Here is a 72,089-nt window from a genome sequence, read left to right as displayed (position 1 = left end):
AATTAAAGCAAACTATAACTATGTTAACTAATTAACTAGTATATGTTTGCTTATACGCGTAATTTTTCCTATTTTTTATGACTATATATAACGCGTAATTTTCCCTATTTTTATTTGATATATTATATATAGTCATAAAAAAAGTAAATAAGATAATAAAAGTGTAGTAAGACTTGAGTGAATTGAGTTATAACAATATTTTAGCATAACTCATTTTAACCTTAATAACTCTTAAGCAAATCGGTATAGCATGGATGAAATTGAGGTTCACATTTGGAGTTTTGTGCAATAAGAAGGTTCCACTAACTTAAAAGCAAGTACTATAGAGTAGTAGCTAGATTAATTATGCTATATGGTGTACATTGTTGGCCAATCAAGAACTCTCACGTTCTAAAATTAAAAGTTGCACAAATAAAGATGTTGCGATGGATATGTGGGTATACTAGGAAAGATATAATGAAAATGAAGGTATTCAAAAAACAAATTAAATTTCTTTGGTGAAGGACAAGATGCGGAAAGTGAAATTAAGATGGTTCAGACATATAAAGAGAGAAAGTATGGATGCCCAATCTAGAACTATAGAGGTTGGCTATGAATAGTTAGAAAGAGGTAGATGTAGAACAACGGAGCATTCGGGGAGATGATTAAACAGGACATGACTTTAGATTAAATGTTGTGGAGAACATGTATGTAGTTGTAGTATTTCTGAGACAATTATCCGTCATTTGATTTCTATTACTATGTATCTTTTGTGTTTTGTACTTCAATTATTACTTTATTTTGTTGTAGTTACTGTCATATCTCTATCTAATGTTTTGTTACTATCTAATATTTATGTTCTTTTGTTACTTTTTTGGGATTATTTTTTCTTGAGTCAAGGCCTCAAGGGTCTATCTGAAACCGTTTTTTTTTACTTTTGATGTAGAAATAAGGTGTGCGTATATTCTATTCTTCCCAAACTCTACTATATGAGATTATAGTGAGTATGTTATTGTTGTTGTAACATTTAAGCGACTTAACAAATTATTTATTTATTAATTAATTTAATTTAATTTATTTTAAGTCATTCAAATTCAGTTCAACTAACCCATTCGATAGGTAGAATGTACTAAAATATCTTTTAATCTTATAATTTTAAATAACACGTGGAAATTAAAATTAAATATGAACATCATTTTAAAACGGATTAAAAAAGTGTTGTGTTCGAAAGTAATTATAAGTTATGCAGAAACTTACAATTACAAATCATACGGCTGATAAATAAGATACAAATAAAAACATACTAAAAACATATTTTGGCCAAGCTGCCTATATATTCTAAGCTAATATTGAAAATGGCATAAATATATTTGGAGAAAATCTCTCCATAAACAAGATTATGAAAATATTATATTATGGATGCTATTATTTTTTTTTATATGAGAACAAACCAAATATGAAAAGAATTATATTTTTCTTCAAGCAATTTATGATAATACTTTGAATTTCTTTTAAGGAAAAAATAAAACTCAAAATATAATAAAAAATTAAAGCAAAAACCCTAACAAAAGAAAAACAAGACCAATAATTGAATCGAGAGAAAACAAATATACCAATTAAGCAATTTATTCATGAAGCTGCCTTTTTCAATTCTTTCTGCCAAGTAGGATCCTTCTGCACCATCCACCTCCACCCACCATTTTTATTTTAATACCCCCACGAATCGAACAACAGTTCATTTCATTTTCTTTGATATTCAAAATTATAAAGCACAACACATATCAACTTCCCCGGTCCAGTCCATAATTTAGTATGAGATATGGGAAATTATATGAAGCAAGAATCTCCTCTTCTTAGTTATCTTCTCATTGTGTTTCTCTTCACATGTTCTTCTTTAATTGACAAATCAGGGGCACAACCACCAACTACTGGAAACGAGTTTCAATATGCAAGGCTCAGTCCCCCTTTGGCAATTATCATAATTGTTCTTATTGCTGCGCTTTTTTTCATGGCTGCTTTTTCTATTTACATTCGACACTGCACTCAGCCTTCTGGCATGAGCGGCAGCGTCCGACGAGCTCTATCCATGCGCCGCCGTGCTGCGGTGGCTCGTGGACTAGATGCAACGGTTATTGAGACTTTTCCGACTTTTACTTATGCTGAAGTGAAGGATCATCAAATTGGTAAAGGAGCTTTGGAGTGTGCTGTTTGTTTGAATGAATTTGAAGATGATGAAACGCTGCGTTTAATTCCAAAGTGTGATCACGTTTTTCATCCCGAGTGTATTGATGCTTGGTTGGAATCACATGATACTTGCCCTGTTTGCCGTGCTGATCTCAACCCTCAACCGGATGAACCGCCGGTTCAAGTTCCTCAGGTGATCCCAGATGAACCGGGAACTGAACAGCAACAGCAACAGCAAAACGATGAAGTTTCAATTCGCATAGCGAGCGACGACGAACAAAGTGAACAAGTACAGCAACAGCAACAAGAAGAAGGTTCTGTTAAATCGACGGTGAAGCGGAATTTGAGCTTCAACGTGCCGAACCGGGTTCCCAAGCAAGAAGAAGGCGGTTCAGTTAAATCAGGAGTAAAGAGAAACTTGAGTTTCAACGTGCCGATTCAACCACCGAGATCAATTTCCATGAGGCCAAGGATATTCAGCAAATTCAGATCACATTCAACCGGTCATTCACTAGTACTACCTGGTGAGAATTTAGACCGGTACACTCTCAGATTACCGGAGGGCGTTCGGAAAGAGGTAATGAACCGTGCACTATTGAACCGGGCTAAAAGCTTTGGAGGCACCTTACCAAGAGATATAAGCTCCAGAAAAGGATACAAAACCGGCACCGGAGATGGAAGCAACAGGGGTTCTAGATCTAACAAAAGGATGGAGTGGTCTGAACCGGAACCTAAATCGGACCGGTGGAATTTCACCATGGCACCACCATTCTTTTCAAGAGGCTCATCAATGAAATCACCCAGAGTTGGAGCTGAAGCCGGCGAGGGTTCCACCTCAGGGAGTTTGAGAACCGCCGTTAAATTGCCGTCGTTCAAATGCTTGGAGCCAAAAGGCGATGAAGCCTCTTTAATGTCAACTGACTCGGCTCGACCACCGGTTTAGTAAATCCGGTTCGAAGTAAATTGTCAGCAAGCAAATTAAAGACTTTTCATGGGCTATAGGAAAGGGGAACGTGTTTTTCATCATAGATTGGGCCCCCGCCTTGAATTAACAAGCCCAAAGTTGACTTTAAAATTATTTTTTACTAGAAAAACATTTTTGTTTTTATTTTTTTGTTATATAAATGAAAAATCTTAAGGTTTTTTTTTTTTTTTTTTTTTTTTTTTTTTTTGGTTTTAAAGATTTTGTGCATATCAATAGTGATGACTTGATGTAACCAAAAAATCACTTGTAATTTTATTTATTTTTCCTTATTGGATAATGCCCTATGATGATGTAAGTATGTGCATTTTTATTTAAGGGCTAACCCATCAGTGAACCCTTAAAGTTGGAACTAAATTTCACTTAGACATCTTAACTGAGTTTTGTTCATTTTAGATACCTTATGTAGGGTTTTGTTGTGTCATTTGGACACTTTTTTAACAATCACCGAAAAATATAAAGTGTGTGTTAAACACTCGCCGATAACGTGTCAAAGTGACAAATTAAACAAAGACGCATGTCATATATATAAAAAATAATTCTAAACTAATGACTTTTAAGTAAAAAGAAAAATAACCACTGATTTGATGACATGTGGCATTTCAAATCAAATAATAAATATTTTTTAAAAAGAAATTCAGCGCATCTAATTTTCATCAAGAAACTCACCCTTGTCTTCTTCACCCAACCAACCCAGGCGTCTTCTCCACTCCACCCATCCCAACCCCATCCGCTCCTCCACCCCCACTAGATCGTCCATCCTCTTTCTCCCCACCCACCCCAACCTCAACCCCTTTTTCACTCTATCGTCATTTCAAGAAACATTTTTAAAAGAATTTAATAACATTGAAAAAATTAATTTATAAAAGCATAATTTTTTTCTCTTTTTTACTTCTAAAAAGAATCAGTTATAACTAACAATGGAAGAATTGTTTTTTTTTTTTTTTGCATTTCTTGTACATGCAGAGGATTCAAATATGTGAACAAGAAATAGAGTAATTATTTCGTGGCACTGAAATTTAATTGTTGGATCTAAAGAAAAATATTGAGAAGAAGATGATGGTTGTCGTGATTTTCAGATCTGTAAAATTAAAAATTGCTTCGATTTTAATAAGATTAATGGCGATAATACAACGGCGGTGGGATGATGGTGTGTGGTGGATGAGATAATCACAAAGAAAGAGGGAAGAAGATGAACAGTGTTTTAAAAATAATTTTTTGGTAAAAAAAAACCTTTCACGCGCTGACTTAGAGTGTATTACACTCACCATGTCATGTCAGTGAAAAGTGTCAAAATGACACAACGAGATCCAACATAAGGGGTTTAAAATGAACATCACCTAGTTGAGGTGTCTAAGTGAAACTTCGTGCCAACTTTAGAGGGTCACCGATGGATTAGGCCTTTATTTAATTTTTTGATGTCATTGTCTTGTGCAATTTTGGTAAAACAGAAATCTATAAGGAAAAAGTAGAGGTGTCCGATTGGATTAACTTTTATTTAGTTGTTTTTTTTTTTTTTTTAAATAGTTTTTAGTTTTAGAGATATTTGAAAAGGTTATAAAGTATTTTTAAACACTTATTTTTAGATCAATAAAGTTTAAAAATAAGTCAAAAGGGGCAAAAAGTAGGATACCATCTATTTATGATTTTTAACTTTTTATAAAACCGTCCAAACAGGTCCTGAAATTGCTTTCCTTTTTCTTTATGTTTGTTGTTCAACATGATAGATTTTGGTAATGATTTCTTATTGTGTTGTGGTTCAAATTCAAATTAAGATTATGATTAGATGCGTAAGTCTTGCTCGATGATTGTGATCTATTTTAATTAAAATATTAGAGGTCTTAAACATTATTTTACAAGTATAATTTAGACTAAAACTTTTCCCATTGCTTAATAAAAATGGTATAGTCAAAGTCTCGTGCCCCACAGATTTGAGAGAAGACCTAAGACATTGATTTCGTAATTGAATATTTACAACTAAGTTTGGCATATTAATTAATAATGCAGTTTAAATATTAGTTTATAAAGGACATAAGAATTTAGTTGAGATTTTAAATTCATGGATTCTAGAAAATGATTTCTGAATAAAATATTTATAGGTATTAAATGAACTTTTTAATTACAAATATTGTGACGTATAATCCGAATGTTAGCTCCGTCCTTATGAACACAGCATATATAAAGTTTTTCGAGTAAATAACAGCTAGATTTTTTTATTTATTCTTTTATGTGTGAGAACAATAGAATATAAACTATTCGCATAAGTAGCCTTTGCTTGTAAGAACAATTGGTTAAAAAGTTAAAGAGAACCAATTTTTAAGTATCATCAAAGTATTTATATAATGAGCGACCACGTTCTAAAGGTGAATTGTGACTTGTTTGAATGTCTTGACACTCATTTAATTTGAAGCAGCTTTTAAATTAAATAGCATTAATAATCTGATAAGCACGAGTTATGCCTAAATGGTTTTTAAATGAATTTTAGGTCTAGACTCAACCTGAAAAATTAGCTTGAAAGGCGACACTATTAAAAATTGGATCAAAATCAACGGACTTGGTTGGTTTTTTTAGGAAAACCGATGGACTGTACAATACATTGTCCGTGGTAGAAATTTCATAAATAGCCACTAAAAAGAACTTAATTACATTTTATAAGTATAGTTTGTTAATTACAATTTGTAGCTATATGTTAGAGGAACGGAGAGGCAAGCGAGATTGAAAGAGGAAGGAGAGTGGAAAGCGAGAGAAGGCAGATAGTGGATAGAGGTGAATTGTATTTGTATAGCTGTTGAATTGTATATGTATATCTTTTAGATAATTGTATATATGTAATTGGTATACATATGTATTTCTATTATGGCGAGCGAGGTTGGAAGAGGAAAGAGAGAGGCGAGCGAGATTGGGAGAGGGAGGATAGAGGCGAGCGAGAAAGGGCAGAAAGACAAATTGTATATATCTGTCATATAATTATATATGTATATTTATAATTTGTATTTGTATATGTATAAGAGAGGCGAGAGAGAGAAGAGAGGAAAGAGACACACATAATTATAGCTAAGAAAAGGTTGTGAGTGGTAATTAATTCAAACTATAGCTGTGTGAATATATGCTTGCTTATCCGCATAATTTTTCTTTGTCGTTTTGATTTGGGTTGATTAAAATTGAGAGACAGCTGAACAATCCATCATTTTCAATCAATTAAAAACCAACATAGAATTTTCAAAATTTGTTTGTCTGAATCAGTAAATATACATAAAATATAACTCCCTATGTCTAACAATACTCATCCACTATTGACTTTGCACAACTCCTAAAAAACTATAAATGGAAGAATAATTATACTATATCACCCTTTGAATAATAATAAATACAATGTCTTGAAAAATGTAATAGGGAAATGATTATAATTAATTGTAAGGGTAAATTAGAAATTAAGTGTAAAATTATTCATTGATTTGATAAAGTGAATAAGTATTGTTGAACATCCTAAAATGGTATAATGAGCAACTATTGTTAGATGGAGGGAGTAGCTATTTAGAATCAAACTCGGACATTTACTATTGAATAATTCTACCACTCAATTTCACATGCTCTTTGATAAAATATTTATTATTTTTATTAATTATACTCTTCAATTACAATTTTATACTTCAAAAAACAACAATATCCCTATGTTTTTATATATATATAAAAAAATGAGTGTCAATTTTCCCTCGATTTTTTGGATCGACTCTACACGTTGGTTTTCCTCAATCTATTTTTAGTAGTATGAGGATTGTCGAAGGCCCCAAACCATATAAAGAATTTAAGAAACTTATTACTCCCTTTGTCCCTACTTACTTGTCTATATTTCATTTTATAGTTGTCACTAATTACTTATCAATTTTGACAAATTAAGAAAGGACAATTTTTTACCTATTATATCTTCAATTAATTATTTTGAAAAATGTAGAACTTATTGAATATCTTAAGTTTTAAATTCAATCACCTCATAATTAATAGGAGTAAAATGATAAACTCACTATGTCAATTATTATTTTCTAAATATATGTGCTAATTTAAAAATAGACAAGTAATTAGGGACAAAGGGAGTATCTCCTTTGAACAACTTTATTTCAACATTATTTCGCTAATCTTTTTGTCGTAATTATCATAGTCGGAAATGATAAAAAAGGTGCAAATTTTTACTTTTCCCACAATTGATTTTATAGGTGATAGGCTGATAGCTACACCAAAATACCCTTATTTGTCCAAACTCCATTGCAAGCCACCAAAACAATAATTCATGCATTTATGGTCCCCAAAAGACAAAAGCTATTATATTCTATCAAACAATTAGAGGTTCTTGCGTGCAACTAGCTCATACTCCTACGATTCCACATTAACTTAATTTGTGATACAATGTATATTTATTAAGAAAAAAAAAATTATATCATACATTTTAATATTGTCTTTTGTAAAATTATAAATATAATTTTGTAAGTCGTGTAACTTATCTCTTAAAAATACTTCCCTCTGTCCAATAATAGTTATCCAATATTAACTTGACACACCCCTCAAGAAACTATATTCTTGAAAAATGTAATAGAGAAATAACTATAATTAATGATAAGGATAAATTAGGAATTAAGTGTAAAATTATCCATAGATTTCATAAAAGAGACAAGTATTGTTGGACATCTATTTTTAGTATAGTGGACAAGTATTGTTGGACGGAGGGGAGTATCAAACTTCATTAAAGGAAAGAGTAAATATGAAAAAATTATCAGACATTCATCTTGAATTTTGAATAATTCAACTGATTTGAACAATNCCCCCCCCCCCCCCCCCCCCCACCCAAAAAAGATTTAGTCAATATAGAATAGGAGTAACTTTTTACTCTTTCTCTTTCCAACAATAGTTGTCAACTATTGACTCGACCAGTTAATATCTCAAAAGATCACTCAACTTTGAGAATTTATCTAGTTAAGTATTGAACTTTGTTTTATATCAATAAAATCATTCAACTTAGGCCTTTGTATCAATAAAATCACCCAACTAATTTTATTATTAAAAAATTGGAATAGATAAATAAATTATCTAGATTTTTTTATGGATAAAACTTAATAAGTTAAAATTATGTTATGATATTACTATATAATTAAAAGGTATTCTGATGAGCGTTTTCCAGAAAGACGTTGGCTTAGTAACAACAAGTATTAAATTGTTGCAGTCATTGAATTATAAAAAAAATTGATGTCTTATAAAAAAAATTGTTGCAGTCATTAATCCTATGATAATATCAGTAATATTTATTGGTAGGATAACGTCCATCGTGATACTTTTTAAATTTTACGTACATAATAATATTATAATATTTATTTCACTAATTAAATTTATTCGTAAATTTGTTTGATGATGTTTTTTAATTTTATTTATTTGTGGAGTTAATATTTACATATTTATTTTGCAAAGTTAATTTTTTTAATGATAAATTGAGTTGAGTGATTTTATTGATATAAATATTTAAGTTGAGTGATTTTATTGATATAAACAAAGTTTAATGACTTTACTACATAAATTCTTAAAATTGAGTGACCTTTTGAGATATTGACTCTTGACTTGACACACCCGTTAAGAAATAATAAATAATAGGGGTATATTACTATCACTACTAAAAACCTGTTGAAAAACGACGACAGAAAAGCGACGCCATTTGCCACACTGTCCATCGCTTTTTAATAAAATATTTTTTTAAAAATTATTTTACAAAAAGCGACGGACGGCATCTCTTAGTCCGTCGCTTTTTTTCACGGATTTTTGCGTCAAATATATATAAAATTAATAATTATTTATTTAATATATACAGCGACGCTTTCCGTCGCTTTTATTAAAAATAATTATATATAAATTAAAATATTAACGACGCTATCCGTCGCTTTATATTTATTTTGTTTTATTAATTATTTTTTTACTATAGTGACGGACGGCATCTTTATGTCCGTCGCTTCTTGGTCAAAATATACGGACAACTATTTTTAAAAAGCGATGGACAATGTCTCTTAGTCCGTCGCTTTTTGGTCAAAATGTTGGTCAACTTTTTAAAAGAAAAGCGACGGACAAGGAGACGCTGTCCGTCGCTTTCATTAAATATCTGAAATATCAGACGCGATTTTTTCCCATTTTCCCTCACTTCCTTTTCTCTTCTTTCTCTCTTCCTTCTCTCTAACTATTCCGCTGCTGCTGTCATTGCTGCTACCGGAACCGCCGCTGCCGCTACTTCCTCTCTCCATTGTCTCTTTCCCTTTTAATTTAAGGTTAGGGTTTTATCAAATTAGTTTTAATTTTTTTAAATTTTAGTTATATTTGATTTTGTTAATTAGTTTATTGAATTTGTGTTTTATTGAATGATTGATTGTGTTCGATAGTTAATGAATTATGATTTTTAGGATTTGGGTGCTAGTTTGAATTTGAAAATCTTTAATTTGATTGTGAATTGGGATTTTTTTAAATTTGATGATTGTTAGTAATTAGTAAATTGTTAATTTGAATTTAGAGGTTAGATATTGATGAAGTTTGATTGTTTAAATGTCATGAATATATAGGATGAATGTTTGAATGTCATAAATATATAAGGTTTTTTTTTTTTAATTAGAACTTGAATATATATAAGTAATTGTTGGATTAGAATTCAATATATAACTATTTTTTTAGATTAGATATGAATCTAGAATTTGAACTTGAAACTTGAATATAACTAATTCTTGGATTAAAAGTTTATATATAACTAATTTACAAATTATATGAACTTGAATTTAATTAATTAGAACTTGAATATGAATAATTTTTTATTAGAAATTTATATATAACTAATTTTAGAGATCATATGAATTTGAGTTTAAAACTTGAATATAACTAATTCTTGGATTATAAGTTTTTGTATAACTAAGTTTATAAATTAGATATATATGAACTTGACTTTTAGAACTTGAACTAATAATTAGAAGTACATGAATATAACTAATTTTAGAACTTTGATATGAACTTGAATTTAGAACTTGAACTTGAACTTGAACTTGAAATATGAACTTGAATTTAGAACTTGAACTTGAACTTGAAATTAGAACTTGAATTTAGAACTTGAACTTGATAAACTTGAATATAACTAATTCTTGATGGCCATAATTAATTAGAACTTAATAATTAAACTTAATTAGAACTTTGGACTTAATTTATAATAACTTGACTTAATTAGAAGTAATATAATTAATTTTTTGAAATCTTAAACTTAATTAAAATTTATGAATTAATTAAGCTTGAACTTTGTGGATCTTGAAATATAGTATTTAGGAATTAATTAATTAGATATATAAGTAATAATAAATTTACTTATTAAGTAATTATAAATATATATTAACAATATAAATTAGTTTCATGTAGTAAAATTATTATTAAATTTAATTTAAAATATAATTGAATATCTATATTTTTGTAGATGGATCATTGTTTATGGATGTATAATATGCATTATGGAACTGATTTTGATTTGAAACCTGAGTTTATTGACGGTGTTAGAGATTTTATTAAACATACAATAACACTTGACATTTTCAAGAATAATGGATTGGTTATGTGTCCTTGTAGTGCATGTAGGTGCTTAGATTTTTTTACCCTTGATACAATCATGGTTCATTTGTACCGTAATGGATTTAAACCAAGATATTTTGTATGTATTGATCATGGAGAAAGAGATGGATTGAATGGTATGCTTTATAATTCGATGCATATGGATGAATATAATATGCTTGCACCACATGGCCAAATTAGGATTGAACATGATAGGATTCATGAAATGATCAATGATGTTTTCGGGGTTCAAGGTGGGCGATGCATTATCTACCTTTTATTCCTAGGTTAAAGAGGTTGTATGCATCAATGAGGTCAGCCCTACATATGAGATGGCATCGTGAATATAAAAGGTTGTCGGATGTCTTGTCTATGCCATCTGATGGTGAAGTATGAAAGCATTTTGATAATGTATATCCTGATTTTGCTAGTGAACCAAGAAATGTTAGATTGGTGTTGTGTGCAGATGGCTTCACACCTTTCTTTAATGCTTCTTCGTCTTATTCATGCTGACCGGTATTTCTAACATATTTATTATGTGTTTTGCAGGTGGCATCCTGCAAAGGATGCTGCCCGGACTGTAAAAAACTGTGTTAGAAGACTTATACACAGACTTATCACTATTGAAGCGAGATTCCAAACAGTATACGCCAGGCGATGTTTAATGAATTTAAGGTATATATTTTTTAGTTAAGTTTAATAATTTAGTATACTTTACTTTTTTTTTACTATCGATCTAATTAACACTATTCATTTTTTCAGACTCTGTGTACTTGGGAGTCGAGGTCTAATTTGGTTATTGAGATCACATTTGAGAGGAGGGCATCCGCGAGACTATCTAGCTGGCTAAAGAAAGTTTGGGATACTGAACAACGTCCGGGTTGAATGTTGCTTCATGTTTTTTATGATTTGCATCTGTATTGGAACACATATAAATTAAAGGCAATTTCTGAACAAGCCAAAAAGGCTAGAGACAGTCTTAAGGGTGGCTCGTTGCACACCGAAGGTGCAAAGACCGTTGGAACAATTACAAGAGAGATGGTAAGTTCTAATTCAAACTTTCAAATAAATAATAATTAGTTGATTTGTGTATTTCGTTATAAGTTTTAGTTTTTATTTATAGGAAAAATAATTGGGGCGCACTCCCATTGAACCAGAGGTTTTCAAGAAGACTCATTTGAAGAAGAAAGAAAATGAGTCAGATCCGATTGTGTGGGTGGAGAAAAGGGCCAAACGAACTTTTGTAAGTTATTTAATATGAATAATATATATTAATAGTGAATATATTTATAATATGTACATATATTGATGTCAATTTTTATATTTAGTATGCAGAATGAGTTTCATCATTACGTCACTGAGAATCTAGATAGTTCGGTCCAAATGACACCTGAACTTTCCACCTAAATTTGGAAAGAAAAAGTGGTAAAGGGGACACACAAGGGTAGAGTCTATGGTCTAGGCTCTCGAAACGATGTAGGACGACTCCAGTCATGCTTAGAAGGTATTGGATCGTCACGTCAAATCGAGGCACTTGACGGTGTTCAGATTACTGCTATGTCGGCTCAAATAGCACAACTTACATCGGCACTGACTGAGTCGGAGCGGAGAAGAGAAGTTGAACAACGAAGCATGAGTGCGATCGTTCAACAAATCAAAGAACAAATGTTGAACCTCGCTCGTCGACCTACTACTTCGGCTCCTGAGGACACCAACGACAATGAGGATGATAATGTAGATCTCACTCCCTAATTTAGGTCTCTTTTATGAACTTTTGGAAACACATTTTGAATAACTTTATAAGTTTTTGTATCGTGATTTAGATATTTTTTAAGATTGCTTTACGTTTGATGTTTTATATGTTGTGTGTGATGTTTACATTATATTGTTTGATTGGGCTGGTTGAATATGAATTGAATTGATTTATATTTGCAGGTGGGTAGCAAAAACTGTCAATTTCTACTGTCAAAAAATTGCAAAAAAAAATGACAGACAGGGTTGTTTTGTTCGTCGCTTTTGTGCATTATTTTTTTCAAATAAACCCAGAAAAGCGACGGACAGGGTCCTTTAGTCCGTCGCTTTTCTTGGATTTTCAAAATATAAATTTCCAGAAAAGCGACGGACTGCGTCGCTTTTTGAAAATAAAAAAAAGTGACGGATTCTGTCGCTTTTGTTAAAAATAAATTCAGAAAATAATAATCAAAAAGCGACACAATCCGTCGCTTTTTAGAAAACATCGAGCTAAAAAGCGACGAAAGTGATTGCGTCGCTTTTCCATCGATTTTGATAAAAAAAGCGACGTAGTCCATCATTTTTTCGCAATGTTTTAGTAGTGTATATTATCCTTTGACTTTATTAAATTTAATGCTTTGAGAAATGCGTTAGATGATAAATAGTATTTAATAGTAAGGGTAAAATACACACAAAATGTAAATTATCTCTAGATTTTTCTAAATTGAATAATTATTAGTGAACAACTATTTTTAGTATAGTAAACAACTATTATTGGACGGAGGGAGTAAGTATCTTTATCAATAATCAGTTAGGTACCTTTTGTTATTTGTCCTTTAAACTCTTATTAATTATGCCTACTAAATACTCCCTCCATTCCATATTAACTTAAGCTTTGAGCCCTTTTTCATTTTTTAAATTAACTTAAGTTTTCAATCTTCAAGACTATTTTAAAAATATTTTTCCAATTTTACCCGTTAACTTAGTATTGGAATTAATTATTATAATTAATGTTTAGTTATTTTTGACAATAATTAATAAGGGTAAAAATGAAAAATTATGTTCAATTTATGTCCTAATTTACTTTTATTAAAAGGTGTGAAACACCTCAAAGCTTAAGTTAATATGGAATGGAGGGAGTATTGTTTTTGTCCGAATGGAATTGTGTGTTAATGTTTATTAATTGCGATGAACCAACACTATCCGTTAGGTTTGCAATTAATTGGACTTTGATGAGCTGGAAAAAAAGGAAAAATCTGTAAAAAGATATGTTCACGCTATAAACTAGTTAATTTTTGGACATTTTTACCCTTTAAATTTAATATTGAATATATTCTTCAATTATGTTTCCAAGACATTGAAAATGATTAATGCAATTAATTATTGATAATTTCATAATTAAACATGAAAAAGGAACCACAAAATTCACCAAAGAAAACATAAGTCTTACCCACTATTCTTACTTGAGATTTTCAAGTTCTAAGAAAAAATTAAAAATATGACAAGAGTAGTAAAAAAATATAAAAAAATACTATATCTTTTTCAATTTCTAAATTTCCTCCTCTCTACTTATTCTTTTTTGTTTATTTATTTATCATTTCTTATTTCTTAATGATAAAAATAATAATTAAAAAGTACCAAAGAGGAGTAAAGTGTAGGCTATCTATTTTACTTTATAATTTCTAAACGTGAAAAGATAAATTATATCTAAATTTCAATATTAAAAATTTATATCTATAATACTCAAATTAAAAATATGAAATTCACCAAGTTGACAAAACAATTACTCTTATTTATTTAAAGGAGTTGTTGTTATGCATGAATTTTCTAGAAAAAAATGAAATGATAAAAATATATTTTATCCGATTAGACTTAGACTGTATATGAGCGAAATATGAAGAAAACTGAAATTACCATCATGTTTCCTCCATTATGTGATTACTTCATATCCTCGAACGTATATGAATCACATTATACACAAATAAAGACTCACTAAAATTAATGAATCATATTATAACACAAATGTTGATGGTGCTTCATTAAAAATTATAATAACTAGGAAAGGATATAGAAAGTTTTTTATGATTTCAAAATAATTTTTTACAAAAAAATAATTGAAAGACAAACATCTTCATAGTTCTCTGATGATAATGACAACACAAATTTGTTAAACATGAACTAGATCAAAGTTTCTTCACACATATATTTTTCTTTCTTTGTATTATTTGTTGTTTTATAAAAAAAATGTTTGCTATTAAATGATATGTTAAAATATTAAGTATACATAGTTATAGTCACAATATTTTTTTTTTGCTCTCAAATTAATATTTTTTAAAAACTGATTAAGAATTTTTAAAATTAAGTAATTTTATTGTATTTGTTATATGAATAAATTTAAATTACCTATTGTAATTTTGTTTTTTCTATTTTTCACAATTTTGTTTGTTTTGCTTTGCTGCATTTACTTGTGTTTTTAATATAAGAGGCTTACATGCATCACTTTTAAATAAAAATAATAATTAAATTACCTATTTAAATAATTATTTAAATTCAATTTTAAATAATTTTTTAAATATAATGTAAAATAGTTTAATAATAACAGTCAAAATTGAAAATACTTTGAAATCGTTAGATATTGATATAATAAAGAAATACTAAAACTCATATGGTTCATAAGTGTCGATCCTATTTCACAACAACCCAAGATAGGTACACATTAATGTTGTTGTTTTGATATTTGTTAATTATTATGCTTTAAAAACTTAAACTACATATTTAAATATTATGTTTTAAAAAATTAAATTACATATTTAAAACTTCATATTTAAAAATTAAACTAAATATTTTAAAAAATTAAACTACATATTTAATTATTATATTTTAAAAAATTAAATTACGTAGTTCTATAATGTGTTGATTTTGATCAACTCTAAAGTATTTTTGAGTTTTGATTATCGTTATTTAAATATTTTTCAAATTATATTTAAAAACATATTTTTATGTATTAACATGACTTTTAATTGTCTCCTTCGATAGATAATTCTACATTATATGAAAATATTTTTCTAAAAAAGTATTTCCTAATGGAAAAATCCTTTTGGGCATAAAAAAATTGGCCAGAATTGTCAAAGGACATGTTCACATTATAAACTAGTTTATTTTTGGACATTTTTGCCCTTTAACTTAAATATTGAATATATTTAAGTTAAATGAAAATTCTATATTAAATGAAAATAATTTTTAAAAAATGTATATCCTAATTATGTTATACTTTATTTACATATATTAATATATTCTAATTTAATATAGTATCTTACATAAAATACATCTATTTTAAAGTATTATAATTGATAAGTAGGTATTGAGTGATCTTTTATTTATTTGTGTTTCAAACATCCTGTTAAATAATATTATTGGAGTAACTGTATTTTGTATTCTTGGTTAAAATTAGTAAAATAATTTCACCAATGTCTATAATCTTAATTCTCGTTTGGAATGATTTTGATATAAAAATCTAATGTGTTCTTCATGGCATAGTTATAAATGTCTTATCATCAATTATTTTTTAGAAGTATCTAATTTCCAAAATAACATTATTTTTTTCTCTTGAAATTCATCCTTTATATATATAGACTAATCTATTTAGTTGATTATATTTAAAGAAAAATTAAACTAATTTTTTTTAATCTACGCTTAATTACTATATTTTACTAAATTTGTATTACAAAATAATTAAGTATAATCGTAAGTAGATAAGAAAGTCATTTGTAGTTATTATTAATGAGAAATTTAATTGTCTTCTTCAATAAAGAGATTTATTTTAAGCGAAAAAATAATTTTTCAAATGCATTGGTACCTTATGAACATTTTTTAAGGTACAATTCAAAAATATTTTTTTAACTAAAGCGTACAATTTTTTTATTAACTGAACCATTTTTATCTTTAAAAATAAATCAAATGAACTATACAATACACAAAAAAATATACACTATTTTTTAATTAACTGAACAAAATATTCAGATAATGATAAGCAAATAAATCCACACATACGATGTTTAAGACTGAATTAATCATTGAAATAAAAAGGTTTTAAAAAAAATCACATGTGAGAAGTATCAAATATATTACTGAACTTTGTGAGAAGTATCACATTAAAGGAAGTTTCTAAAATTACCTTGTATGTAATTAACTTATTTATAGTGTTATGTCATATTTTCACTATAAATTATCAAAAGAATTTATAACACGAAAAATTAATTTCTTATTTTTTTAATACGTAAAATTCATCTAACTATTAAATTTATCACACAAAACTTATCTTTCTATATTTATCACATGAAAGTACAAACTTTATTAAAAAGGGGTCTGTTATTATCTGAAAAGAATAGTCTTTAAAGTTTATCATAAAAAAATATGATTATGAAATATAATATTCAAATAAGTATTTTATTTTTTGAAATATAATATTCAAATGAATATATTAGTGAAGAAAAAAAATCAAATCATATTATTTTTTAATATTGATGATAGTGTATTAAATATACTATAATGAAATTAAAATAAAGAAAACAAATGTAATATTATCCCCAACAAATTTTGTGTTATGAAATAAGATATTAACGAATATTTTTTTTGTGTGCTTGATTTTAGAATTGAATGATTTGTATATAATAGAAATAAATAAATGTTATTTTACAAGTTTAAAATTAGAAAATCATTGATAAACTGTATCCAAAAATATCTTATGGAATTAGAATTTGTATACTTTAATTTTACATGTAATGGAAAAGAAAAGAGAAAGGATGGCAAAAAAGACGAAGAAAAAGTGAATTAGGAAGAATTAAAAGAAGGTGAAGTTAGATTGTAATAGATCCCACATTATAAAGTCCATTAAATAATTTCCTTCACACAATTAATAATAATTCTAACTCACTAAACATAATAATTGTTGTTCACACGTATTTTTAAAAGCTTAGGAAATACTAGTAGTAATAAAGACTTGACTTTACTTTAAAAGAGAAAAAGGTTAAATTAGTCTTTTTACAATTCTGATCAAATTATGGCCACATAATTCTGGCCATTTAGCACTCCCCAAGAAAAAAAATTATGGTTCACAAGTTGCTTGTTTGTTTAACTTTTCATTAAATTACTACTTGGAGATATTATAATACTTTATACTAATACAATATAATGACGTTGAATATTTCTTAACGAATATTATCTTCTTTTTATCTCTTAGCCTAGAAAAGTGTAGCTACTCTTCGTTGTAGATGACACTAGAGTACATGTCATGTCAGCTTTTTGCTAACCAACAATATTTTGTTCGATCAGTTTACGTTAAACAGGTAATTGTTTAATTCGTTAAAAAAAGGGTTTATGGTTAAGCCATTTATTAGTGCTTTGTTTAAACTTTTGTCACAAAAACCAGTATATCCAAAGCAAAAGAATAACAAATAATGAAGATAAATATAAATGTATTATTAAGCTCACGATATAACTCATAAAGAATATGTGATAAGTGAGTTAAGTGCACATCACGATTCACGAGTTCAAATTATTCACAAACACAAGTTTTTTGGGTCAATTATCTGTCAAATTTCAAATCGTGTACCACTGATTGTAGAGCATTTTTTGTGTTATCAAATAATATTTTCAATGAAAAACAAAGAAGAAAACCGTTGTCATAGTCTTGTTGTGTATCATAATTCAACTCATTGCTTTCCTTATCACTTTGCCTCGAAAGCATGTATTCCTAAAAAAGCATTCATCAATCAACACACTACTAAAAGTATCATTACTTTTTCATTGAAATTTTTCGCTGGAAAATGCTCGGTGGAATTAATAAGAAAAGAAAAAATAGTACTAGTATTTTACACAAAATTATTAGGAAGTTCTCAATGATTCAGTAAAATTTATTTTCATTATGATTTTTTTTCCAGTGAGTTAGTTTTCATTGATTTGCGATACAGTGATGGATAAAACCTCTATCTATTTCAAATAGTGATATAACACTCATGAATCTTCCCATATATAGGAAGCAACACTTGTATGTTAAATTTGAATCCAATATTCATTATATAACAATTCAATTAATTTCTCGATTACAATATAGGAGATGCACAAAAATACTTTTCTAACACAAGCATCTCTTCATTTGAGCAATGAATGGATTGAAGAAGACATAAATTATCTTTTTGCTTTGAAATTGGAAGATGCCAAAATCATATTGCTTTAAAAAAAGTTATATCAGAATCTTTACGGAAGGTCATCATATTTTTTTTTTAAATGAGAAAAGAACAAATTTAATGCATTGTCCATGCGATACCCAATAATGATACACAACTGGCTGCTAATAGTCAAGCATGAAATTCACATAACTATGATGACCCATATAATAATTGGCCTATAGTTTCAAAATCAAAAAGCTCTTTTTCCAATGCTAAAGGAGCACTAATTAAAAATCTAAAAGGCCACTCCATCACATATTAGATCATGTATTTTATTAAAAATAGTTATCTCATACATAATCAATTACTAAATTAGAATATAATTGATTAAATTTTTTTCATTTTACCCCTACTGTTAATATATATGATCTTTGGAATGTGAACAATCCCAATATTAGCTATTCCTACTAAGTATACTCTCTCTATATTTTTCTAACTTATTTTTAAGTGCATTGATATGAATAAATGACAAAATAGTAAAGTTGATCAACTTATTATTGATTTCTTAATCATTGTGTAAAATAAAAAATGCTCATCTAATATAAAACGAAGGGAATACTTTACATGTTAGGTGTTCGAAGTTTATTGCAATCATTTATAAGTTTAAGCAAATAGAGACAAAATATCTTTATTTATTTAATTATATTTTCAACATATTTTTTAAAATGAAATTAGAAACAAAAAAATATTTAATATCATATTAAAGTATGCAATCATTTTAAATATAAATTTAATATGTTCGAACGGAAAAAGAGAGAATATTTTAATTCACTTAATTGTAAAATGTGAAACGACAAGCCATTGGTGTCTAATTTAGCATATATCAGTTGGAATCATATTGAAAGGTGTAGATTTTCTGTGAACGAAAAAAAAGGATGTTTGTGACTATTAGACGTGTGTGATCACTACATCAAAAATAACTTTTAGCGGTAATATAAATGCACATTAATAAATAGTGCCAAATTTTTTATCGGTATTAGTTAATTGTTATTAGATTTAATGTCGCTATATATGCTTTAGATACATCTACAAAGAGTGTTAATTCCATCAAAAATGCATATTTAGCGACAATTAAGTTATTGTCCTTAATTAATTGCCACAAAAAATCATTTTTAGTTTAATATGTGTGTCGGGGTAGGGGAGCTAGAGCTCGATATTTGCCTTTTATCCAAAAACTTTTTGATCGTGGAGAGTCAAACTACTTGAATTTTGATTAATATTAAAATTATACTAATGGTTAAGTAGCTTAAATATTAGGAAAATCACCATCCATAGTACTTTTACGTAGTTTCTAATATCTAAATTTTAATGTTAGCAAAAGCAACAAGGTATAGTCTGTAGAATATAATCACATTAGGAATATGAACAAAGAGCTAGCTGACATACCAATAGGTATATATCTTATCCTTTAATATTCTCCTTGCCTGTGCTATAATGGGTATGTACAGTTGTAGTTTAATTTGTTACCCACCTTTCACAAAATTCAATTCGTTGCAATTATTGAAGTTTGAGGTATCGCTATTTCTTTAATGGTTAATTCGTTTTATCTTGGGAGGAGTTAATCTACAACCTCGGGTACTTGAGGGGATTAAATTTCTTAAGAACATATAGTGGGTTCTGTAGACTCAGATAGTTCTTTTATTTTTCTTTTTATTTTTTATTATTTTTTATTTGCTAATCTGAATATAGAAGATAACAAAAAGTAGCAGAATAAATCCAGTTAGTTTCTTATACTGTTTAACAACAGTATGATAATTGTCACAATAGCTGCTATACGTACTACAATAATTAACTTTTTCAATTTTCATATTGTCTGTCCTGTTTGTACACTGCTTTTTTGTCTTCCCTATTTTATGAATATCTACTCTTGTATCATCATGTGGACCTATTCGGGTGCGCCTCACCATAGGCTGGATGTTGGCGTTACCCAACAATTTCATATGGCCTAACCTAAGTTAAAAATCTTATTCTATTGAAAGAAAAGCTGAATTATAGCGGTATCGCATTTGTTATCATTCACTAGACAATGAAGCATTACTAAAATGGTTTATTAGAGTTCAGGGTACTATTTGCATACATAAGCCTTATTGCTATAACCAGATATTTGTTACAGGTTGTCATTCTCCAACATTTGATCAAATAACTTATTTTATGGAGATGTTGAATCACGAATAATGTTGGAAATGCGCGTCTTCAGATTCCGAATTAATGGCTCCTCCTAAGACCTTGGACTCACAGTCTGGTTATATGATCTGAAGGAATTGGCAGGGCATGAAGAAGAGTATGCCTTAACAAGAGTTACTAAGGATTGCACAACATCTGTCATTAACGGACGATAATCTGCTTCTGTTTGAACACACATTGCTGCTATAGCAGCTACCTGTTTTAGCAAAAAAACATTAGATTTGGTTTCATATGTAGTATGAGGATAAATGTTATGACATTTACCTGGATTAGATCCTTCTTCGTGTACTGCCCTTGTAATGTTGGATCAACCATTTCAACTACTTTTTCTCTGTTTGTCAACCTTGGAAGAGCCTAATATAACAGAGAAAACATTGTTTCTATTAAACGCCTGAATCTTGTATTGTATGGGCTAATAGTTTCGTTGTTGATACTAACAATATTATAAATACTTATTGCTATACTATCAGGTCATGAAGTAAGACAAGTAACGTGCTACAACTTGTTAAAATACATTAGTTACTGACCCATGAGACAAGTACATGTTCTCCAGGAGGCCTCTTTGTATCAATTGGTACACGGCCTGTCAATAGCTCTAGAAGAACCACACCGTAACTGTATACGTCTGATTTTGTTGTAAGTTTGCCAGTTGAAGCATACCTGTTTTAAGAAATTAATGGTCACAAAATCGAAAGAACGTTAGCTGAACAACTGAGGTGTGGAGGACCACATTTGGTGGATTTTTATTTTAGGAAAGTATGTTTAAGTGTCAGCTGTAAGTCTTGAAGAAATAACAGAAAGTGACAATGTGCTAAGATAGAAACTGAAGCCTCTCCATGTGCAATATTGTCTTATTTACTCATTGATTGAGCAAGCATGGAGATGTAATACTCACTCTGGGGCCAAATATCCCGTGGTCCCTAATACTCGCGTTGAGATCAGACCGTTCAATTTGTCTGAGCCAATTTTTGCTAGCCCAAAATCAGACACCTTTGCTCTGAAATTTTGATCAAGTAGAACATTACTGCACTTGAAATCTCTGTGGATGACTGATGGAGTTGTGTGCTCGTGTAGATATTCCAAAGCTCTAGCACAATCAAGGGCTATTCTTAACCTAATTCCCCAGTTCAATGAGTTTGTGGATTGTTTATGCGCGCTGTGGAGATGCTGCTGGAGTGAACCATTAGGCATATAGTCAAAAATTAGGAGCCTGTGGTGTTGGTCTGCGCAGTAGCCAAGAAGTTCAACCAAGTAAGGAGAGTGTAAGCGACTTAATAAATCTACCTGCCAAAACAGAGAAACAACAATTACCCCTTAATAACGAACAAGTTAGGGTCAATCCTTACGGTCCATGTTGCTACACTTAAAATACATTCATGTTTATAGTTAATGATAAAATTCAAACTTGCAGTTTTTGCTACATTATTGCAATCATATGATTTATTTACATTGTGATATTTTATTTAGATAATGGCTCTGAGAAACATGGTTCTGTTAGCTTGACAATTTGACATTCCTGAAATGCTTTAATTATTCAAGAAAATGCCAAAGTACCATCACATGTCTGTATATTGCTTTGCATGTTATCCTAGGGCCTTTTTTTATTGTCTTTTCCAAGGATAAAAGATTTTAATATAAAAAAAAAAAAAAAGAGAAAAAGTCAACACCTTTTGGAATAAAAAAATTTCACCCTTGAGTGATCCTTAAATTAAAGACAACTTTAAAATCTACACCTTTTGTATATAGCACACAAACCACTTAAATCAGCAATTTTCTCAAGTAACTATTCTGTCCCCCCCACCTCACCACCCATACACAATATATGTACAGTGAATGAATAAAAAGTTGTTTACTTTCTTTTTTATGTTCATTGGTTGACTACTTGAAATCTCACCAATATTGTAATTCCTCCTTTTTTTTAAAAAAAAGACATGTCCTTACTTCTTTCTTAAATTTTGTATGAAGTCAGACTATTACGTTACATAAATTGAGACAACGGGTTAATGTGTGAATTGGAAACAATGTAAGTGGATGAAGAAAGTGAAAGAAGAGGCAATAAATGAAGTGATGACAGACCTCTAATCTAAAAGAACGTTCCCATTGCTTGCCTTCCCTTTGCAGAACTTTAATTGCAGCCACAGTTCCATCAATGAGGACTCCTCTGTACACAACCCCATAACCTCCATTGCCAATCACATTTGCCTCATTAAATTTGTCTGTAGACATCTCCAGCTGCTTGTATGTAAATACTTGAACTCCTCTCAATTTTGTTTCTGGCATCCTCCCTGAACTTCCTCCATGTCCAGGCAGACATCCACCTTTTACATCTGCCCATCACATTTTCATATAAACACAAAAAAATTAAGTGGTTCCATATTTGAACAGTATTTCTTATAAACAGAGTTGTCGAATTCAGGATTTAAATTTAAACGAGTTCAACTTTTACTTTCTTGGATTTCAACATCTATGCTCCATTTGAATTTGAATTATTGTTACCTGGACTTAAATGGATGTCGATGGTGCTATGTGCAACGAACATACAATTGTTTTTGTTGATGACACTTTTTGAACTATTATTAGTCCCATTGTGTTTGGCGGATTGTATGCGCTTAAGCATGACAATGAGAAGAGATATTGCAATAAGCAGGATTATAATTATGATTGGAACGATAACCAAGAGAACGGATGTAGAAGGGAGTATGTCATTGTGCTGGTGGTTTTTATGACTTTGAGATTCAGAGTGATGATGGCTTTCGCTATAGTTATCCTCCATGATCACAGAGAGAACGAAATAGAGGAAGACAGAAAATGGAGTTTGTGTTTGAGGAAAGAATTATGAGGTTGCAATATGAGAATATGGAATTTGTTTTTTAGGATTTGTAGATTGCACTAAGAGCCACATGATGAAGATGATTGCTTGAAATTTTGCCTTGATAGGAGGTCATATTGCCCTACATACATACAATGGCCACATGATGACTCATTCACTCACATATAAATGGTTTTTCTGTACTTCATTCTGTCCCTTCTTTTGTTATTATATAGAGGTCTAGTCTCTGTCTTGCTTTCACAAAAACAACTTTTTTGGAACGTCTAGCACCCAATTTCAATTCATTTTTAGGTCTCAAATTATTAGTAGCTCATAAATCAACTTGCTGTCTCCCCATATTTTATCATCTCCTTTGTGCAATCATCGAGGAGCGCGGTAAAAATGGTCGTAATCTATCCACCCTTTCATCTCTGTAAATTAGTCAAATCTAAATTGGTCGAGCTAGTAAAATTCTGGACCGGAGGAAAAAAAATGAAATGGATAAATTGACATGTACTAGAATTGCATGTTGACTGGGGAATACTTAAAATAATTATGAAAAACTATGGGATCCGCAATTAGTGTTCATTTTGAGGTCAAAATATGCCCTGAATTTCAGGGCAAACTTATTGGGGATCTACACAGGACCTCTCTATATTTCATATTGAGTGAATTAGCTGCAATTATATAACCTAATGTTTACTCCTATTTGTGTACAGCTAAGTAGTTGCATGTGACATTTCAACAAGAAGAGTTGCTCTATAATTTAAGCAAGAGGGAAATATTTACCCACATACTAATATTTGCATTGAACTATATAATTTTTAAGTGTCATGACACCTAACCTTCTTGACCATGAAAGTTTCTAAAAATGACATGGCTTGATTTCATATTTATATTTATTTGATGTAACCATTTGGCTAATTTTTTTTGTCACAAACCAGTCAACTTCGATTAGGTTAGGTTCTACGTCCAAACTTAACAAATAGGAATGAAATTAAACGACATGAGAAATAATCTCGTGATACATTTCATAATCTTACAGAATAATAGAGATTGACATTTCTTCACTATGCTACTAGATACATATATATTATGTAACCACGTGGTTGTACATATCCCATTTGGAATATCTTTTCACTAATTAAACCAACCCTTAAACAGTGTTGTAGGAATATGCATGGAAATCCAAAACCTGTGACTTAAAAAGTAGTATCAAACTTTTCTGGTACAAAGTTGGACCTAGGTAGGCCCAAATCTTAGCTAATTCCTTCTTTTAATCAAACATCTTAACCTTCCAAATTCCTATGGACTCCAAAATTTGATATACTTTTTAAATTACTCATTAGTTGAATTTTTATGAGTCTAAATCAGTAGTTAATGAGTATTATAAAGGTACATAAGCAGGGGTGGATCTATGGGCACCCGTGGGGGTGCCACGGCACCCACTGAACTCGAAAAAAACTTTGTATATATATGTATACATGTATAAGAAAATTATTATATATTTTCTTTGCCACCCACTAAACAATATGGTGAACAGTTTGATTGGCAGAGCAGGCGATTTGCCACACGGGCAGCACGGGTTCAAACAGCATTATTAATTTTTGAAAGCTTCATTTTTTTTTTTGTCATTTTTATTAATTTGTGAAGGTTTTTTTTCCCTTCCATTCATTCTTATTTATTTACTAGTATTCTTTATTAATTCATATTGACATTTATTCACCATAATTAATTCTTAAGTTCTTTTACTTTCTCTTTCACTAATTATTAATCTCTTGATATGAGTGTCGCGTGTTTATTCTTATCAATTAATGAGTATTGAATTATGAACGTGACATAAATATTATTAAGAATTTATTTAAATAGTCGCTTCTAAAAAGTATAAGTTTTAAAAATGATGAATATTATTAGTAAAGTTCTTTTAATTTGAAGGTTCTTTCGATCTTCACCAACAATTTTGCTAAGTTAGATGACTAGATTGAAACTAAATTTTGTATTCTCTTTGTTATATATTTGCAACAACACATAAAGTCAATGAAATATGAATATATTAAATTAACACTATTAGATAGTTTATACAAGCTCAAATTTTAGTGTGAAAAAAAATTCTTTTTTCCTTAGAGTTTCAGCGAATAAGGCCACTAATTCCTAAAAAGAAATAAAAATTGAATTGTTTAGTTAGCTCTCATCTCATAATATCTAACAGAAAATATTACTAACATGCATGTTTGATCGATTTGTTTATAAAAATTGAAAAAAGATAAATAACTCGCTTGTAACACAAAATCAAAGCAACCGACCCGGTTATCTTACTTGAACAATGTGGCACCCAATACCTCCAAATCCTAGATCCGCCTCTGTACATAAGACGGAGGAATCTGTTGGGTTGCATGAAGGATGGGATTGGCTATCTATTCTTTAAGCATAGGTTGGATAGCGGTTGCGAGTTTCCGTAAACAAAATATTCTCTAAGAATAAGCTAAACAATGAATAGTGCTATTGGAAAAACTTCAGGATATGGCAAACATCCATATATATTCAAGAAAAATAGCTACATTTTTTTCCCATGTTATATGGATATAATTAGACTATAAATAGCAAAGTTAATTGTATACAAATAAATAGTTTTTTTTATATATATTTAATATAATAAATAAATATTAAATAGGAAAGTAATTATTGAATGCCTAATTAATTATGGCAGACACATTTGTGATCTTTTCCCATGTTTACTATCATCAAATTTTTCTCTTTCATCACTATTCATACATGACATATTTTCTGATTGTTTCTCCCAAATTCATTCAAATTCAAGATCCTTTACATCACTGCAGGAGCGATTTTTGTGATTTTGTATCCATCATGTATTTTCTAATTGCATATTTATCTCGTTTTTATGAGCAATATATATCTACACATCTACACTTTCTTCTATTTTCATAGAGTTTTGATTCAAGAATTTGTTTGTCCATTTCAATGGCTGAAATTGATACTCCGAGGAGGGTTACGAGAGGTATACATTTATTTGACAAATTGTTGGATGAACTACCTTCTTTTGATTTGTGTATTACTCAACAACAAGCCAAAATTTCAGGCACTATTGCTGCAATGGAGAACGAAAGAAGAACAAAAAGGGTTAATGACCATATATACCCTTAAATCTGCTTGAAGAAATCGAATAGGCAAAATTAGTAAAGAGGAAAAAAGGTTAAGAAGTGAAAACTAATCTTGAAAAAGGAGAAAAGTCAACAATATTGATTCAAGTGGGTGTGAAAAAAGAGCAATCGAGCAGGAACAAGAGAAAAATTAATGAAATTGAGATTTGTATGTTGTTTTTTTTTTTTTTAGTTTAATGTCATTTACTTATATATCTTAACACATGTATTGTGTGCCATTGTCATTATGGATTGTCCTATTATATTGAAATTGTCAGAAAATTTGATTTCGTATGTATATAGTTGTTAAAAAATGAGTACAAGAACATGAACAAAAAAGAGATTGAGGGTTCTCTCATTGTCAATTTGTATATAGTAGAATACTTATATACATAGACATTTGTATTATTATATAACCACAAGTTGAACTGTTGATCTGTGAATACAATTATATTTGAATACATAAGTACTCTGTCAAATTTAATTAGGGAATTCAAGTATAGTTGGATGCATCAATACTATATTATTGGCCTTTTCAAAATCTTATTTAGAAGAATAATTATACAGTTTGATACCCACAAATTGTATCTTTTTTGTTCGTTTGTCTAATGTATATCCATACTTATATAGTTTGATGCCAACAAATTATATTTTTTTTGCTCGTTTGTCTAATGTATCCATATTTTTGCTTAACAACAGTGTTGTATTGTATCCATATTTATATACATAGATACTTGTATTGTTATATAAGCACAAGTTGAAATGTTGATTTGCGTATACAGTTATATCTAGATAGATAAGTACTATATCTAAGATAAAAAGTTGATTAGGGAATACAAGTATAGTTGTATCCAACGTATTCATTTTTGTGTTTAACAACAATGTATTCATTGTATTATATATTGGTGTATTCATTTTTTGTTTAACAACTAGTGTATCTATTGCCATGTAGTTCACCTATTCAAAATCGAAATACTTAACCTTCATTCAAAAATTCAACAATTTGCTTACATACAATAACTTGAATTAACAAAAAAAAATTATTAATACCTTTACGACGCCAGAATAAGAAATATGGAAACAACAAGAAAATTGAGTATGATGTATATATCACAATTTTTGTTAAATTGATAAAGAATATGATCTGATATGTCTTTAAATAAGTAATTTTTAGTTATAAAGTTAATTATGGGAAGTTGCTCATTGTATGGACGTAATGTAAAGATAGCGGGTTATATTTAGAGTCAATTCCTTATTTAGTTTGTTGTACTTAAAGATGTATTAATGTATAAATAAAAAACTATACAAAAATATGGCGAAAAAGTGATATAAATTATAGTCATTTATTGTAAATAACATACTTATAGCTATTGGTATTCATTTACCCTATAAATATAGTTATTTTTGTAAGTTGCTCATTTAATAAAAGCCTCATATGTATGGTCCAAGACATGTCCAGAAGCTAGAATGTTTCACGAGTCTCTTATATAAGATGGATCTAAGTTGGTTTTCAAATGGGCCTAGAAGACATGTAATATAAGATGGGCTGAATTATTCTTTGGGGATAACTCATTATTCTAAGAAGATGAACCTAAAAACTGGCTCTAAGAAAAACTTTGCCATAAATGGAATTATTGTAGTCTAAAATGATCATGTATGCCATTACTATCAATATTGTCCAAACTTCAATTGTTCTTTTCTAATTACAATCAAATGTCAAGTAGAATTCAAATCCAAAGGTAGGTGTGTACGTGAAATTACATTGGACCAGTTGTTATTGTGTCATATATTATCCTAATGTCAATGTTTTTTTTTAACATTTTAATAAATTCAATATATTTATACAACAAAACCGTGAAAATCACCCGATAATTAATGTTGATTTATTAATATTAATATAAGAAACTACTAAAATCTAATGAGAAATGAACAATGTGTCTAGTTTGGTCAATGACCAAATTAAAGACTTCGACACTCTCAATTTGCCGTCAAACTATTCTATTTGACATTGATCAAGATGGTATTGTGATGATACTAATTTAATTTTAATAATAAACAATGCCAAATAATCATCGTTAGAAAAATTCAATACCTTTGACGGAATGCTTCCACTTTTTTGAATAAGCTAAATGCTTATTTTTCTGTTTTGTTCAGAGAAAAGTCTTTTATCACTTTTATTAAATTTATAAAACTAAACTGTATTTTTATCAATAAAATAGTGAAATATCTCATATACAAATATACTTCTAGACTTTGAACTTTCAGGAAAAATAAATTACAACTATATATAACTTGTATTCTAGTTGTGGAATCAAATTAACATAAAATAAACTCAATAACTACACAGAGCTTTCTTAACATAAAAGTAATGTTTTTTTGACATCATAATCATGGGGAAAATTATAAGAAAGGGCTTAGGAAATATCAAAATTACTTCTGACGTTTGAATTTTAACTTGGTGCCTTCCATGGCCAAACAAATTAACCTTTTGTTTGGTTGTGTTTGTACTTTGAACCAACAAAAGGAAGGTTCGTTGAATTTTAAAAAATCAAATTCTTTTGTCATAAAAACAAACAATAACATATTCACTATCCGATAAATTCGACAGAAGATAGTGAATACACAATCTGATGTCGATAGAAAAATAACTTGATATATTTATTTTTATTTGTTTATATTAATTAATAATAATTGATACTTGATTTTTCAACAACTTAACTTCCTAATCACTTTCCCTTAACCGTGTGGGTCCCACATTTTCCATCATTCTTCTTCTTTAATTCTTTTGCTGATTTCTTCAAAATACATCTTCTACTGTTCCTCTGCTTCTTAAGAAAAAGATGGGAATTTCTTGGAGTAAAAGACATCAAAATCATCACCTCCACCACCATTCTCCGCCACCGCTGCCGCCGCCGCCGTCTTCTTCTATTGCTCCGCCCTTTCCTTCTCTGTCTCCACCACCACTGCCACCTCCCCACCCAACCTACTCCTCACCTCCACCTTCTACAACACCTCCCCCTTCCCGAAACCCTTATCCTTTACTAACCCCTCCTCCCCCACCCAACTACCCGCCTCCTTCCAATTCGAATTACCATTTTTGTTTCAGTCAGTCCAGTTATGGTACTAGACCTGTAGTCTATCAAAATCAGTATCCTCCTTATTATCATCCTCACAGTAATAACGGATGGGGTGGGTTTCGGCCTCTGCCGCCTCCTCCACCGCCGTTGCCAGCGGTGCCGTATGTGGATCACCAAAATGCGAAGAAGATTAAGAATGATGTTAATGTTCATAAGGATACTATCAGGGTTCATGTTGATGAATTCAATAAGGATTTCCATTTGGTTTCGTTTACTTTCGATGCGCTTGTTGATGGAAGGTACTTGATCATGTCTATCCTTGTACCTTTTTATATCTTTTGATTTGATTTCATCGTTCATTTTTTTTAGTTAATTATTATGCTATTGAGCTGAAGAACCTGCAATTGAAGATTAAAAGTATATTAAATTGAAAATGAGTGAGTAATCTGTAACTGATCTTATGAAGTGACCTGGAAAACTGTTGCAAGCTTATGATTATGTTTATAAATTGGCTGTTGTTAACTTGTTTTGATGGATTATTGTGGTATCGGTTGGAATTATGATCCCTTTCATAGTAAGAGCTTTTGGTTCTATTATGTGAACTTAGAACTCAGGGATAGAAGGATTGTATCATGTCGATGAGCCTGATAGTTTTGGATTGTCGGGAAAAAGTCAATTGTTAAGTATTGTTCTATGTGTTTGAAAAGAATCACATGGAATTAAAATGCCAAATCTCGCAAACCAGAATTTATTGGGTATATCAACAATTACCATGCAAATACTTGATTACTTCTAGTGTTAGAGTTAACTATTGACTTCCTTAATGTTGTATGGGAACTTGCAGTATATGCACTTTTGGGGCTTCGTTGTATGATTGGTTTATATCCAACTGGTTATTTAAGATTTTAACTGAGGTATTAAGATGCAAATTCTTCTGTTTCTTCAATCATTGAAATGATATTGTAGTAGTTGTGGCAAGAGTACCAATTCTAAGGCTTGACAAAAGTTTAATGGAAGGTATTATGAGTTATTTGTGAGGTGACCTTTTTCATTGCTTTGTCTTATATGGAAAAAACGAGTACATTAGAATGCTTTGAAGATTTGCCTAACTCTGGAAGGTAAAACTTCTTAGGTCATGGTCTCCAAACTAATAACTTATCTAATTTGATGAGCCTCATTGAGCTGAACTGATGGTTAATAATGTGTTAACAACTAGTAAGGTGTTTTATTTCCCCTTTTTCTTTTACAATCTTGGGCTATTTCCTTTGTAAATAATCCTAGGCTGGCATTGACTATATTGTGCCTCTTATTAATATGTATCTCGTTACTCAATATTGGGAATAGTGAATACAGATTATCAAGCTTTCAAATTTAAAGATGGTTTTGGTGAAAGATATTGGAATCTATTACCTTACTATGCCAGCAGGGAAATAGTGTCATCTTAAATGGCTGAATCCAGCTTACTAACCTTGTAAGCAGCACCAGGGAATGAACTAGTACATTGATATTGCTAATTGTACATGGAAATGGATTTCTGGGAGATAGCATGTATCCCCTGAGTCTCTAGCTCCAAATAATCTTGATTTGGAACAAATCAAATGTAACATAGAAAAATATTTTTGCTATTTGAAATTTCTCTTGAACTTCAGACTATCTGAGGATATTTTGACTAGTTGGAATTCTATGCCTTATCTCAATGTGAAGCCAACAAATACCTAAATAAGTAAAATTGTTATGAAGAAACTCAACAAGAAAAAGACAAAAAAAAAACTATTAGATACCAATGAGTGTGGACTGGTCTTTGATTAGTAAAACGTTAACTGTTTTTTGTTGTCAAGTTGAAATTCCGAAGTTAAACTGGTCAATGAGAAAATATCAGACCTGTATTGCATCTTGTTGGTGGCATTTAGTGCTTTCTCTCAGGATGATTTTAAGGTGTCTTCACAACCAGCTATTCTTTACTCGAATTTCATGAAGTGCAGCAAATATATTCCTTGATGAAGACTAGATTCAAAATAACACAAAAGACAATCAAATGAAAAACTAATTTAATTAGGAATCGTGGCATTTGCAATATTCTTCTTTTCTTTTTGATGACCGTGGTGTTTCGGTCAGCTTTCGTGCACCTCGACTACTTCCAGTCGATACCTGCCACCTCTCACCAGCAATAGGTACCAGGTAAGAATCACATAGTGTTTTTTTTTTTGTCTCCACAGAGGTTGTTTTGAACCTGAGACCTCAAGTTCTTAACCACTTCATTGACCACTAGGCCACTCCCTTGGGTGCATTTGCAATATATTTCTTGACCAACTGAGGTTATATCAACTCATTTTCTTTTCCTTAGTTTCTTTTGTTTAGGACTTATTTTATTTGGTTGATTATTATATCAGCGAGTGAGATGATGATCGAAGCAAGGTACACTACCGAGATGCTTAATATGGTTGGTGTGTATGTAGTCTAAAGAGATTATGTGAAGCTCAATCTCTCCACTAGATGTACCATATAGCCAAGTCCCAAGAGAAACCATGAACCGAAAAAGAAGACCTTGCCCCACCCATGAGTAAATATTTCGCAGTAGCCTCATTAGACCATATATCTTTCTTGGTATATGATATATCCAGATAATAGGTAGGAGCATAAACTGAAACATTTTCGGGATATAAAAGTAGTTGTTAAATCGTTAGCACCACATAAAAACATCTGATTCAATTTTGCAAGCTGTACCTTCATAAAAAAAATTTGCTAGATGTACTGCTTCATTGTCTAAGAAAACCATATTGTTTCCTTCGTTTTTTAAAAGCTCTTGCTTTAGGGACAAAACCCACAAAAGATGGATGTTGCCAGTAGGCAGTTCTTCTGGATCAGCCACTTCCTTAAAAATCAGATACCTGGACGGCAACATTGCTCTTTGTAGTTTAATTAATTATAAATTGTATATCTCTATCGGAAACAACCTCTCTACCCTGCAAAAGTAGAGATAAGGTTTGTGTACATCCTACCCTTTCCAGACCCCACCTTGTGGGGTCACACCCGGTTTGTTATTGTTTGTTGTTTATATCTCAAAGAGGTTGTATTTGTTTTGGTTAGTAGTAACATAATCCGTTCATTATCTAAATAAAGAGCATCTCTCACCAAAAGATCAATCTGATACGTATTTTGTGTTTCTATGAGAAGCTCAATGGAATGTAGTAAGTTGTCAACATATCATGCGAAAAAAATCCTTAATAAGTACTCCCTCTATCCTAATTTATGTGGCACACTAATCTTTTTAGTCTGTCCCAATAAGAATATCACCTTTCTACAATTAGAGCAATTTAACTTTAAAATTCCCTAATGATTTATAATCACACAAATGCCACAAATTTCAAAATCTTTCCTTTCTTAAATTTTGTGCCTAGTAAAATGGTGTCACATTAAATAGGACGGATGGAGTAATATTTAAGGGTTGGGCCTCGCTGACCTTTTAGTTGACTACTTTTTTGGAGTCACGAACAGCATTTCAATGGAAAAGTAGCCTTACGGCCATCTCTTGAAGGTTTGTGGTCCTAAGTTTCTCTTTTTTTGTTTTCCGCTGTTCTTGATGGGGTTTTGTGCAATAGAAACGAGTATATTTTTCTGTGATAAATTTATACTGTGTGCGTATACACACACACATAGTTTCTTTGTTCCAATGATTGCTACTTCTTACTTACGTTAGTGTAGCTGGTGCTATGCTTTCCTAGGTTGGCACTCATTTGATGTTTCATGGACTAACACTTATTATTTTGACAAAATGAAAGAATAAAATTCATTTATATTCTTTTGTTTTTTGACTGCAGTATCACCATTTTCTACTTTGCTAAGGAGGGACCCAACTGCAAATTCAATCCCGTATATCCCGAAATCAAGCCTGTTCAAATACCATTTGTAAAAGGACTGGGCCAAAAGTTTTGCCAGCCTTCTGGAACTGGAATTGACCTGGGCTTTTTTGATGTCAATGACCTATCAAAGCCTCTCCAAGGAGAAGAAATTTTCCCGCTTGTTATATCAGCTGAGTCATGTCTGCCATCTACACCACTGGATGGCAAGTATGATGGGCAGTCACTGGATAAATCTCCCCATTCACAGATAACTGAAGCTGTGCTAGTGAAGAATAATGATGATCATTTTCAAGTGAAAGTGATCAAGCAGATTTTATGGATTGAAGGAGTTCGCTATGAGCTGAGAGAGATTTATGGGATCAACAATTCAGAGGAAACTAATGTCAATGATGAGGAGTCAGGAAAAGAATGTGTAATTTGCATGACTGAGCAGAAAGACACGGCAGTTTTGCCATGTAGACATATGGTATGATCATTAACTTTGACAGTTGCTTTATTTCTTCAATATCTCAAGGTTAAAATATATGATAAGTCTAGATAATTTGGTACATATTATTCTTGGCCCGTACTTTTATCTGTAGCCTGTTGAAAAAATGACATTGGATTTTACATTGGGGTAAAGCTGTTCCTCTTAAAAACAAAAAGATAAGGAAAAACTGAAGGCTCTTCTCCTGATAGAGTTTACAGGTGCATACCATGGGCTATAGGTTTTAGTGGATATTGATAACATAGAAGACTTCGAGAATACGTGGCCATTTCTGATGTCTCTGGTATTCACCAAGGCACATCCACTGATTGTTGTCTTGCATCTAGTATTAAAACTTTTGTATGAATCTCTTAGGTTATAGATGTTGCTTCAATACTTAATAGCTGCAAACTGATGAATGTGGTTGTAATTTAGCAGACTTGGTACTTCCAGTAACATACTGGAATCCAGACTTTATTGGAGGTTGATATTGTGGAATATATTGACCTCTAGAGCTGGAGTTGGGGATAAGGGCCTGAAAGTTTTGAGGGGTCCAAATGATTTTTAGTAAGTTTGAGAAAGTGTTACCTCTGCGTTTATTTCTCACTGAAAAAAGATTTAGAAGAATTTCACTACTAATACGCTAATATATTTAGAATGGTAAATAACTCAAGGATAATAATTTGTTTAAACTTTCTTTTTTGATATATTATATGTCATAAGTGGGAGGGAAGGAGTGATAAACATCCCCCCCACCCCCACCCCCTCTTCCCTCTCAATAGAAGGAAGAGAAATTGACTTCATGTTTTATGACCATTAGATATTCACAAGAAGTGGAAAGATATTTCGTGTTTTTAGAACCCAGAGGGACTGAAAGCTAGCTGCTGATTGAGTGTCCCCTGAAGCTATGTATGTAGTGTTTGAGAATGCTCTATTTTATCATTTGATCTCTCCTTTGATCAGTTCCTGTGGGAACTTCTTAAATTGCCCTTATATTACATAAAAAAGGCGGAATGACCTGAAAGACCCTTGTACTTGGCTCCGTTTGTCAGTTGAACCCTCATACTCATCACTTTGCCAACTAGACCCTTAAACCCATCAGAATACAACATTTTAAGCCCTTTTCTCCTCCGGTCAGTGTGCGTGTAATGGACGCGATTACACGTGGAATTCCACATCATTTTTTAGTGCCACATGCGAAATTAAGTGCTAAAAAAATAAAAAAAAATCAAGTAGATCAATTTTTTAAGTTAATTTCTTAAACTTTTCAAATAGTCATCTTCTTCATATTTGGTTACAAATTGAGCACTAGATTCATACCCATTAGATCAAATTCTTCTTGATTTAACTTGTAAATTCAACTACAAGTTCACCAACACAAACTCAATGAACCCCAATCAAAATTTTTAATTAATTTTACAAATTCACAAGACCCATTTATTATTTTTTAAGCTTTTCAAGCTTATCAATGGAGTTTTAAAATTTTCAATAGTCACAATCATCCTTCACATTATCCACATCTCCTCGTTGAAACCATCTAATAAAAGAATGATACTAATATTTTTCAAACCTAAAAAACGAAAATTTTAGAAGAAGTTGAGGCTACTGATTTGTATAAAAAAAGAAGAAGAATAAGAGGCGGAGAAGAGTGAATTAATGTGGGGATAAAGAAAGAAGAAAGTTGAGGGTTGTGGTGAGGGGTAGAGGAGAGAGAGCTGGTGGAGAAGAAGAAAGGATGGGTGTGGGTGAAGGAGTGTTGAAGAAGATGAATCTTATTTTCCCTTTTTTAATTTTGTTAAATTGATTTTTTTAAAAGTAAAATATTGTTTTAACTTGCTTTCAAGCGCGTGTAATCACGCATATTTCCAACTCACCAATATTAATGTCACATAAGCTTGGTCAATGATCAGAAGGGTTTAAAATATTGTGTTCTGATGAGTTTAAAGGTTTGGTTGGCAAAGTGATGAGTAGGAGGGTCCAACTGACAAACGGAGCCAAATACATGTGATCTCCCAGGTCATTCCACCAATAAAAAATGAAAAAGAAGAAACATAGGTTAGCAAGAGAATGAAGTATTAAGTATACTATCCTAGCAGGAAGTTCTCTTGTTTTATAGCTATGACCTCTTAAATTCTCAATTTTTTTCCTCTTTGATGCCCGTTAACTGTGGTGTTTCAATTTTGCAGTGTTTGTGTGGTGAGTGTGCCAAAGAACTGAGGCATCAATCAAATAAGTGCCCCATATGCCGCCAACCCATTGAGGAACTTCTGGAGATTAAGGTCAACGAAGGTAAAACTTAGATGATAAGAGTCCATTGTTTGATGATATCGAAACTAATCTAAACATTTCTTAAGAACACAGAAATTTTATGAAGTTTCTAACGAGTGATGTAAGAGGCTCTATTTCTTGTGTTTTCAACCTTGACCTATATTTTCCCTTTCTGCTTTGTAGCTGCATCATAAGCTGGGATATTGTGACAGTGGAAGGTTTGTGTTTTTGGTGTACTATTCAGCGTGTGATTGTATAGCACAGAGATTGTATATAATACGGTGAATAATACGAAGTTTTTGTCAAGATTTTCATCTTTTTCTTAAAGGAAATTTGTAGACTAATTATGTCTTCCGTTTATTTGTTGAGTTAAATGGGTTGAGGACCCCCATTGTCTTTCCTCTTTTGCATTTCCCGTTTTCATATGTGATGGAGAAAAAGTAAGTGGGAATATTTGTACTGCAAGTAAAGTGGAGAAAAAGAGCACATGAAGAATCTAGGGTTTGGCTCTAGTAGGATTTTGAGAAGACAAAAGGCTGAAATGTTGTCTGAAAGTATATTTGAATGGGAACAAGTAGATTGGAAGAGGAGACAATTTTGAATGACGATAAAGCAAAAGTGTCTATGCTGATCCCAAGGTTTGAACTTTAACGCATCACTGGATCATGTTTCTCATGTTCTTGACACCAAAGGAGGAAAAAGTGTGCTTTCAACATAGTAGTAGCAAGTTTAATTCCTTTTCCACTTCCCTTTTTTTTGGGGTTTTCAACTGCACAGTCAAAGTTGGGAAAGAAAGAATATAGCTAGTGTGGGAAAAGACATTGAGAAGAACCAAAATGTAAGTTTCCTAAAGCTTTTCTTTTTTCAATGGAGAACTACATTTTCTGAAAAAAGTTTTTGCTCTGTGTGATCTCCAAAATATAGCTAGTATTGCAGTACACTATAGACTAGAGAGAAATTTTTGTTACAAGGGTGAGTGAGGAGAAAAAAATTAAAGAGGTGACAACGCCAACGGCTATGGCCTAATGGGACAGCTGGCGAAATTTAAAACATACTATTACCCTTTCTGTAGATTGTTATAGAAAAGGAAGACGAACTTTATATACAACAGCGTACAAGTTTAGTCTCATAAAGTGAAGTCTCGAAAGAATAGAGGGTATAGTTTCAGCTCAAGGGGAAAATAAGTTCATTTGATACTACTATTCCCCTTTTCAGTTCAAATTAAGAACTTGGAATCTTTTGCAATTTCGGATATTCCAACTTGAAAAAGGGTTAGGTAGTTTATTCGAAAGAGAAAAAAACTCACCATATATACATGTTGTGTCTAAATTAGTTTTTGCGTATATGAATTGCTCAAATTATTCTTTTGGCTTATCCAAAGAGTATGAATATATATAAGGAAAACACTCAAATTTGCCTATACTATATCCTCTGTTATACTTTTGGTTATTCACTCTTATATCATTGAAAAATCATCTCCCCATGGAGCTCGAATGTATGACAAAGTGGATTTTGTCAAAATGATTCGACGAAAATTGCCTAAATTTTTCCTCGAATTTTGACTATATCCTTCAACTTTGAGTTCAGTTTGGGGTCTAGGTCAAAATGAACTTTTTCCTAGCATAGGTAAAATTAGAGCATAAAGTATATAATCAATAATGGAAACTAAAGTTGCTCCATAGGAGAATTGATAAAGAAATAGAGATGATGATAAAGATCATATGTACTGGTGAACGAAAAAAGATCGAAGAAAGGACATGAGAAATTATACTTTTTCCATATATATTTTAATTAATTGTAGAGAATTTTCTCTTCTTTTTAAACTATATGGTTAAGCAAAATAGTGTAATAATAAAATAATATAAAATAGATTCCAGATTGATGGTGATAGAAAACCTAATCCAAAAGGATTGGCGTGAAGTTGGAACTGGCAACAGTGAGGCAAACAGGGAGGTTTGTCCCCCGACAACAGTAGACGCGTCTTCGCCACAAACATTATCGAGTTCACTTGAATTTAATATTTTTCATTAAAAATAATAAATTTTATATGAGAATCAACGAAAGTAATTATTTCAATTCAAATTCATCTGAAGTTAATATTTCAATTCTTTTTGACTTGTTTTTAATTTCAAACTCTATTAAAAGGCAGATCCCACGAAACAAACAATCAACAGAACACAGAGCTTTCAAGTACCAAAAGTACCATCAATATTTGACGTAAAATATTATTTTCTTGCACATGGCTACTGTGTCAATTATTGATAGAGGAATAGCTGGCTTTTCTATTTTTAATAATAATAATAATTATTATTTTTGTGTGATTTGTTTTTAATTGTAAATCCAAAGGAAAGAATTGGACAGTTGGTTGTTGTCTAGTCTCTTCATTGGGGTCCTCCCTCCTACACTTTCCTATCTGCTATAATAATGAAATGCAATTGAACATGATTAGTACCCATACTAGCAGCTACAATAACACTCACATTATTGTGATAACAACAATATACTACTCCATTAATAGTGCTTCCATTAAATATGGTTCAAAGAAAAGTCAAATTTGGTGGCATAAACGCTATATTGAGTAATAATTGAAAAGTGAAAAACAAAAATATAAAATTAAGAATCAATGGTGCTACTAATTCATTAAGGAAAAATCGTTCCCTATCGAAAGGATCTTTATTTTCATGGCACAAATTAAAAGTATTGATTATTTGTAATCTCTAATTACTATAGAAGTTAACCATGAGACAAACTTAATGGAAGTAGTTATCTGCAATTAATAGGATTTTGTGCGTTAACTTTTTTTTTTTTTGGGTTTTTCATCCCATTTGATCTTTCTATTGGGGTTTTGACTAAATTCAGATTCACGCTTCCTAACAAAAATAATTTCATTTTCAGAAAAACTCAAACCCGAAACTATCTAAGTAAAATAATTAAATACTTCTCACTTTATCACAACAACAATGATCGGTACATTTTGTTTTTTTTGCTAGCAAGGGAATCGATTCCAGATATTTTCTCTGTGCTATTGATGTAAAGTGAAACAAACACATCTGAAACCAGAGGAAGACCTTTTCGTCCTTATATTTTGTGATTGATTGGACAAATAAATTTAGGATCTAATATTATTGGATTTTAGATTTTAAGTTACTAACTTTCAAATTAATAACTTATACTCTTTTCATCTACTTTTAATTGTTATGTTGTGTTTTTCGAAAGTTAATTTAATTAATTTTCAATGTTAAATTATTTTACATTAATTTGATACTTTAAACTAGAAATTTAGATATTTAAAAACTATACGAAAAGTACTAAAAATGCAACTTTTTGCATATTAATATGATGAAAATATCATCATAAAATGTTAGTCAAATTTTTTATAGTTTGACTCTAAAAAAGAAAATCATATTAATTTAAAGTGGACGTAGAGAGTAATATTCCATGAATTTTAAAGTATATACATATTTTAAGTATTTTAAGATATATACATATTGATTCTTTAGCTCAACACTCGATTGATTGTGCACATAATTTTAGAAAAAACACTAAAAGAAAAATTAACATGAAAGTCAAATATAAGCAAACTATCAAAATTTTCTTTTTTCTTTTAATATGTAGTAATAAAAATTACACCTTTAAATAATGAGCTGCTTTAGCCAATATAGCTCTACTATCTTTTACGACAAAAAATAGAAGTAAAAATAATGGTGACTGTCCTAGCAAACTATCTTTATTATTTTTTATTATGAAAGATAAATCAGAATGTTAAACTTACAAGTTTAGTACTCTTTTATCCTTTTGTGCACTTAGACAATAAATCACCTTTCTCTAAATGTAGTAATTTATCACTCATGTAGTACTATATTATTTTGACATTCCCTTTTGGAACCATTCCAATAAATTTAACCTTTTCCTAACATGGAAAACTTTATTCCTTCCTAATATTCAAATATTCGAACCAAATTATTTTAATACTTCATGGGTCCTAGGAAAAATGATAGAACTTGAGTATGAAGTAAATACACCTAAATTTGTTTGCATGAATTTGTATATTGATTATTCAAAAAATAAAAAATAAAATCTACTGAACAGAGAAAATAATTCCAAATAGTACTCCATACCTAATTCTTCGCTTGATTGAACAACCTGGAGGAGCTGCTTTTAATAATTTTATGAAAATAATTGATCAACTCTATTGACTACTTTGACTAGTTGATGGCATAATATTCTTGAGTGCTAATATTTGGTAAATTCTACGGCAGAATTTATTAACCAGTTTTCATTTTAGTCAAATCATTAATTAACATTAAAGGTTGACAGAGACTTTTTTATCATTTTTTTTTTTATACTGGTCCGACTAATAGAAATTTGTAGTAGGAAATCCAAATTTAGAGATAAAATATTTTCTATCAAAAATAATTTTATATCAGACTTGATTGTAGACATCTAATTAAGATAAAATAATATTTATCACTTCACCTCCATCGATACGTAACAAAGACAGGTCTATATATATTAATAGGACGAGCCATTATGGTACCTAAACCATTTTCTTATCATGCTTTAAAAATCAAATCGTCCTCTATAAACATGACATTGCGCATGTTTAAGTTGTTGGATGTCAAATTTGTTATCGCTATAAATTTTTAAAATACTTAGTTGTTTAATTGTAGAAGTAATTTAATATTGAATTTGATTTCAGAAAATATTTGGATTCTTAATTTTGGAGATAGTATATCACTTTGTTTATGCAGCTACTTAAAATCGTATGATTAATAAATTTTAAAAGACAAATTTCATTGATATTTTCTTTTTTTATTGCTTGTATCTTTCTGACAAATTTACTGTTCTTCTATCGGAAGATTGTATAAAATAGCAAACTATTAATTCAAATTAAATATTATAACCATTGTTTGATTTAATTGTAACCCGTAGCAAACAGTTGTCATTCGCCTCTCTCCCTAAGTTTCTCGCTCGCCACTCTTGCCAATCTCTCCCTCGCCTCTCTCTCTTTTATACAAACACAAATATATAAAATGCGTTTGTGTTTGTATAAAGCGAGAGAAAACTGTATATACAAATATGAATACATATATTTTCGTTCTATACACTTATAATTATACAAATTCAGATCTTCCCATGCCCAGTTCTCTTTTGCCTTTCTCTATTTCTCGCTTTCTACAAACACAGATTATACAAATTACAATGTATAATTTGTGTTGTATAAAGCTAGAGAGAGATTTGATATACAAATGTTTTATTTTGATTCAATTGTATACAAATTCAAATTGAATGTAGATATACAAACACATAAAATTGAAACGAGAGGCTGTCAACGATTTATACAAATGGTCTGCCAGCAAAATTATACAAATCAGAAACTCCTGTCAGTGAGTTATACAATCTGATGTTCCATAGGTAACATAAAACTTGTTATGAAGAGCAATTATACAAACTATAGCTATAACTTATTCTTTTTGATGTGTTTAAAAAAAAAAAAATCTCTTACCGGCTTACGATAGACAGTCTCGTTTTATGCTAATTATTTATCACACGAAATATATGACAACTTAATCGGCGGCGCAGACTTGTATTTCGTTGTTGCCGACGTCTAACACATTTTGTAACATTAGGCGATATACAATTTTGTCTCTCATTTCTATACCAACCATTCTTTCTTTTTTTTTCTTTCTTTTTTTTAATTACCCTCTCTAGGAGCTCCCACCCCTTTTGCTCCCTTGGTGACTCGAACTCATAAATCCCTCTCGTCTATACCAATCATTCTTGGTTTACATTATTTCACTAAAGTAGTGACGATAGAGAAATTTCAGATCAAATTATTAAATTGAAGATATTTGTTCAATTTTGTGTTAAGAACATTTTTCATTTTTTTGAAAGTAAAATAATGATACATTTGTTTACGAGAAAAAGTCATATTATTTGATGTATTAAGTAAATTTAGGGTTTTAGGTTAGGGTTAGAGTTTAGGGCTTTAAGGTTTATTTTAGGTTTTATAGGATTTAGGGTTTCTTAAGGGTTATGGTTTCTTAGGGTTTTAGGTTTAGGATTTAGGGTTTTAGGTTATTGTTTAGGGTTTAGCGCTTAGGGTTTTAGGTTAAGGGTTTTATCTAGGTTTTTAGGGAGAGAGGAAGCTTCCGGACCATCTTTTCCAGCCAGATAGCGAGCGATCACTCAGCAATGAACATTAACTGAAAGCGGCCGGGAATGAGTACCTATCCCTTATGGGAATCGAACCCGTGTCTTCGACATGAAAAGACGATGTCCTAACCACTGGACGAAAGGGACCAAAAAGCCATTCTTCATATACCTCAGCTCTGAGAATAGAAGTGTTTCGTTTTCTTTCTATACGCAATTCAAGATTTCGTTTGTGTTCATGTTGGCGATTTCTAATGTGAATTCGGCGGGTCATCCCCCCTTCCTACTGGTTCCCCCATCGACCCAGTGACACACCAACCACGCCCCTTCTCTTTCTTCGATCATAAAGCCCCCTGATCCCTTTATTTGTCTTTCATACCCCCTGAATAAGTAAGACCCCGCTCTTTCGAATTAAAAAAAAAAAAGGGGCGAAGTGCCCGTTTAAAGTGGCGAAGGCCTATGCTACAGTAAGCAAAAAAGTAGGTTGAGGTTACGAAGTCACTTAATCGAACTAGAAAACTATAAAGAAAGAGAGGCTAAGGTTACGAAGTAAGGTCAGCTGGTTAAGGAAAGCTCAGGTTATGAACTGCTCTTTCGGCATCTCTTTCGCTTGTCCAGTAACCTCTTCTTTCTCAAAAAGAAAAAGTCGGAACCCGGTCTTGACGCCCCTAAACAATAGCAGTAGCACGAATCCTAAGCTACGGCACGCGAAAGAATGGTTCCATGAATCATGGGCGGATCTTAACAAATTTCCTATCAGAGGATTACTACGACTACATCATCATCGAGGCGCCCCGGTCTGAACATGCCAGGTTGGTTGACAAACCCAAGGGCAAAGCCAGAGGGAATAATAGGAGCAAACTACTGGTGATAGGAGTATTTTTGGATAAAATTATTGATAAAAGAGTATTTTAACATCAAACTATTAAATGATGATATTTTGTTTAATTATGCATCGTTCAAAGATTATTTTGAGTTTTTGAGTTCAAAGGCGAAACTATAATTAATAGATTATACATACAAAAATGTTGAAAGTGGGTATCAAACCCACATATCTCGCAAGAAACAGAAATCTTGCATCCTCTTTTCTACCTTTGGACCATTTGTTTGTTTTTTTAAATGGATTCAGACTGTAATAATTATAGTATAAGTTTATTAGAATGTTTAATGCAAATATGAATTTATATAAAAATTATGTGAACTCGATATTGTACTATAACTTCATTATCTACTAATAATTCCTTCTTTTCTTATGCTTATTTTGCTTTAAATTAAATGTATAGAACTATCATGCTCTTAATTATGGTGTACAGATACACAAGTGACTTAGTTACAACCAAATTGGAAATTATTATGATGCCTCAAAATATTGGTTATGAGACCATCCTTTCTGTGACCCTTCTTTTGTTTGTCTATTATAAAGGCATAAGCTAATATTCCATGTATAAAATATTACAAATTGCCTTCATAATTATATTTTTGAAAGGGAAGTTAATTAGTTGAATCCATAGAGCTAACGCTTTTGAGCATTTGTCACAACGCATATTTAATCTACTTTTTACTTTCCAATCGATAATATTTTTTGGAATATGTTAGCGCTGCGAGCCAATATTTTTAGCAAATTTTAAATTAAAAAAATAAAAATAAGAGAGAAGATGCAATAGGGATATAGAAGATAATTTACCGGTATGATTTTTTAGCTCATCATTAGCTTTTCGATTTAGGATATGCCAATAATATTACTTTAAAATGATAATATTTGTTCTTGCATAACCAAGATAAAAATTCATTATTACTAATCTTATAAATTATACCTATATTATGTTGCATGTTTAACATATATTTACATACACACGGATATAACAAAAATATTGTTTAGATAAATCGATGCTGCAACGCTGCATTCGGTTATGTTCCTAAGTCAAGGAGTTTGAATTTTATGTCAAAAATGAATAACAAAAATATAAATTAGAAGGCCGATTATATCAAAGAAGGAATTAATCTCAAGTTAACGGTTAATTCAAACTATGTGTAGAAAATAAATTTTATAATAACAACAAGACGACAAACTAAACTATATCTTTTCATGATTGTTTGATCCATTAATCGCTCAAGACATATCAATATTATGTTATTCTCTTCATTTCAATTTAAGAATCTTAATTAGTTTAATTTTACACCAATTTAAAAAATAAATAAAAACTTTATATTCATAATCTCAAAAAAAATATATATGTAAATTTTAAATTTATCGCGTAGAATATTGAAATAGAAAAATCATATATCTCAATATTAGGGGTGTTCAAAAACCGAACCAAAAAAAGTGTTATTGGTTTATTGCTATTGGGTTATTGGATTAACGGGTTTTTAATAGCTTTATAAAAAAATTATCTGATTCGGTTTGGTGTTAATTTTTAATATTGGGTTATTGGATAAACTGATAATCTATTAAGACTATAGTAATTTACTACTTTTACCTATACATAAATACTAAAAATTGATCTCAATATCTTACTAGTTATGTCTTTGTCATTTAGCCTTCAATTATTACTTCACTGTGACTTTGAGTTCACAACTCCACATTATACAAACCGTCAAAACTCTAAACCTAAATAAGAACCCTATTCCTCTTAATTTCTCTTTGTGTTACAAATGTATATATAGTTCTTTTCACGTTTGTTATTATTGTTTCTATTTTATGATCAAGTATAAGTTACATTATTATCTTGTCATGAAAAAATTATTAGAGAAGTCATATATTTGTTTGATAAATATTTTCTTATTGGTTAAACCGAAAAATCGAACCGTTAAAGATCAAAACCGATTAATCAAAATTGATAAAAAATATCTTATTGATTTGATTATTGATTTAGTATATTTCTAAATTAAAAACTAATAAATTAAATTGATAATATATAAAGTCGAATCGAACCGACCGATGGTAAAGAACATTTCCTAAATCACGATTTTTGGTATAGCAAATTAAAAATCGTTTTACAAATCAGCCAATAGTTTGAAAAAGCACAAATTCAATAAAGAAAGATTTTTATGGTTTTTGGGTTAAGTGTCCAAGTGAGTGGGTAGTTCTTTTTTGGCACCATTATATTCAAACTTTCTTTAATTTTTGACAGAAAAAAGTGGTGCTTTCAAAGGGGGGCAATTAGGCAAAAAGAAACCAAAATTTCTTCACGGGGTTAGGCTTTCAAGGAAACAAGTACAACAATTATTTTGGTAAATTCAGAAAGTAGGTCCAAAACCAAGGCCAAGGGTATGATTTAATTGTGGAAAATCATGAGATTTCAAACTCAAATTTTAAGTTTCGCTAAATCGAATTACTATATATTTGTGCTGATGAAAAGTAATATGTACTTTTTGAAATTAATCAAGATGCTTGTAAATTGATTCGAATAACACAGAAAAGAGAGGTCTAAACATAGAGAAAAACATATCATTATCGAAACCAAACCCTAAAAACTCTATTTTATGTCTCGACTCATAGTGGTTGTCTATATCAGACAAAGTATTGAAGATTGGTTTTTGGATTTGGTGTCCCATTTTAATTTACGTCTCTTTAAATTTAACAAGATATATTTCTATAATAATGCTCTACCGTCCTTTTTTGTTTTTCCTATTTTAAAAATTTATCTTCCACTCAAGTTATAATATGAAATTTTCATAATATGTCCAACAGTTAACTACTGTCTCTCTGCCTTTTCTGGTATGTGGTACTTTATTCTATTTGTATTTAAAAAAAATAAATACAATTTAGAACTTTAGCTGTAAATTATAACCCTATTATATTAATTATGAACCATTTATACCACACTAGTCAAGACTATTTAATAATATTGGAATAAGGTGCACTGGCTCTGACACAAGTAATAAGGGACAAAAAATTAATTTTTGTATGGCTCTTTTTGTGGACAAAATTCATTTAAATTCACTGCATTTATCCTACAACATTATCTCTTTCTACCTAGGTAAGGTCCTCTAGCTTTCTATCAAAATCACTAGAGACAAAATTTTGTGAATAATTTAATGTCAATACTTATTATAGAGACATGACCTTTTTCTGATTTTTAATAACAAGAAAAGCACGTTACAATTTATTTTTTCATGTCAAATGAACATTTTTTGTGATTTGCAATAGTAATTATATATATGGTGACTGGTGTAATAGAAGGATTAATAAAAAATGATCTGTGTTTAATTGCAACATAAAATGTTACTTGAGATTGGTGGAAGAAGGAAATGATTCTCTAACGCGTAAAATGATTCAATCAATTTAGGTAGATTGAATATCAGGTTAGCTCACTTATTCAGATTTGAGAAAAAAAGTTACGTAAATTCATTACTATGGAAAATGAATAAGTTTGACTGTGTGTATTTTATTGGTAGTAAGATCAATCTTCTTTATTGAGCATTTTTATTTACTGAAGCAACTTGAACAGAATAAAAAAGTAAAGAAAGAAATTCATCGACCTACGTTAATAACGTGATAAACTAACAAGTTGATCACCATTTGTTATACTTGGTCCCATTAAAGTTAGGTTATATGTCAATAAAATTATAATACAATGCATTTAATAGAAAAAGGTTCTATCGTTTTAAATTTTTTAAATTTCTTTTTTATTGATACCCTAATGATTATGATTTATGAGAGTTGATATATATTTTTATCATGTAGGTCAAAGTGTAACACTTTGAGGTTGACAAAAGAGTAAAAAGTGTAACATGTCCATTGGTTCGTAGTCCCGTTCAACCTAAAAATTCTGCAATTCAATAATTTAAAGTACCATATATTTAATGGGAACAAAAGACTTTTTCATTTGAAAATTATGGTATACGAGTAAAATGGCAATAGTGATCTCATTAGAATAACTATTAAGATTTTGAATATATATAAGGAGCATTTTCAAGTAGTGCAAGCCAAACAATGATACATTACTTTCTTATGTGTAAGTTAAATGTATGAAATTGATTTGGATGTCAAAATCACAAAATTTCTTTGTCAAACTAGTCTAATATATTAGGTATTTAACTTAGCCATTTGATAGTTAACAAGTGCACACAATTATTTTTGATGGATTGAGGTAGGCACTAGGCATTTTATTATTAAAGTTAGTCAATTGGGCCAATTATGATTGAATAGATGGAGAAATTAAAAAAATTAAATTTCAGTAGTCAATGATTATTTAAAATCAAAACGATTTATAATATTATCAAAAGAAAGATAACTTCGACCTTCACAAATTACAATAAGCGATGTCTGAGTTACTGTACACAAGTTGAAGTAAGTTTCATGAATATTTGAGTGTAATTTAATATGCTGATAATTAAAAAAAAATCTTTTTAAAATATCAAATTACTTTAAAAAAATTATTTGTAGTAAGTAAAAACTAGTTACGTGGAGGATACATAAAAGAAACGTATGTATTAAATCTCGAATATTTAATCATTTGAGCAAGACATGTGAGCTAATTACGGAGAAATTGACATAAATGATAACTTATTTTTAGTTGTAGGTTTAAAATACTCCCTTAAGTATCAATTTTGCAGTTTAAATCTTTTAAGTTTATAAAAAGTAGACATTTTTCGTCTTTCGTCAAGTTTTCAAAAATCGCAATATAGAAAATACATCCAATACAAATAATAGACAAAAGTTAACAGAGAAATTGCATCTCAAAAAATTTCACTAGGCTCTTTAAAATAGATAAAAATAAACTATAAAATTTGTACTTCCAAATGTGAGCTCCCTTTAATAAATATTTTCTGTATTTTTACAATTTCAAGAATAAGAATTTACTAAATACTTGACTAATTTAACGTTAAAAAATTAAAATAATTATATTTTTAAAAACTATTTTAAACGTATGTATCACAAAAAATAAAAGATCATATTTATCATTTTCTCCTGTAGTTAGTTATGCAATGGAGCCAGAGAAGAGTATAATACTGACATATTTTTAGTGGAATAAGTAGCCAACCCAAAAGAAAATAAAAGAACAAATTCAAGGTCGATGAACACAAAGTTTCAAAGTCTTTACCACTTCCGTGGATGTAGTGTAGTAAATGAATTATTTTTCTCTTCATTAGAGGTTCGATTTCGAAACTTCAATATATAAATTTTGTTTGTTAAGGATTGTTTTTTTCAAAAATGAGGCTTTACGTAATACAAATTTAAAATAATTAAACTCTATAAATAATGAACACCGTAAAAAAATTATTCAAATCCCCATATTATGATGCATGCTTTATCAGTGGTCAAATCTTCTATTTTAGTTCACATGAAAGAAAAAGCAAAACAAAACTAAAACTCATTAAAAAAACATGGCAACCCCAAAAGATCCTATAATCTCACCGTCCTATTTTACGTGATTTATTTAACTGAACACAAATTAGAGAAAAAAAGCTAATATACAAAATTTTATAATTTAAAAGTAGTATTTTTTTCTGGTGAACACATTAAAAAAAGGTAACAGAAAGCAGTATCATCACTAATGAGTAATGACCAATTTATTAAAAAAAAATGTTTCTTTTCGGACTGCCCATTCAAATTTGTTCTTATATTTGGAATTTGTATAAATATAATCCTCAGAAAGGTGTTATATTGAATAAACTTAAATTAATGTCTAATATCAAATCATATATTGATCTATTTACCGATAAAATATTAGATTGTCACGTAACATTCATAATTAGTTATAAGGTCTTATATAATGATTTAAAATTTACTTAAAAATCATGTTCTAATTTTTTTAATAAAAGAGATTTTTTTAAGCTTTTAGAAAAGAGTAAAAGAAAATTGGTCCAGCAGTAGGAGTAATAGAAAAGTAAGAAGGAACAGTGCACTCTTCATCATATAAAGCAGAAAGAGCCAGGTTGTAATAGGAACAGTAATTATCACCCAAACTGAATTGTGGTATAGTGATAAAACTATTTATCTTGAAATTTTGAATATGAACTTTTTTTTATATTTAATAATCCTCGATTAAAATTTAACCAAAATTACAATATGAGATTCGGTGTCTCATTCAAATCTAATAAAATTTACAATATGAGAGAGAGTGAGGCTTTTGGAGTGTCAAGTATATTTGGAGGAAAATAGTGATAGTTAAGTGATATTTTATTTCTAAATAAAACATAAAAGATATTTCAAGGCAATTTCCGGTGACCATTTAGGGGATTTATTGGATCCGGATACCGAGCGAAAAAATGAAGAGTAGCTGAGTGTCTTCTCTTCTTTGAGATGAAGCCGACATTGCTCTTTACCGTGACAGCTCACTCACTTGCCTTTAATTTTCATTTCCTTCAAATACCCCCATCAACCTAAACCGACTTGTTTTAACAATATTTTACTCTTCTCTACACCACACCTCACCACACCGCCTTCCTTCCCTCTTCCTCTTCAAATCTCAGCTACTCCTTTTTCACTTTCTTTTAAGTGTCTAACCAACATTCAAACCTCATATTTTCAACTACTACTCTCCCTTTTCTGCTACTATAGTACAATAACAACAACTCCTTTCTTGTTATTCTGCATCTGCTGACAGAATGAATAAACAAGAAATGCTTAAGTCTCAGGTATGACTAATTTCTTGCACACTCTGTTTTACTACCATTTGTTTGGATTTACTTTATGTCAGTGTTCATATGCAAGGTTTACTAGTTTCATACTGTCACTAATACAAGTTTTAAACTCTATTTCTCTCTGTTTCCTTTGGATTTGGTAAAGACTCATTTTTTATGCCTGTTGCACTCTATGTTTTGGCATCTCAAGTTATATTATGTGGAATTTGTTGAGTTTTTGGGGGTTAAGTAGGCCTGTAGGCTGTAACCAGCTTAACTATGTAGTCATTTCTTGAACAATTTTCTGTTTTCTGTACCTTATGATATCTTTTTTTTTTTTTTGCAGACTTGTGTTCTTAAAGTGAATATACACTGTGATGGCTGTAAACAGAAGGTGAAAAAGAAATTGCAGAAGATTGAAGGTAATTAGAGTTGTTTAGCAGAGAACTATATGGCATATTCACATGCTTTGGGGCCCTAGATTAGATGTCTGTTTTTCTAAATTATTTTAAATATTTTTTTAACAGGAGTTTACACAGTGAAGATAGATTCAGACCAAAGCAAAGTAACAGTGACAGGAAATGTTGATTCAGCAACACTGATAAAGAAGCTAGTGAAATCAGGGAAACATGCAGAGCTATGGGGAGGAGCTCAAAAGGGAGGTTCCAATTTCAGTATGATGAACAATTTCAAGAACATGCAAATGGACAACTTTAAAGGTGGAAAAGACAACAAATCTCAGAAGGGAGGTGGTGGTGGTGGAAATAAGGAACCACCAAAGGGGAATGCCCAACAGTTTCTTCAGATGATGCAGAATCTCAAAGGGTCAAAGGATAATTTCAAGATGCCTAATGTTCCTAATCCCAAGGATCAAAAATCTGTGAAGTTCAATCTGCCTGAGGATGAATTTGATGATGAGTCTGATGACTTCGATGATGAATCTGATGATTATTATGATGAATCTGATGATGAATTTGATGGCCCTCCACCTTCTAAAATGATGCCTGCTATGGGGGGTGGGGGTGGTCATGGAGCTCATGGGCTTAATGCTATGATGATGAAGGGTGGGCCTATGGGTAATAATGGTGGAAATGGCAAGAAAGGTGGGGTTGAAATCCCAGTACAAATGAAGGGTATGGCTGGAAATCATCATGATGGTGGCAAGAACAATAATAATGGAGGAAAACAGGGGAAAGGAGGGAACCAGAACCAGAATCAAAATGTTGGTAAAAATGGTGGTAAAGGTAACAATAATGGAAGTTTTGGAGCAGCAGCACCTCAGAAAGGTGCAGGGGGAGGGAAGATGGATGGAGGTCTATTGATGAACAGTATGCAACAAGGAGGGCCACATGGTATGATGAGTATGGGTCAAAAAAGTGGAGGCCCAATGACCATGGGCCCAATGGGTAATCACCCGATGGGTCATATGTCGGCAGCTCAAGGACTACCCGCCGGTGGTCCTGCCGGATACCCCGGGATGGGTCAAGGTGGCAACAACCCTTATAGCCAACAACAACAACAGTACATGGCACAAATGATGATGAACCAACAGCGGCCTACCGGATATGACATGTACGGAGCCCATCCAAACATGTACGGTGCCCATCCGATGATGTACGCTCGGCAACATCCATCTGTGAGTTACGGGCCACCACCGCCTATGGGAGCTCCGGTGCATGATAATTTTACTCATATGTTCAGTGATGAGAATACAGGCAGCTGTAGTATTATGTAAATTGTTTTTTTTATAAAAAAAGGTGTGTACTTTGTTTTGGTCTTTAGATTATTATGAAGTAATGAGAGACTATGCTTTTGTCTTCAGAAAGCAAATTGTAAGAATTTTGCTCTACCTATTACTACTTTTTCAACAAGTAATTCTGGTGCTTCACATCAAGAAACCCAATTTTGTTGAAGTAATTACTATCAGGTAGCTTTAATTTAAGATCCTAATTAAGGTCTTGTGAAATTGACTATGCTTGCAAGTTATTTGGTCCCAAAAACAGTTTTGGAAGTCACAAAATTTAGACATATTTTAGTCTTGGAAATTGGAAAGGAATCACTTGGAAAGGAAGATTGTTATTCGATTCAACACTGGCAATGGATCTTCTTCTGCTTTTGGGAAAGTTTCACTCTGTTGGTACAGTAGCTAAGAAGTTTTGGTTTAAATCTTCTCTTAGAATTCACTTCATTATAATGAAGACACAGTTCCCTAGAAAGGGGAGAAGAAACAAATAACTACAGGAGGGATGAAAAAGACAATTCCAAATTTTTAATATATTTTGTTTGTAAGATATTTTAAAGTTAGTAGTGATAGTGTTGACTAATTGGATAAATATCACATTGATATTTTTGGGGCAGGAGGGTGAAGATATAATGGATCTGGCAAAAGCTTTAATTACATTCATGTGCACTTATATTAAATTAAATCTGTGTCATAATTCTTGAGTTAGGTCAAAAACTAATTAATCAAATTTACGACGTACTAGTACATAAGTTTTGACCAAACACGTGAGTTCTGGAATTCTGTGTTATGAATATTTTAAAAAAGAAGATTTGCATATATTTACTCTGTGAAAATCAGAATTCATCAATCCAAGAAGTAGTGTCTAGGTCTTTGTAATAAATTACAGAAAGGAAATTGCAATTTGGTTGTTAAAAAATTGAAAAATTCTGCTTTGTCTTTGTGATAATTAATGAAAACACATGCGACCTTTGTTATTATATTAATCAATATCTGCAGTTTTGGTCTGTGAAATACTTAATGGTTTAGGTACTCTCTTCGTCCCATATTAGTTGATCATCTTACTAAAAATAGTTATTCAATATTAGTTGTTCACTTTACTAAATCAAGAAAACATTAATTAAAATTTTCTGATAGGAAAAAAGGATAAATATACCCCCGACTATCGTAAATGGTATGCAGATACCCTCCGTCATATTTTTGGGACATTGATGCCCATGCCGTCCTAAAACTAAAGCATATATACCTTTTATACTAAATAAAATAGATATGAAAGCCATCACACTTGCTTGTATGTTTGGGTAAGAAATGTTGGAGTCTTTTGCTCATCCCAAACATTTGAATTTGAATTGCGTGTTTGTACAGGTTAACCACTTAAAGCTCATAGTATTTAATACAACAACAAACAACAACATGCCCAGTGAAATCCCACTAGGTGGGGTCTGGGGAGGGTAAAGTGTACGCAGACCTTGCTACTACCTCGTGGAGGTAGAGAGGCTGTTTCCGGGAGACCCTCAGCTCAAGAACCACAGATCTAAGTGACAGGAGAGATATATATAAAACATAGCAGCCAATACAAAAGATAGCGTATAATCAACAAATGAGACAATAACAACAAGAAAGTAATGCGATGCGTGAAATGCAGTAAACATCATAGGGCTAGGTCTACTCCAAACGCTAACAACCCATACCCTTGCAAGGGAAGACAACACGCTAACCCTACTAACCTTCAACCTTAATACGCGACCTCTACTACTTCCTATCTAGAGTCATGTCCTTGGTAATGTGAAGCATAGCCAAGTCTTGTCTAATCACCTCCTCCCAATACTTCTTGGGCCTACCTCTACCACTCCGCGTACCCTCTACCACCATTACCTCGCACCTCCTCACTGGGGCGTCTGCGCTCCGTCTCTTCACATGTCCAAACCATCTCAGTCTCGCTTCCCTCAACTTGTCCACCACAGAGGCCACTCCCACCTTCTCCCGGATAACCTCATTCCTAATTTTGTCGCTCCTAGTTTGCCCACACATCCATCTCAACATCTTCATCTTCGCAACATGTATTTTATGAACGTGTGCGTTCTTGACTGGCCAACACTCCGCTCCATACAACAAGGCCGGTCTAACTACCACTCTGTAAAACTTACCTTTAAGTTTCGGTGGAATTTTCTTATCACACAATACTCCAGAGGCAAGCCTCCATTTCATCCAAGCAACCCCAATGCGATGTGTGACATCATCGTCGATGTCACCACTCCCTTGGATTACAACCCCAAGATACTTAAAACTTTCCTTCTTAGGAATGATTTGTGCGGCAAGTCTCACTTCCACATCTGTCTCATCCACCACATCACTGAATTTGCACCCCAAATATTCTGTTTTGGTCCTACTCAACCTGAACCCTTTGGACTTCAGCGTTGTCTCCACACCTCTAACCTCGCATTAACTCTATCCCGCGTCTCATCAATCAGTACTATGTCATCTGCAAATAACATACACCATGGGACCTTCTCTTGAATAGACCGCGTCAACTCGTCCATCACCAAAGCAAATAGGAAAGGGCTTAGGACTGATCCCTGATGCAGCCCCATCTCAACTGGGAAATGTTTTGAGTCTCCTCCAACTGTTCTAACCCGAGTCTTGGCTCCACCGTACATGTCTTTATCGCCCTAATATTAATCATTGGGACTCCTTTAGACTCTAAGCACCTCCAGAGGACATTCCTCGGTACTTTGTCATAGGCCTTTTCAAGGTCAATGAACACCATATGTAGGTCTCTCTTCTTTTCTCTATATTTTTCTACCAGTCTACGTATAAGATGAATGGCTTCGGTAGTCGAACGTCCCGGCATGAATCTAAACTGATTCTCAGAGATGGACACCCCTCTTCTCACCCTCATCTCCACCACTCTCTCCCAAATCTTCATAGTATGGCTCAACAATTTGATACCCATGTAGTTGTTACAGTTTTGGATATCACCCTTGTTTTTATACAACGGAACCATTGTACTCTACCTCCATTCTTCAAGCATTTTTGCTGTCTTAAAGATAACATTAAACAGCCCAGTTAACCACTCTATGCCCGCCTTGTCCATGCTCTTCCAAAATTCTACCGGAATCTCATCGGGTCCGGTCGCTCTTCCCCTACTCATCTTACTAATAGCCCATATAACCTCCTCGGACCTAACGCACCTACAGTATCCAAAATCCCGAAGTCTTTCAGAGTGTGCCAAATCACCCAACACAATGTCTGCTTCCCCTTTTTCATTTAAAAGTTTGTGAAAGTAGCTTCGCCATCTTTGCTTGATGGAGGTCTCTTCCACTAGTATTTTGCCTTCCTCATCTTTGATACACTTCACTTGGTCCAAGTCGCGCGCCTTCCTTTCTCTTGCTTTTGCGAGCCTATACAACTTCTTATCCCCACATTTGTCCCCCAGCTCGACATACAAGCGTTCGAAAGTTGCCGTCTTCGCCTTCGTAACAACTAACTTAGCTTTTGTCTTTGTCGTCTTATAGACTTTCTTAAGCGTCCGCTTCTCTTCCTCGTCTACGCACTCCACCAATTTTATGTATGCAACCTTCTTCGCTTCTAGTTTACCTTGGACTTCCCCATTCCCCACTAATCTCCTTTATGGCCTCCAAATTTACCCCTTGACACCCCTAACACCTCAGAAGCAACTTCCCTAATGCAACTAGCTGCTTTATTCCACATGCTGTCCGCATCCCCGCTACCACTCCAAGCCCCCATCCGCATCAGCTCCTCACCCATCTCCCGAGAAAGGGCAGGGGTCAACCCACCCCATTTAATTCTCGGTCGATCAGGTAACATCTTCATCCTCCTATCCCTCTTAATCTTCAGGTCCATCACCAAAAGCTTGTGTTGGGTAGTGAGGTTTTCACTTGGGATGACCCTGCAGTCCTTAAAGAGACCTTTATCACCCTTCCTAAGGAGTAAGTAATCTATCTGGGTCTTAGCTACCGGGCTACGAAAGGTAACCAAGTGGTTCTCCTTTTTCGGAAAGCATGAGTTAGCAATCACCAACTCAAAAGCCTTAGCAAAGTCTAGAAGCGAAGTTCCACCTCCATTTCTCTCCCCAAAACCAAAGCCTCCATGAACATCATCAAATCCACTAGAAGTTGCCTCGATATGGCCATTAAAATCTCCACCAATGACAATCTTCTCGGTATTCGGTATACCTCTAACTACCTCATCTAAATCCTCATAAAAGAGCTTTTTGGCCTCCTCGTCCAAGCCCACTTGAGGGGCATAAGTACTAATAACACTCAAAGTACATCCTCCAATAACTAGCTTAATCTTCATCAGCCTATCATTAATCCTCCTAACCTCCACCACTTGCTCCCTCAAATCCCTGTCTACTAAAATACCCACTCCATTTCTATCCCTTGACCCTCCTGAGTACCACAACTTAAACCCATCAACATCCCGAGCCTTTGGCGCCTACCTATCTAGTCTCTTGGACACAAGCTATATTTATCTTTCTCTTCTTGAGAATTTTCACTAGCTTTATGGACTTCCCCGTCAACGAACCTATGTTCCAAGATCCTACCCTCACGTTATGAGAACCCGTAACCCCCTTACCACTATTATCTCTCGACCTCGGCCTCAACCGAGGACATGACTCACTACCACCATCAAATACCAAATCCACTAGAACGAAACTGCAATCACAGTAAGATCTACACAGGAATACACTAAAAACTGCAACAGTAGTACATAGTAAGGGGCAATATAACAACAGCTACACTATATGGTCCAGTACAGTGTGTATTCTAAAGGACACGATAACACCCACTATATTATATACTGCAGCACAGGTCAGAACTATATTAGAAAACTGAAATACTGTTCCGGGATAAACGATCTGCAAGAAAGGGCCCAACAACGACTAGATTCAGAGCAAAAAAGAGAGAGAAAAAAAGGATAGATAGAACCTGGTCGGTGAAGATGGAGGGTTTCGGTGATCTATGGGTACTTTTCCGGCCATATCAGGTTGATCTCCGGCGACACACAGTAGCACTGTCGTCTCTCTTCTGGACTGGTCGCCGGGAAAGATAGATGTGTTCGCCGGAGAAGCTGAACAATGTTCTTACCTTCGCCGGGGTTTGCTGTTCGCCGCTCGCTGGTCCAAGCAGTTGGAGCTGCTGCTCGTTGTTATCGTCCTCACTAGAGCTTAGGAGGAGAGAGAGAAAGAGGCTCGCCGATCGGAGCTTGTCCTCGCGTTGCTTCTGGCCGGCGTAGCCTTCGTTGTGGCCGGAAATACCAGAGAGAGAAGAGAGAGGAGAGGGCTCATAGTATTTAATACATATGTGATAATTATCTTTTATGTTCCTTTATTGCATGATAAAATTATTTGGTTTCCAAAACATACATTATAAGCTACTTTTTGGTTATTGTTATTTGTAAATGTGACTTGATAGGCATCTTGACATACACTATTTACAAATGTTAATAGATTGCAAAATAATGTTTACTTACAATTTTGTCGATTATTTCGACTTTAACTTGAAATGAAGAATTTGAAAGTTGAACAACTTGTTTGTTTGAGGAGCTTCTCAAGGGCAATAATGGTTTTCACTCTCTAAACTTCTGAGATTTATTTTCTAGTGAAATTAATTTCCAGTCACAATCTTCCAAGTACTTTTTTTCAACTTCAACATCATATAGTCTTGTTGCCAACATCAACTAAATGTTGTCCCAATGGTACATCAGAACGAGTTGTTTTTGACTATACGATTGTTTGGTTACCAATCATTCTGAGTTGCTTTTTGATGGTTGTTAGGTTATCATCATTCCTACATATGTAATTCGCATGGTGCCAGTAATTGATATCAAGCATCTGAAGTTAGAAATTATGTCGTGTTATTATATTACTAAAGAGTTTTTAGAAGACTTCATTTGAATTCTTCCAGATTTAGAGACTTTGTCATTGACCTTGGGTTCCACCACAAAATTCATTAAAATAATCTACAGGTCCAATTGGTTTTTTCATAACTAGAGATGTCAATATGGGCTAGCCCACCCCATTCGGACTAACCCATACAAACTTTGAAATTTGACAGGCCAAGCCGGGCTAGCCCATTTTTTGTGTGAGCCCGAAAATAGTCGGCCCAACCTACAAGAACGTGGGCTACGAGCTTTGCCGGGCCAGCCCGCTTTTTTTAAAGTCTATTTTTTATAATTTTTTAAATTAAATTATAATTTAAAAATATTATCTTAAATATTGACAAGATAATATTATATGATGTTAGTGTTACTACTTATTAATCAAATAAATACATTAATTTCTCTAGTTTGGTCACTTTGGTGACTAACAAACTATATAAATACAAAGCACACATAATATTATTAAAAAAATTGTATGTGAATAATTTTATACATTTTAGTTTGACCACTTTGATGACTAACAAACTATAGAAACATAATACATGCATCAAGTGATCATAAATATGAAATGTGTAGAAGTTAATTTCTCTATTTTGACCACTTTGGCGACTAACAAACTATATAAATACAAATGCATACATAATATCATAAAGTTTTGTGCATATGAATAATTTTATACATTTTAGTTTGGCCACTTTGGTGACTAACAAACTATAGAAACATAATACATTTATCAAGTTGAAAAACCATACCCAGTCTCTCTTGGAATACTGAATATGTCAATAAATAATGAATTGTATTAATCCACATATGTCAAGTGATCATAAATATTATATGTGTAGATGTGAATTTCTCTAGTTTGGCCACTTTGGTGACTAACAAACTATAGAAACATAATACACACATATTATTTATTAAATAGTTTAATGACCACTTTAATTTATTGCACACTTTAAAAGCAAAACATAATTATTTCATTGTGAAAAGATTAAGGATTTTTAGAGTTTGTGCAAATTAAACTTTGCTAACAACACTTTATCAACATAAGAATCCAAACACCTTAAATAATCGAGAACAAAATTACAATACTACAAAAGAATTCAACAATAAATTTCAACATAATTTAATTGCAGTTCTTCGCGTCAACTAAATTGAGTGAGTCAGGCGGTTGTAGGAACATCATTAACACGTCACACTAAATTCTAGTGTTGACCACTAAACTCCAACACATTATTTAGATTCTTTTTTTTGTTAGCAGTAAACTCTATTAAATTTTCACAATCAAATATTAATTAATTAATTAATAACTACAAAATTTCTAAGATGACATCAACATAAATGCTATCCAACATTAAAAGTGTTGATTCTGGTTAGCAAAGAAAAGGGAAAAAAAATCTTTCGTTCCAGGCTTTTTTTTAAATGAGAAATTAATCATCACATTATTAAGCTGATACGGTTATATAATTTATGAAGATTATCCGTTCAAATAATCCAGGCTCTGATACCACATGTAAGATTAAATATTTTAATACATAATATCGGGATCTTGAACACGATAATCTTACATAGAAATCGTTAGGGGGACATACCTGATACCGATATCATCACAGAGACAAGCGAAAACGTTAGTCATAAATTGATTTCTACCTCCTTGCTCTAGCCTTACGTTACCACAAGCGTCAACGATGAAATTAATGTAGAAAATATGTCATAACCCTAATAGGTGGAGAGAGGACCAATTTATAGAGGTCAAAACTTAATCTGGTACGTCCATTAAATATCTAATGTACGGACGAGATCTATTATTCATTAAATAATATTTATGGTTTTACTTGGGCTACAAGTAAATTTGGGCCATAAGTAAGAAATAATTAATAATAATTAATAATAATTCTTACAAAGATATATTTTGAAGTCGTGTGCTAGTTCCAAGCATTTGAGTTTGATTTGCAAAATTGAAGAGGTAAGCTTTTTTCTTTCCTCCATATGCTTACGATGTTCTTTGATTGTATGTCATACTGCATTTTCTTGATGCCCACTCCCAACTCTCGAGCCCTTTCCAGAGGATCATAGACAAACTCTACAAAGTTTGCAAATGAAATTATTGATTACACATCAACATAGTTTAGCTGGATGAAAATTATGAAATCTTTGAAATTGATAAAGGTAATAGGAAGAAAGTGTTGCATAGTAGCTTACTTATAAGCTAACCTTTGGATGACCTTATAAGAAAAAACTTATTGTTTGATGGCTTTTGTTTTGTTTTGTTTGGTGGCCTCAAGTCGTATAAGAAAAAAATTGTTCAATTTTATTTAACACCAGAAAGCCATAGCTTCTTTATTTTTTGGTTAAAAGGCCCGAAGAGGCCTGTATTCATAAATAAAATACATACAGAAGCCATTACACTTGCTTGTACGTTTGGGTAAGAAATGTTGGAGTCTTTTGCTCATCCCAAGCATTTGAATTTGAATTGTGTGTTTGTACAGGTTAACCACTTAAAGCTCATAGAATTTAATACATATGTGCTAATTATCTTTTATGTTCCTTTATTGCATGATAAAATTATTTGGTTTCCAAAACATACATTATAAGCTACTTTTTGGTTATTGGTATTTGTAACTATGACTTGATAAGCATCTTGACATACACTATTTACAAATGTTAATAGATTGCAAAATAATGTTTATTTACAATTTTGTCGATTATTTCGACTTTAACTTGAAATGAAGAATTTGAAAGTTGAACAACTTGTTTGTTTGAGGAGCTTCTCAAGGGCAATACTGATTTTCACTCTCTAAACTTCTGAGATTTATTTTCAAGTGAAATTAATTTTCAGTCACAATCTTCCAAGTACTCTTTTTCAACTTCAACATCATATAGTCTTGTTGCCAGCATCAACTAAATGTTATCCCAATGGTACACCAGAACCAATTGTTTTTTACTATACGATTGTTTGGTTACCAATCATTCTGAGTTGTTTTTTGATGGTAGTTAGGTTATCATCATTCCTACATATGTAATTCGCATGGTGCCAGTAATTGATATCAAACATCTGAAGTTAGAAATTATGTCGTGTCATTATATTACTAAAGAGTTTTTAGAAAACTTCATTTGAATTCTTCCAGATTTAGAGACTTTGTCATTGACCTTGGGTTCCACCACAAAATTCATTAAGATAATCTACAAGTCCAATTGTCTTTTTCACAACTAGAGCTGTCAATATGGGCTAGCCCACCCCATCCGGGCTAACCCATACAAGCTTTGAAATTTGACGGGCCAGGCCGGGCTAACCCATTTTTTGTGTTAGCCCGAAAATAGTTGGTTCAGCTTTCAAGAACGTGGGCTACGAGCTTTGCCGGGCCAACCCTCTTTTTTTAAAGTCTATTTTTTATAATTTTTTAATTAAATTATAATTTAAAAATATTATCATAAATATTGAGAAGACAATATTACATAGTGTTAGTGTTACTACTTAATCAAATCCACAAATAAAATTATCTTTATAATATTTATTAAGTTTGATTTCAAGTAAAAACATTAATAGCTAAATAGATAGATTAACTTAATTGTTTTCCAATGATCATAATAAAACACAAAAACTATGACAATATTTCATAGGCTACGGCCTATGTAGTGATTCCCTAGAAATTTTAGGGAATTTTAATTTTATGTAGTACATATTTTATAAACATAATTTGTATTTTAAATTGTAATATTTCAAATTTTAAACATATTTTGAGTTTAGACTTTTGTTATTTTTAATACTCAATTTTATTTTTATTTTTTAATTAATTTTGTATTTGGCCCACGGGCTGGCCTTATCCATATTTCTCAAGCTCCATAAATCGACAGGCTTATTCAGGTCGGGCTAAAAACATTTTTCTTAAATGAGCTCCAAAAATCATAACCCAGCCTTATAAAATTACGGGTTAGGCCAGGTCGGCCCAACGGGCCTAGCCCATATTGACGGCTCTATTCACAACCAAATTCCTATGCTTGTGGTTATCTTTTGTGTGGTCATTTTATGCACATTAAACTTTCAAAACGAATTGCTCTGCACGACTCACTAAAGAGAGATTATAGATTGGCTAAGGATAAAATTTTAGGATATGAGTGAGAATTCATGGAATCGACTGCTTTGGTCTTAGTCTAGTTAGGTTTGAAGTACTTTTCTTCTGATTTTGTTTCTTTGTTTATGTGATTGTGCTTGACAAACTTCATATTTTATTATTGCAAATGTATTTTAGTAGAGAGAATAATGTGCTCTGGCAAAAGAAGTGCGCAATCCAAAGCCTGATAAGAGAGTATCCATTCTTAGAAATAAGAACTTATTTTGAACTCCATATTATCAGAAGTAGAACCTCGGAGATTGGAGAAGTTGTGCAACTGTTATCGCCAAAAAATTGTTGCGTGATTTGGTCAATCATTATGTTGCTGGACTACTTTTTTGAAAGAATGCTTTTGTAAAAGTCATTTGGAAGAAAAGTTAATGTGACGGATATTTGTTCTGTTTCTTTTTGTGCAACTAGTTTTTTTTTTTGGTGAAGTGCCTCAACTCTTCTGTGGATATCCATGATGCTCTATTGAGAAAAACTGATGAAGTTACTTCAAAAATATGGTCCTCCTTTTAGGTTGATGGTTTAAAATAGTTCCTCAAGTATCAATTGAATACTTTTGGTTACCAAGCTAAACGGTTGCATATTTACTTACAAGTTAGATATATATAAGATATTTTTTGTTACCTTACAATAAAAGAAGTTAATTGTCTTTGCTAGGAAGGAAAACGTATTTTCAATCTTCTCATGTTAGATTGGTCAAAATGCTTTGGAAAGTGGATAACAAGTTACTTAAAAATGAAGAAACATGACTTTTCTAAGGAAACAAGCTCCATTAGTGATTGCAAGTTCATTCCCTCCTCCCCACCCACCCGATACCCACAACCTCTACCCCTTGATTATCCCACCCACCAACCTCACTCCCTACCCCATTCTACCCTAGTATTGTTTTCCTAAAAGAAGTTGAATAGAATGAATGAATGAGGAGAAGATGAGCAAGGTTATGTGACTTGTGAGAGTACTCCACTATGTAGAAAAGGGATAAGTAATGGATAAAATTAAAGCATTGTGAGGTTCAAATACATAAGAAATTAAATGCTCACTAATTAAGTAACAATGGGAATTAAAAGGTTAAGCAATCAAAGTCTCCCACATAGATAAGCTGATTTTTTCACATTCAGTAAGTCATTTCTCATTATTTCAGAATCGACGAAGTTGGAATGACAATAGGGAAGGACAAGATAGAATTTCCAATTTGCCTATCGAAAGTATCCGCCAAATTCACTTATGCATTCAAGTGAGAGATGAAGCTAGAACTAATGTTCTGCCCCACAGATGGCGAAACATTTGGCCTTCTCGTCCTGAAATTTATTTGGACGAAGTGGAGTTTGGTGCCAACTTTATAGAGTCATATGATAAAAGTGATGCAGCCAATAGAAATTCCTTCTTAACATAGATGAAAATAATCCTTGGAAATTCTATCTTGTCCTTCCCCTGAATATGATTTTTGAAGTTGACACACTCGTTCTTCGCGTGGCAGTTGATAATTCTTCTGCTGATTCCATGGTCGAAAAATGGATTGATTTTGCCTTGAACAATAAGATTAAAAACGCCACATCATAGTTTTAAAATGATTCATGAGCGTTTTGACTTGCGCGATATTGTATTTGTAGCTGCTTCATTTGTTGATTTAAAGATCCGGTGTTGTGAGATTTCAAATTATTCTTTTTATACTCCCTGCTATAAGATCCTGCATGAAGGAAAATGATTTCAGGGATCACATTGCTGGTGTCCGCGAATGGAAGAGGTAAGCATTGAGGATACTGCATTTTCCTTGTTTTTTATTTTCTCGTGTTAGATTGGTCAAAATGTTTGGAAAACCGTTTTTCAAAAGAACTTATTTTCCTCTAATTTTTTTTTTAAAAAAAGACTTCCGTACATAAAATACTCTTTCAACCTCACCAACCCCAACTTGGGATCTGACCCATGACTTGGCACTGATGGCGACTCAAGCCGTAACCTCGATTCTAATCTCAAATTGAGATCAGAGACCTAACCTTGAGCCTGAATCTGATCTTGACCCCGACTGGGGCTCGGGGTCAGATTGAGTTTCAACTTGAGGTTGGGTCCCTTGGGTTGAGGATCAAGTTAATGTCAGGGTCAAGGATTGTGTCTCAGGTCGGGGTGTTGGACAAGGTTAGGGTCGTGTCTCATGTCGGGGTGGGGGACAAGGTTAGGGTCGTGTCTTGGGTCGTTGGTAGGGTCATGTCGATTTGAAGTTTGAGTTTGTGTTAAATGGTGGTATTTGTGGTCCGATATCATAGTATTTATGCTTAACCATTCTAAATAAAAGAGGCAAGCTAATATTCAAACTATTGATTTAAAGCTAAATTTTAGTAAGTAGTTCAAATTTATACAATAAAATTTGTATATGATTTTGTTTGAATTTATTTATAAAGGGGATATTCGATCCACTCAGCACACATCTCTATCCTTTATATAAAAGAAAACTTATTTATCGTAATATATAGAAAAATTCAAAGTTTAATGTAATATTTTAAAATAAATAGTATTCAACACATTTTGGAGCTACATATCATACCTTCCAATTACAACAAACCAAAACACTTATATAGTCCTAGAGTATAAAACATTGCACCTTTCAAATTCTAGTTTTGGATGCAAATGAACTTCATTCCCCTAGCAATCATAATGCTACTGTTGATCTTCAAATTGAAACTGATTCTATCGGAACCATAGAACTCTTGGAGAATATACATCAAACTTACAGTTCTACTATTTGGTCCTGCAAGTCAAATTTGAAGAAATCGAGGAATTCATTGGTCCGCCATAGCTTCCATTAAGGGAACAAGGTAGCCGACATTTTGTCCAAATTAGGTTCCAAGCTAACACAGACCACTAATTCACTTATCCTACTAACTCCACCAGATGTAGCAAAGAAGAAACTAAAGGCATATCAAGATGGAGTATCATCTCCTAAAATAGTAGTATGATCTACATGTAATAAGTTAGCTTGTTTTGGTAACCTATCTGTAATCGCAAGTACTAATAGTGATAATGTAATGTTAAGTACGTAACTATGGAGTATAAAATATCTCCCTTTTGTCTAAAAAAACAAGGAGCTACAGATATAAGAGAAAAGGGTTTTAAGTCCTAAAAGAGTAAGTTGCATATATTAGCACAACGCCATGATTAAGCGCTTAATTAGCTACTAATATACAAATAATAATTCTTTAGGTTTGATAGTTAAGTAATTATATCCATACTACCAATTGATTAACACAAAAAATACAACATTATTATCAAATGGAATAGAATAAAATAAATAAATAATATTGAAGTTCTAAAATAACACCCTAAGCTCAATCATAGAATATATGGCGATATGGTTCAATATTCCCGTTGCATTAATATCTTGTTGTGGTTAATTCTCTGTGTACTGAAAAAGTTACACAAGTTAATTGCTCGATCAAAAAATATTTATAATCACTAACTAATATATATATATATATATATATATATTATACATGTGTTAAAACTAGCTAGAGAAACAAAAAGGGATATATATTTTTTGTGTGTTTATATATGTGACATAAAATTGAAATCAACAACACTCCTTACTCAAAACTAGTACACTTGCATCTTAAGACGAAAAAACAAACAAAAGTAACTTAAACTAAAATTACATAGACCTTAAACTATATCACAAGAACATAGATAGAGTCATACTTGAGGAAATTAAACTTTTCTTCAATCTTCACTCCATTTCATTAACGAAAGACGATTTGGAGGTGAAATTGAAGTTAGAACAACTAGTGTTACGTGACAATAACGAAGAGCTCACACCCAATCTCGACCTGACCAAATCAAACTCAACAAAATTATCTTCCAATTGATGCACCCCTATCACAATTGGAGCCTTTGGATTTTGTCCTCCATCAACAAACGCCAAGCATGACACACCTGGTCGTGCTTCAACTACCGAATTTGTTCCAACAATAGTCCATGTAACATTTTTGTTCTGCATCACAAAATCAATGTTTGGAACATTTGTGCTCGAAGAGACATTGGAATTGAAACATAATCCGAATGGTGATATTGGATCCACTTGAGATATCCTAGAGGATTGGTTCGCGAAAAACTGAGTGAAAGTTGTGAAAATGCTGTGTTCAAGAGCTGTGTAAGGTGCTGTAGTACTAATCATCGCGCCACCAAAGTTTCTAGTCCTTGTTGAGATTAAAGATGAATGGTTCAATGGGACAGGCTTGTTGTTTACGAGAATTGACCTCACTGGAATGAAATATTCGCCTTGTGAACCGATGATTATTGGCGTGTAGGTTAAGTTACCTCTTTGTGTTCCATTCAATCCACTACTCCCAAAAAAGATTGCACCATTTTTTTGTGTGGAAGAGGGCAAGCACAAGGAGAATTGACGAGGGAATCCGAAATGAGAGGCAAATTGAATTGGGAGAGAGACTGAACCATGAGCTAATCCAGCTACTCCTTGGACATTATTAGGAAAAGGACCTTGTAACAAAGATGATGGTGAACAAGCAAAAAGAAAGTGGCGAATAGTAACTATAGGACCAAAATTTGAACCAGATTGAGTAATGGATTGAATTGAGAGAGAATCCTGAGCAACTTCGCTGGTTGCAGTTTGGCTAGTTAAAGGGTTTGTTGTTGTAACAGCACAAGTGTTGTTATGGCAACCAGGCCTAGGTGTAGTGGAAAAGCATTTGTTGCACGAATTGCAACCAAAACGAGAACATTGAGTTGAGTGACAAAAGGGGGCTAAATAGGTTGATGAGAGGTAATTTTTTTCGCAATTCAACCATAAGAACTTGCCATTCAAGTCAATAAGCAATGGGATTGATTGCTGGGGAGTTCTTTTCGTGATGTTGGCTATGTGAAGACCTGTGGCAGAATCCTTAAAGACCGGCAAAGCAAGGCCGTCAGGTTTGAAGGGAGCACTAGTAACTTGTGATTGTGATAGGAATACAAGACTTGAGAGTGCCAAGAAAGTAAGAAGAAAGTTAAAGATTGATGATGCCATATTAAGAGACTGATTAGAAAAAGAGAAGTTGTTATTACCTTCTATGGTGATGAACAAACACATATATAGTGTGGGAAGGGTCTGTAGTTTATCTTCAGTTATGGATAGAGACAATATTTGAGCTATTTTGTCATTTTTAATGGATGTCAGGCTTGCTTTTGTCTCTCTTTAAATCAATGACGCTAAACAGGGGATCCTGTAAACAAGCTCAGTTTAGCATGTTACAAGACAATTCACTCTGTGAGTTGCTTTACAAGTATTTCCGCAAAACCCGTATAGTGTTGTCATTGTTATTTTGTTTGATCCTTCTCAATGACCTCCAACTGATTCATCATAACCTTATCACATCTTCCCTTCCTTAACAGTAAAAAGTCTCCTTTTCACTTATTACATTTTCTACTGATGAGACATCCACACAAAACTTCACTATTAGCTATCTCGTTCCACAAGTTTTTTTCAGTTTCAACTTCAAAAACTTCGTTCCAATATTGTTCAAATGCCTACTATAGATCTCCTACCGGGAGAAGAAAGGAAATAATAGTGGTTTTAGTCACACAAAACAATCAAAAAAGAACGGCAGATATCAAAGGTCTAAAGTACCAATATTATAATTTGAGGCCGATAAACAGCAATTCTGACATTATCCGGGACAAAATTATCCTATTCATCTCATCATCTCATTTAAGCACATTTTCCCCTTCCTATCAGTGGAGGCTAAAGTTACAGATAAATTGCACCGAGGAAAAAATTCATCATCTGTATGTCTCTGGCAAGCGGTAACCAGTCATCACTAGTTTGTTCGCGGACATTTTCCCTGTCTTTGGCATAACGTGCCAATGCAATGTTAGATTAAAAGCTTTACCACGGAGGTTGCTTCCCTACAACAAGGAATAAGGTACTTGTGAAAATCATGAGATGAAGAAGAAAGCAGAATAAAGCAAAATGCTTCAGAAACTAACCTGATCAACAAACCGATACTTGTTTGTGGTGTGAATCAAAAATTTTGCATGTTCCTTGGTGGGAATAATACCATCCCACAAAGATATCTGTTAGTAAAACAATCATGTCAGTAGAAGGAATCAAACCAAACTCTCATCTGGTAGGAAAACAAAATACAAAACAAATTCTCAAGCAGGTGCTAAAAAATTAATGAGTTGACATATCCTTGGAGCTTCTACAGCCAGCTCCTCAAATTAGGAGAAGACAGCCCCACGAGGTTTCACTAAGCATATACTCATACTTACAGGAAAATCCTAGCACTGACAACAAAGTACAGGACTGTTAATTTACAAGGAGAAGCAAAGGGTAGATATGTCGTTACATACTGCTAAGCCTTACTTTCAGTTGCAATACATTTATCAGACAACGACACGAGCCTCAAATAAGATCTAACTAGTAAATGTAATACAAGGAAGATATTAATTATATGCAGTTCTCAACCAATGGAAGATAGACCTGATTTAGAGCGTTCTTTGGAGTTTCATACTCAGCTGCCAAAAATACAAACACCTGCAAATTTTAACATAATTAGAATTGCACAATTGCTACAACTGTAAAGGTAATCCAACCAACAGAGATCTGACCGATCAACATATCTCTTAAAGAGTTTGAAGTTAAAACTACAAAACTTTGAATTCAAACATCTAGGAAACTTATTGCACGTAGTCTTGTTCTATTTGAACTATTCCAGTCTCTTGAACTTATTGCACGTAGTCTTGTTCTATTTGAACTATTCCAGTCTCTTGTTACACATGTTTTTTTTTTTTTTTTGATTTGCACCGGGTGTCCGAGTCTCTTTGAGCCCCGACTAATCCCGGGGGTGCACAGGCCCTCGGCAAGGAGTTTCCCGCAAGTGCACCACGGTTAATTCAGGTTTTACCCAGTCCGATGGCCCTTAGAAATTGTTTGCACCTAGTGGGTTTCGAACCAGTCTCTTGTTACACATGTTAGGTGACAGAATTTCAATATATGGTATATTGAAGCTGTAAGACACTCTGAATCCCGTCCTCCAAATTCTCAAGGAAAATAAAAAGGGAGGGAACTAAATACAACCAGCTTTCTCACAAGCACTGCAACAGAAATCATTTCAAGTTCATCTTAATTTTCACTAAAAAGAAAAGGTGAAAGAGGAAATACTGCACCAAGTCATTGGACTTACTGGGCAAACTTCAACCAATTATACAAGAAGGCATAAATTTAACTATCTGACACTGCTTTATATAGTCACTAACAGCTTGGTAAATTTGTGTATTACATTCTATTTTCCAATTTCCACATCCTGTAATCCAGAGCGTTGACCGTGGCATCAACATCTATTATGACCACCTCTCCTCTCCACTCTAGTGAACTCCAGTGTTTTAGAACAGGGATGAAAAGTATACATATATTATGTCCTAGAGATTAGCTTAATTGAGAATAAGATGTATACACATCGATACATCCACACCTTCATACTTGCTCTACATAAAAGAAAATCAGACCCAACTAATAGGGTTAAAAGAGTGAAATCAAAACTATGGTGCAAATAAAGTAGACAGTAAACCTGCTTCGTATTCCACGTGAACAATGACTGTAAATCTGCCGATATGTTCAAGGTCAAACTGACCTGCATAAAAGGAAAAGTATACATGATATTCTTTCAAAAATTAAGTTCATATAACCACTTAATCAACGATGGTAACTAGAAATCTTAACACAAGAGCAGCTACCAAGTTCATGTAGATCAACAAGATAAAGAAAATAAACTGACACCTTAGGCAATATAATGTGCTAGCATATTATTTGATGATATTTCAATGATCAACAGATCTAAAAAAACATAAGATTGTTTTTTTATGCACATAGATATTCATGAAAATACTAATAAAAGATTGTTTTTTCTCCAGAGTTTTACTCAAAAGTTGCCTGTGGTCCTTTCGCTCTAAGAGTAAGCTTAGTTACCACTCTATTGTTGAAGTTAATATTGGAAACTTACGGGCAATTCTAACATTTAGGATAGACCAAAAAACCAATAGATTATTCTAAGAAATTGGGAATTTGTTAATAGTACTACATATAATAGCTTTATCTTTACAATCTGGAACTGCAGATTTAGTTGAATGCCTCAGGGCACTCAAAGAACTCAGAAGAAGAAGAGGATCTCTAAGGAGTTAGCTGACTTAGTTCCTTTTTAATAGTATGACTGTTTTATTTGGTTGTCTTTATCTAATGAATGCTGTCCAATTTACTTGTGACTTCATCGAGGAATTCGTTGATTCTTTTCCGCTGCCATATCATTTAATGCACCATCTGTATGGAATATTATATCAAAGCTTCATTCGAAAACCTTTGTTTTTTGTTGGGTTTACACGGTGACCATGTTTGATCCCTGTGAGTTTGAGTGGTGAAGAAAGTCATAACTCATAACTTTTATTAGTATTTTCAAGAACAATGTGATATCATGGGGGTTTAGAGAAAATTAGTTCAAACCTTAACTAACAATTCATCATTATTTTTCACAAGTTAGTTTTAAATCAGACTAAACAATTTACAATTTTCAAATATTGATATATAAATACATACAAAAATATTTATATATAATATAAACACCTAATATTTAGGTTGATACTCATGCCTAACTAGGAGTATCTCCTAAATTGAAATTGAAATTGAACAAAAGAAAAGAGATAGAGAGGGTATACAATGGAGAGAATACAACTGATAGTACAAAAGAATGTTCATACATATATGCATCAAACTAGTTATTGAAATTGAACCGTTTTATAGTTATATTATCTCAAAACAGAAAATCTCAAGATTTTTCCATTCTCAAATGAAAAAACAGACAAATTTTACCAAGAATGCACATAGATCACATAGATTCCTGATTCCTCAAAGAATCCAGCAATACCCATATTCAAGAATTTGAAAATAGAAATTATTAGAAAAAAGAAAGGTCAACCCATCATAGTTCAACCAGTTTTTTGCCCCAATTCCCAATCTCAGATACCAAATTCAACAAAAATTAACCAGAAACTAAAAACCCAGAAAAACCCTTCATCAAAATCGACAGATACAAATCTTTCGTCAACGAAAATACCTCATCGTCCCCATCAGGTTTCTTCTGGAACCAATTGATATTCAAAACCTGCAGAAAATCAAGCGATCAAAGACATGGGTCATTTACAAAATCAACAGATCTAATTACAATCGACAAAGTTAAGAAAAGGAAAACATGAATTCAAGTAGGGTTTTTAAGGAGGTGGGTATACTTGAACTTCAGTTGTAGGAATCGGAGTATTGAAATTGTCGGAGAAAGAAGCTATTCCACACATAAACGCAAGAATGGTGATTGCCAATGTTAACAAAGCATTAGCTCTGTACCCAAATGAATGCATCTTTGCTCCCGATTTTCTTCAATTTTTGGTCTTCTGAGAATATGGAATATGGAAAAAGGGGCTTTTAACGCTTAAGAGTTAAGACTTAGACGCCTGCTCTAGTCAAATCTTGTTTTTACCCTTCTTCCTCTCTTTTTTTTTGGGTCTGAAATTTAATGTTTTTACCTATTTGTGCTGAGTTGTCAACTTAATATTTGATAGAACATGTCAATACTCATCTTATATTAGTTTATTGAGAAAAACAGAAATATAACCTCGAACTATTTTTGGGACATTGATGTTCCTGCTATCTAAAAATTAAAGCATATATGTCATTCATTTTAACGGAAGACTAAATAGGGTCACATGGTGCAATCTTATCCGTCGCACCGATATTTAATAAATATCGGGTCGGTGGATAAGATTGTGAGACGTGTATGTCCATTAGTATAAAGGGTATATATGTTCTAGTTTTTGGACGGCGAAAGCATTAATATCTCAAAAGCATGATGAAAGATATCTGCATGCCATTTACGATAGTTCAGTTCGAGAAATATTTGTCTTTTTTCCCTATTTTATTTACCGTATATATTGCATAACGAAATAAAGGACGCGTGGCACTGATTGGGATGACTGATTTCTGAAAAAACTCGTTGCTTTCTTTGTGGCACTAGCAAATAGACATAGCAGTTCAACTTACACTCTGGA

At 32.1% G+C, this 72,089-nt stretch overlaps 6 protein-coding genes across 7 annotated transcripts; 3 read left to right on the top strand and 3 right to left on the bottom strand.

Moving 5' to 3' along the window:
* The first annotated feature begins 1,601 nt into the window (after positions 1-1,601).
* LOC125841653 (E3 ubiquitin-protein ligase ATL6-like) lies at positions 1,602-3,443 on the top strand. Its single transcript, XM_049520820.1, has one exon. It carries the CDS (start codon positions 1,799-1,801, stop codon positions 3,104-3,106), a length of 1,308 nt encoding a protein of 435 aa, XP_049376777.1. The 5' UTR covers positions 1,602-1,798; the 3' UTR covers positions 3,107-3,443.
* A 17,336-nt stretch (positions 3,444-20,779) lies between these two features.
* On the bottom strand, positions 20,780-23,877 carry LOC125853299 (probable serine/threonine-protein kinase PBL7). Its single transcript, XM_049532967.1, has 6 exons — positions 23,389-23,877; positions 22,969-23,219; positions 21,788-22,176; positions 21,420-21,552; positions 21,157-21,246; positions 20,780-21,088 (listed from the first exon to the last, which is right to left on the bottom strand). The coding sequence occupies exons 1-6, from the start codon at positions 23,663-23,665 to the stop codon at positions 20,927-20,929; spliced, it is 1,302 nt and encodes a 433-aa protein (XP_049388924.1). The 5' UTR covers positions 23,666-23,877; the 3' UTR covers positions 20,780-20,926.
* Positions 23,878-29,614: 5,737 nt separating this feature from the next.
* LOC125850860 (probable E3 ubiquitin-protein ligase LUL4) lies at positions 29,615-36,865 on the top strand. 2 transcript variants are annotated; one of them, XM_049530706.1, is made up of 4 exons: positions 29,615-30,235; positions 33,755-34,262; positions 36,449-36,551; positions 36,714-36,865. In XM_049530706.1, the coding sequence occupies exons 1-4, from the start codon at positions 29,700-29,702 to the stop codon at positions 36,722-36,724; spliced, it is 1,158 nt and encodes a 385-aa protein (XP_049386663.1). In that variant the 5' UTR covers positions 29,615-29,699; the 3' UTR covers positions 36,725-36,865. The 2 variants fall into 2 exon arrangements, with proteins under 2 accessions (XP_049386663.1, XP_049386666.1); XM_049530709.1 differs by lacking the exon at positions 36,714-36,865 and having other exon boundaries at positions 36,449-36,562.
* Positions 36,866-50,022: 13,157 nt separating this feature from the next.
* Positions 50,023-52,091, top strand: LOC125873727 (heavy metal-associated isoprenylated plant protein 32-like). Its single transcript, XM_049554598.1, has 3 exons — positions 50,023-50,267; positions 50,599-50,674; positions 50,780-52,091. The coding sequence occupies exons 1-3, from the start codon at positions 50,238-50,240 to the stop codon at positions 51,985-51,987; spliced, it is 1,314 nt and encodes a 437-aa protein (XP_049410555.1). The 5' UTR covers positions 50,023-50,237; the 3' UTR covers positions 51,988-52,091.
* Positions 52,092-65,589: 13,498 nt separating this feature from the next.
* LOC125847166 (gamma conglutin 1-like) lies at positions 65,590-67,026 on the bottom strand. The gene has a single exon (XM_049526852.1). The coding sequence runs from the start codon at positions 67,024-67,026 to the stop codon at positions 65,731-65,733; it is 1,296 nt and encodes a 431-aa protein (XP_049382809.1). The 3' UTR covers positions 65,590-65,730.
* A 583-nt stretch (positions 67,027-67,609) lies between these two features.
* LOC125849339 (signal peptidase complex subunit 3B) lies at positions 67,610-71,508 on the bottom strand. The gene is made up of 6 exons (XM_049529414.1): positions 71,277-71,508; positions 71,105-71,152; positions 69,569-69,631; positions 68,482-68,535; positions 67,986-68,072; positions 67,610-67,904 (listed from the first exon to the last, which is right to left on the bottom strand). Exons 1-6 carry the CDS (start codon positions 71,400-71,402, stop codon positions 67,779-67,781), a joined length of 504 nt encoding a protein of 167 aa, XP_049385371.1. The 5' UTR covers positions 71,403-71,508; the 3' UTR covers positions 67,610-67,778.
* Between the last annotated feature and the right edge of the window lie 581 nt (positions 71,509-72,089).

Source organism: Solanum stenotomum, chromosome 1 (assembly GCF_019186545.1).
Source record: "Solanum stenotomum isolate F172 chromosome 1, ASM1918654v1, whole genome shotgun sequence".
NCBI classification, from domain to species: Eukaryota; Viridiplantae; Streptophyta; class Magnoliopsida; order Solanales; family Solanaceae; genus Solanum; species Solanum stenotomum.
This window is presented reverse-complemented; position numbering and strand designations above follow the sequence as displayed.

Excerpts from the sequence above, each read along its gene's own strand:
- LOC125847166 (XM_049526852.1), bottom strand. The coding sequence starts at position 67,026 with ATGGCATCATCAATCTTTAACTTTCTTCTTACTTTCTTGGCACTCTCA.
- LOC125849339 (XM_049529414.1), bottom strand. The coding sequence starts at position 71,402 with ATGCATTCATTTGGGTACAGAGCTAATGCTTTGTTAACATTGGCAATC. Across the intron at positions 69,632-71,104 it reads AACCTGATGGGGACGATGAG|GTCAGTTTGACCTTGAACAT; the intron begins GTATTTTCGTTG and ends CCTTTTATGCAG. Across the intron at positions 67,905-67,985 it reads AGTATCGGTTTGTTGATCAG|GGAAGCAACCTCCGTGGTAA; the intron begins GTTAGTTTCTGA and ends TCCTTGTTGTAG.
- LOC125850860 (XM_049530706.1), top strand. The coding sequence starts at position 29,700 with ATGGGAATTTCTTGGAGTAAAAGACATCAAAATCATCACCTCCACCAC. Across the intron at positions 30,236-33,754 it reads GATGCGCTTGTTGATGGAAG|TATCACCATTTTCTACTTTG; the intron begins GTACTTGATCAT and ends TTTTGACTGCAG. Across the intron at positions 34,263-36,448 it reads TTTTGCCATGTAGACATATG|TGTTTGTGTGGTGAGTGTGC; the intron begins GTATGATCATTA and ends TCAATTTTGCAG.
- LOC125853299 (XM_049532967.1), bottom strand. The coding sequence starts at position 23,665 with ATGGAGGATAACTATAGCGAAAGCCATCATCACTCTGAATCTCAAAGT. Across the intron at positions 21,553-21,787 it reads ACGGGATATTTGGCCCCAGA|GTATGCTTCAACTGGCAAAC; the intron begins GTGAGTATTACA and ends TTCTTAAAACAG. Across the intron at positions 21,247-21,419 it reads AACATGTACTTGTCTCATGG|GCTCTTCCAAGGTTGACAAA; the intron begins GTCAGTAACTAA and ends CTGTTATATTAG.
- LOC125841653 (XM_049520820.1), top strand. The coding sequence starts at position 1,799 with ATGGGAAATTATATGAAGCAAGAATCTCCTCTTCTTAGTTATCTTCTC.
- LOC125873727 (XM_049554598.1), top strand. The coding sequence starts at position 50,238 with ATGAATAAACAAGAAATGCTTAAGTCTCAG. Across the intron at positions 50,268-50,598 it reads AAGAAATGCTTAAGTCTCAG|ACTTGTGTTCTTAAAGTGAA; the intron begins GTATGACTAATT and ends TTTTTTTTGCAG. Across the intron at positions 50,675-50,779 it reads GAAATTGCAGAAGATTGAAG|GAGTTTACACAGTGAAGATA; the intron begins GTAATTAGAGTT and ends TTTTTTTAACAG.